General features: G+C 49.1%; 3 protein-coding genes across 9 annotated transcripts; all 3 read right to left on the bottom strand.

Moving 5' to 3' along the window:
- Positions 1-4,584: 4,584 nt before the first annotated feature.
- On the bottom strand, positions 4,585-12,048 carry ZNF853 (zinc finger protein 853). Of its 2 annotated transcripts, none has more exons than XM_060032462.1 (3): positions 11,385-12,048; positions 10,476-10,598; positions 4,585-7,929 (listed from the first exon to the last, which is right to left on the bottom strand). In XM_060032462.1, the coding sequence occupies exons 2-3, from the start codon at positions 10,558-10,560 to the stop codon at positions 5,921-5,923; spliced, it is 2,094 nt and encodes a 697-aa protein (XP_059888445.1). In that variant the 5' UTR covers positions 10,561-10,598; positions 11,385-12,048; the 3' UTR covers positions 4,585-5,920. The 2 variants fall into 2 exon arrangements, with proteins under 2 accessions (XP_059888445.1, XP_059888443.1); XM_060032460.1 differs by having other exon boundaries at positions 10,476-10,593.
- Positions 12,049-26,589: 14,541 nt separating this feature from the next.
- On the bottom strand, positions 26,590-39,883 carry INTS15 (integrator complex subunit 15). Of its 4 annotated transcripts, none has more exons than XM_060032456.1 (6): positions 39,401-39,883; positions 38,740-38,961; positions 36,550-36,715; positions 31,876-32,400; positions 31,041-31,080; positions 26,590-27,405 (listed from the first exon to the last, which is right to left on the bottom strand). In XM_060032456.1, exons 1-6 carry the CDS (start codon positions 39,590-39,592, stop codon positions 27,204-27,206), a joined length of 1,347 nt encoding a protein of 448 aa, XP_059888439.1. In that variant the 5' UTR covers positions 39,593-39,883; the 3' UTR covers positions 26,590-27,203. The 4 variants fall into 4 exon arrangements, with proteins under 4 accessions (XP_059888439.1, XP_059888442.1, XP_059888441.1 ...); XM_060032459.1 differs by having other exon boundaries at positions 26,590-27,216; XM_060032458.1 differs by lacking the exon at positions 39,401-39,883 and adding an exon at positions 39,162-39,346.
- Positions 39,884-41,320: 1,437 nt separating this feature from the next.
- Positions 41,321-55,108, bottom strand: ZDHHC4 (zinc finger DHHC-type palmitoyltransferase 4). 3 transcript variants are annotated; one of them, XM_060032454.1, is made up of 8 exons: positions 55,034-55,108; positions 54,404-54,571; positions 53,618-53,741; positions 52,365-52,438; positions 51,687-51,865; positions 49,315-49,440; positions 47,347-47,591; positions 41,321-41,661 (listed from the first exon to the last, which is right to left on the bottom strand). In XM_060032454.1, the coding sequence occupies exons 2-8, from the start codon at positions 54,460-54,462 to the stop codon at positions 41,371-41,373; spliced, it is 1,098 nt and encodes a 365-aa protein (XP_059888437.1). In that variant the 5' UTR covers positions 54,463-54,571; positions 55,034-55,108; the 3' UTR covers positions 41,321-41,370. The 3 variants fall into 3 exon arrangements, with proteins under 3 accessions (XP_059888437.1, XP_059888436.1, XP_059888438.1); XM_060032453.1 differs by lacking the exon at positions 55,034-55,108 and adding an exon at positions 54,768-54,989; XM_060032455.2 differs by lacking the exon at positions 55,034-55,108 and having other exon boundaries at positions 54,378-54,565.
- Positions 55,109-60,948: the final 5,840 nt, after the last annotated feature.

Below are 60,948 nucleotides of genomic sequence, written 5' to 3'. Positions count from 1 at the left end.
GGGAGAGATGCTGAGAAGTTCTGGGGAGAAGTCAGAGCCTTATTGGGAGTCTAGGGCAAAGGGATGGTAATTAAGGCAGGGGGCTAGGCGAGGCCACCTGGTGTAAGGCTGTGGACAGGGAAGGAGCAGACTCCGACAGACCCTGGAACCTGCCCACATTTAGCCGTGGAGCGTGGAACCCAGCATGGGGGTCGGAAGGAGAGTGTCCCCCGAGATCGTTCATGGCTGGGCTTCCTGGTGGAGTTTTGTCCATACAAGTAAGGAGGCCTTCAATCTCAACCCCGCAGTCACCTTCAAGGATGCTGCTGGAAACCCATGGGTTCTGGGAGAGAAGATGGGGGGAGGACACCTGTGCAAACTCCCAGGACTAGAGGAAGAGGCTCTGCCAGTGGAGACTCAGGGGCCTCTGCAGGTGGCCTTCCAAGGGAGCCGGGATGCACTGCAGAACTTTTGTGAATTTCCCATCTCAGCATCACACATCTCCTCCCAGTGATAAATGGAAATGCCACGTCCTGAAGATGATTGCTTACATGTGAGATATAGATATATACATATATACATACATATATATATATATATATGTATTTTACTGTTGGGAATTATATTGTTATATTGTTGGGAATTAATATCAGATTGTGCTCTCTATGTTTAAGTGTGACTGGTTGTTTTTTTCCTGTGAAGCCCATCAGAGATCCATGGTTCAACAGGGAATTCTTACAGCGTAAGGGAGAGGATGTGATGAAAATGGATCACAGCGCAATCACTAACACGGCCTCCGATGTGTGTGAAACCAAAACCACAAACCATACTTAACCAGCAAACACACCAGTCCACCTACAGTGGTGCAACTACTCCCGTGCAACCAAAGCACACCAACTCTTTCCCCCAGAGGACACAAAGTCCCGTTATCCATCTTTGGGTGCCGTCATTTCCCTTCGACCTTTAATTCTCTGTAACTTAAATACTGAGCTATAAAATTAACTACTATGACTGTGTTTTATATGAGACGGTAGAGAAATGGGAGAAGGAAAGGGAGACAATGGTTAATATGTAAATGAACAGATTCACATCAAAATAAGGGCAGAACGCTGAGAACTATTACAGCCCTGGTTTCTGCAGAGGGTCACGTGGTTGTAACTGTATTTAGAACTGCTTTCTTGCACACCCAGTGTGTGTTCTCTTTGCCCCCAGCAGGCCCCCGAGTGTGGCCTCCTTAACCAGAGACAGAAAAGGGGATTCTGGGAAACGTGGTTGGCTCAGCCCAGCTGACACACAGAGCTGCCCCACTGGCCTTCCATCTGTACTGGTGAAACCCAGTTCCCGTTTTACATACGTCTGTTTAAGAACAAAATCAGCCATTTAAGACAAATATTAAGACAACGGTAGTAAAGGTGAACATAATAGATACAATATGCCAGTGTCCAAGGTATGGGAAACACTGATCCGTACGATTAAATATAAGCTTCTCGGCTTGAAAATCATGTGATTCCACAAACTGTAGCCCCTGCCCAGCCCACCCCTCAGCCCAACACCTGTCTCCCATAGCACCTCTGTCTGGCCCTCGGGAAACCCTTGGAGTTGCTAACTCCTAACCACATCCAGAGCTTCTCCGGCTCTGATCCTCCACACACAGCATGACTTCCGCCTGGATGCTTCCCACCCCACAGCCAGCCCCGCAGTCCCTCCAGTCCGCACCTTGCAAACACCTCCTGGGACTTCCCTGGCGGCAGCAGTTAAGACTCCAAGCTTCCACTGCAGGGGGCGTGGAATTGGTTGGGGAACTAAGATCCCACATGCTGCACGGCCAAAAAACAACAACAACAACAAAAAACCAAAAAGACACCTTCTGACCCAGGAAGACTTCTCCCGTGAGGCCACTTGGGTCCCCGTGGCAGAGCTCGTGGCTCTGTCCCCACGGCCCATCCCATTGTGTCTCCCTCTCCCCCTGGGTTCTGAGCTCTTCAGCGATGCCTGTCAACCCCTGCCGCCAGAACAACCTTCGCCCGCCCACAAGCTTCGCCTCCCCTCCTCTCCTGGCCCCTGTCTGAGGTTTCCCAGGACCAGACCATGGAAGACCATTTGCGCACCAGTAACCACTCAAGGAAATGCAGCCAGGGGAAGCTGGTGAGAGAGGGGGACGCAGCATAGGAAAGGGGACTGAGGGGGAGGGAGGGCTCAGGCACAGCCACACAGAGGGAAGGAAGCTTCCATGGCATCCCAGGGCTCCTAAGGAGGAGAAGTGGTGCCGGAGCCTTGTCCTCGCCTGAGGAGGGAGCTGGGCTTTCACACTCCCACACCCCTCAGGGTTAGGAGCCCCGTCCCCTTCCCCTGCGGGTGCTGCTGTGGGAAGCTAGGCGGGGCGGGGTGGGGGGACCGTACGTCTGTAAGGACTCGTCCAAGGAGAGGTGGGCAGAGAATGAACATCTGTCCCGAGCCCTCCTTAACCCACACAGATCCACTCGCGTCCCATATGAATTCCACTCTGGGTGGAGAACGCAGACTGGAGAAGGGCTGGTGGGGTCACGTACAGCCCCTGAGGCCCCGGCTGACGCTTCTCATCTTCCCCATCCTTGGCTTTAGCACCTCTGCTGGTCTAGGTGGCTTGTCTGATGGGGTTACTCAGACCTTTACTCCCAAGGAGCCAGAGCCCCTGCTTGAAAGATCTGGATACCCTTGTCCCCTCAGTGAATGGTTGCTCAGGGAAACGGACCCAGGTCTATTTGGGGGAAGGACCAAGGAAACACTACTCTATACGAACACTGGGAACTGTCGCATCGTAAAGTCCTTGCCCAGGGGACCGGCTTCTCCTGTGATCAGCGGGCTCTGGCTCAGAACTGGCTCAGATCTAGGAACTGGGAAAGAGACTGTGACTTTCCACTGGGGAAGATGACATTGGTCTTCAAGGTCACCACTTTTTTTTTTTTTTTTTAATATAAGTCAAGCAATAGCCTAGTTGGCTGTTCACCCATCTTGTCCCTGGGAACACCATTGTCTGCTACCCATCACCATGGATCCCTTCAGGCCTGGACGCCACCCCCAGCTTACTGCCCATTTCAGTAACTATGTCTGTCTCGTCCTGGGAGTTCAGCATTGCATCTGGCCGCTGCTACTCCAAGGATGCTGCCGCCCTGTTGACACGAGAGTCCAGTTCCGTGAAGGCACTTCTAATGTCAGCCCAGGTCTACAGACAGCAGCTCCTGCTTAGCTCCTGAATGAAGCCAGTGCCTTCTCACCTGCACACTGCTTATCTCCTCGGGGAGGGAAGGTCCTCTGGGCTCTCCCACAGCATAGCCAACAATGGGTTCTCTGGAATAAAACATCTATTTTCTCCAGACTTCTGATACTGTGACTCAACACTCTGCCCAGGCAGTCCTGGCAACCCCAGCTCACTTGATGTGGACCATCGTCACGCCCAAGCTTCCAGCAGTCGTCTCAGCAGAGCAGTAGGACCAGCTCCAGGTGCCCTTGCCAGGCCGCTACCCAGGGGGACACAGAGGTGTGTCTCAACCTCCAGGCTAATATGCCACCCACTCCCAGCCCCTCAACCCCCAGATCCACTCCTAGGTGTGCTTCCCTTGTTCCCGCTGGTAGGTATTAGCCAGGACTTGCAGGTCCTTTGGTGAATAATCCCTTCCCTCCCTTGGCGGAGCCAGCGCTGCCCCAGCCAGGCCGTGCCGGGCCTAGAACCTCATCATAGGAGGGCAAGTATTGTCTTGAAAGACATCTGCCTCAACCAGACCTCTGCATGGTCTCTGGACAAGGTAAGACGCACAGCTGGTGTTTCTGGCAAGGGAAATCGGGTCACACCTGCTGCCCAGAGTTGAGGGGAATGTGGGGGCTTGGTGTTCTCAAGGACGTTGCCCAGATACCCCGGTCCAAGCCATAAGTTTCGCTACTCTTGCATTACACCTTGTGCCTAGTCCTTGGTAGTCAATGCTTGGCAGAAAGAACCGAGTCCCTTTAAATACTGCATGGAGGCCTCTGACGGTCTCTCTGTGCCCTCTTTTACCCTCATCGTGGCTTTAATGGTGCTCAGCAAAACCAACCCATTCCACAGTACCTATAATAACCGTTTCTCACATCTCTGAAGTGCTCAAGATACCGCATGAGCTGGGGCATCCCCTCTCACCTGGTATCCTGTCCTGTACATCAGAATAGTGGCCAGGGGTCACCACCCACAAGGGGGCCCCTGTTGCTACAATGGGCGAGTGGTCCAAGCCCAGGGTCCCCACTTTAGACTCCACTTGCTAAGACCGCTGTCAACACCGTCAGTCTTAAGGTGGGCTCCCCAGGAGCAGACCTTGAAACAAGGGTCTACGTGTGCGTGATTTATTAAGGCCATGGAGACGCCAAAACTGGCTTCCTCCAGCGTCCACTCTCTGGTCCTCATCCCTCCCAGGAGGGTTTTACTGAATGAGCCCATCCCCCACCAAGGGTCTCAGGCTACAAGGATGGCTCTAGGGTGAGGGGCACTGGGCACGGGCCTGAATACTAAGTCCCTTGTTTCTAGAGCGACCAGGAAAATGTGCCGGAGAAATGAAGCCCCATGAAACCCAGAGGTGAAAACACAGGCAGGACAATGTATTTCCTCATTTTAATTTATTTTTCGTTGTTTGTTTCTCACTTACCAACACATCTGTAAAACGTAGCAGGCTCTGTTAGTAAAGGAGAAGCAGGGAGGACAGCAGGGCAGAATCTAAGTAGCCAGATGGGGGAGTCGAGAGCAGGAAGGGCTTGGGGGCCTGAGGTGGCGGGTGCCCCCCCGCCCCGGCATCATCCTGCCTTCCCACAAGGCATCACGTTGCTGCTGCTTTGACTGAGCCCCAGATGCTTACAAAACTGTCATAAAGAGCATTTGTGTTGCCTCCAATCCCTGTCCCTGACATTCTCCCTCTGACTCCCGGCGATGAGGCAGGGTCTACTCGGGCCAGCCCTCTGCACAGCCCGGCCCGGGAGAACCTGCCGCTGCGTCTCAAGGCCCCGACCCCACAGCCTCAGTCCCTGGACGGGCATCTGAGAAGGGAGGCTAGGGTGGGGCTACCCGGAGCTCTTTGGGAAGGATGGAGGGACCACCCCTTAGGACCTTGGACAGCACTCCCAGAATGCCCTCTGCTTCAGCCCCAGGCTTTTCTACTCAAGAGGCATTAGGGAGCGGCTGTGGGCATGGGAACACGGAAGCAAAGAGGCCTAGAGCCGGCCTGAGGCTTGCCTGGGTGGCCCTGGAGGGAAGGTTTCACCTTCACCCAGAGTGGACTTCCTGGCGTTTGCACATTGACCCAGCGGACACTCGGACCCTGTGTTTATGAACACAAACATTTTAATCAGGATTTTATCCACCCTGATGAATTTTCATTCTAGGAAGTATTTTCAAGGCAAATGCCATTGAGGACAACTTAATGCCTTGATCAGTTTTCTACGTAGTGCAGATACATTTCCTTTTTTTCCCATGAAATAATTTTCACCAGGACCAAGTCCTTTTCACGTGCGTTGTACCACGTATATCGGACTCCCTGGTTAGTGTTCGAGCTCTGTCGAATGTCACCCACTGTCTCGTCTTGTCATTGGAATTTCTCCCCTGCGGCTCTCACCTCCAGTAAGTCCAATTTTCCCAGGGAGGCTTCCCTGACCGACTTCTCACCCATCGGTACCCGATGCCGAATCTGAACCGTGTGCTGTTTGTACTGATGTGCCACATCCGTGCTGTTTTAGCCTCGTCGACTTCCTCCTGTGGAGTGTTTCTGAGGGTGAACCCGTCCGACCACTCGGTTGACGCGGTAGAAGGATGGTAGCCTTTTCCCGGCGATATTCCAGGACGTCCCGAGACCCCGGAACTGGGTCAAGACGTCCTAGCGGGCGCTGAGCTTCCTGGGTGGGGGACAGGGAGAGCGGCGCCCTCCCCGACCTCGGCCCCCGCCCGGGGTCACGGCGCCTTGTCCGCAGCCTGCTCGGCGCGCGGGGCCCCGCCGGCGGCCGCGCGCGCGCCGCGGAGCAGACCCAGGCCCCGGGAGCGGCCGGCGCCGTGCAGCTGGCGCTCGTGGCGGCGGATCTGCACCTTGTGGCGGAAGCGCTCGCCGCAGTCCTCGCACACGTAAGGCCGCTCGCCCGAGTGCGTGCGGCGGTGGCGCAGCAGGTTGGACGAGACGCTGAAGCGCTTGCCGCAGTCGCCGCAGGCGTAGGGCCGCTCGCCCGTGTGCGTGCGCTGGTGCTGCACGAGCGCCGAGCTCTCGCTGAAGCGCTTGGCGCAGTACGGGCACGCGTAGGGCTTCTCGCCCGTGTGGATGCGCTGGTGCGTCACCAAATTCGAGTGCTGCGAGAAGCTCTTGCCGCACTCGCCGCAGCGGTGGGGCCGCTCGCCCGTGTGCGTGGCCTGGTGCCGCACGAGGTCCGTGCTGCGGCTGAAGCCCTTGCCGCACTCCCCGCAGATGGTCGGCCGGTCCCGGGCGCGCCGCCGCCGCCGCTGCCGGGCCGGCGTCAGGGCCGCGCTGCCCGCCGGGCCCGGGATGGCCACCACCGAGGGCGCCGACACGGCCGGCAACACCATGAGCTCCTGCAGCACCACGTAGCCCGGGGGCGCCACCACGACCGCGGCGGGCGTCCCCGGGACGGCGGCACCGCCGCCCCCCGCGGCGGGCACCAGCTCCAGCTGCAGCTCCGACGGCACTGGGGTCAGCTCCAGCTGCAGCTCCGGCGGCTGGGCCCCCAGCTCCACCGGGGTCAGCTCCAGCTGCACCTCCTGCTGCTCCTCCAGCTGCTGCTGCTGCTCCAGCTGCTTCTCCAGCTGCTGCAGTTGCTCCTGCAGTTTGAGCTGCAGCTGCCGCTGCTCCTGCTGCCGCTCCAGCTCCTGCCGCTGCCGCTCCAGCTCCTGCTCCGACCCCAAGTCCACCGGCATGAGCTCCAGCTCCACCTCTTCCTCCTCCTCCTCTGGCTCCAGCGGCCGGGGCTGCAGCTGCTGCTGTTGCAACTGTTCTTGCTGCTGCTGCAGCAGCTGCTGCTGCTGTAACTGTTGCTGCTGCAGCAGCTGCTGCTGTAACTGTTCTTGCTGCTGCTGCAATAGCTGCAACTGCTCTTGCTGCTGCTGCAACAGCTGCTGCTGTAACTGTTCTTGCTGCTGCTGCAACAGCCGCTGCTGCTGTAACTGTTGCTGCTGCAGCTGCTGCAACTGTTCCTGCTGCTGCAGCTGTAACTGCTGCTGCTGAAGCTGCTGCTGCTGCTGTAACTGTTGCTGCTGCAGCTGTAACTGTTGCTGCTGCTGCAGCTGTGACTGTTCCTGCTGTAACTGCTGCTGCGGTGGCAGCTGCTGTGATTGTAACTGTTCCCGCTGTTGCTGTGACAGCTGCTGTTCCTGCACTTGCCGCTCCTGTGGTTGTTCCTGCTGTTGCAGCCGCTGCGGCTGTGGTTTCCGCTGCTCATAGTGCACAGATTGGGGATTTTCCTGTAGTTCCTGCTGCTGCCGAGGCAGCTGCTGCTGCCGAGGCAGCTGCTGCTGCCCATCTTGCTGCTGCTGGAGCTGTTCCTGCTGTTGCTGTGACAGCTGGTGCTCTTGCATGTGCTGCTCCTGTGGCTGCTTCTGCTGTTGCATCAGCTGCGGCTGTGGTTTCAGGGGCTCCTGTCGCACAGGTTGGGGGTTTTCCGGCTGTGGTCGAGGCAGCCGCTCTTGCCCGCCCTGCTGCTGCTGTTGCTGCTGCGAGCTTGGCTGAGGTCCTGACCCTTCGTCTCGTGGCTGCAGCTGTTGCCGCTGCTCCTGCTGTGGCTGCTGCTGCAGCTCTGGCTGCTGTTCTAACTGTCGGGGTTGCAACTCCTGCTGTTCTGGCGGGGCTCCCTCAGCGGTTGCACCGGCCCCCCTCGGGGCTGAGACTGCTGGCTGCGGTGGGCTACTGCTCCTCTCCTGAGCCTCTTCCTCCTCCTGACTCTCACTCCCACCGCTGCCACCTGTAGCGGAAATGGCAGGAAGCCAGGAGAGAAAGATCTACAGGCAGCTCTCCGATCCAGACTCCCAGGATCTCCCCCCTTATTCTGCCCCATGTACAGTCACTGTACCATACACTCCTGAGCCCTCAGAAGGGACCCCAAAACACTGGACCAAGTGACAGTGGCGGTATGGTAGAAACGGAAATGCCCAGAGGTGTGGAGTTGGCTTGGAGAGGTGCCCCAGGGACAGCTGGTCTCGTCACTCCGGACCCCAGCCCCTGACCTCTCCTCTGGGCCTTCTGCCACACAGGCTCCGTGCCTCAGACCTTGGCAGTGACACCGTGGGGGCCTGTGGCTCCCCAGCACCTCTCCCTGAGAAGTCCTTTGGGCTTAACTGCCATCCAGTAGGAAACAGTGAACCAGCCATTCCCACGGCTAAGCCACAGGCCCATGCTGAACTCAGACCTCAGTTAAGGTCACACCGTAAATTAAAGGAACTCACCTCCTCTGTACATAATAACGAATTTCTGTAAGGCTGCCTGGAAGTGTTTCTGCGGCAGTTTCTAAAAGTCACCAAAGTGTCAGAGAGAACATGAGGTTTCCAGGTCGGAAGTCCTCAGTTCAGAAAAACTCTACCAGTGAGCAGCTGTCTAACCTCCTGCAGGTTCAGGGCCCTCCTTGTAACATAGCTTAGTGACACCCACACCAACAGCTTAATGAGTGAAGCAGGAAGACCCCTGACATTACCCCTAGCAGGTGCTTGAAAAATCCCTCTCCCTGTGGGTTTGGAATGGGTTTGAAAACTAACAAACAGTTCGGAAATACTGAGGATATAACTAGCTCCAACTGAAACAGTCCTTAAGCTGGAAGTGTTTTAGATTGTTATTCTGGGATGGAAAGGACCAACTCACGGCCCCAAGTCAACATGGCAACTGGCCAATTATTTAACCTCTGGAAACCTAAATTTCCCCATCTGCTAAAGAAGACAAATCCCTTTCAGGGAAATCGTGAGAATTAGAGGGGATAAATGAGCAGCCCCAGCACGGTACAGGACGCAGTGTAAGCTCAGCTAAACAGGACTCATTCCGTTGCTGTTTCACAAAACCCACACGCAGTCTCTCACTTTGAGCATTCCTGCTGTGTTATCAGAAAATCTGAAGAGGCTTTCTCCATTCCCAAGTCTGATTTCAACATCTGTTCTTCATACAATATCATCTTTTCAATTTTGTAATGGAAAGTAGAGATTTGATTTTGTAAATTTTGCTTTCTGGCTACTTTTCCAGGAATATATTGAATAATAAATAATATTGAATTAATAAAGCCAAGGGATATCTACATGTAAATAATTCCCTTTTAGGAAACTATTCCCAATAACCTTTGCTTAGACCAACGGATCAGTGAACGCATTTTTCCTATACACTCACATCAGGTGGGAGTATGCGGGAAAGGAGGGAAGACAGCCATGAAAACCTGTTTTCTCGGCAAATCGACACTCACATGGACACTCCCTTCTCCCACCACCTCTGGGTGCAGCAGGGACACAGCACGCCTCTGTGTGGGTCCTCTCATTTCTAGGACAGTGCTTGGCCATATGGCCACTCCGGACTTCTTCTGGCATTTTAAACATTGTTAACAACAATGCTGTAGTAAATGTATACTTAAGTGTCACCTGATGTGTCTGCTCTCGTGAGATTTTTGTCAGTTAAATATTTAAGCCAAAAGAGTCCTGGGAATTCCCTGGCGGTCCAGAGGTTAGGACTCGGAGCTTTCACTGCTGAGGGTGCGGGTTCAATCCCTGGCCAGGGAACTAAGATCTTGCAAGTTGCGCGGCACGGGCAAAAAAAAAAAAAAAAAAAGCCAAGAGTCCTAGTTAAGTCCACACATCCCCATCCAACCCCTCCAGTTCCCTTGGTCCTTTTCATGCTCTGTTCAACCCTGCCCCAGCCCCTCACTCAGCACCCTCGAAGCCCAGAGTGGGGAGTTGAGTCCCACGAGTGTGGCCACCATGGAAAGATTCGCCCAGAGCAGGTCCCAGAGAGAGACGGGGTCTTGGAAGGTTCTGCAGGGCCACAGTTGCTTCTGGGCAAGAGGGGAGAGAAAGCTGGATGGAAGCAGAGGCCAAAGAAAAGCCACGCGGCCAATGACAAGAGGGCGCCTCTGCCGCTGAATTCAATCTGGGACCTTGAGTCTGGAGCCAGGGACAAGTGGGAGGAAAATGGAGGCTGTGTGAGCCCTGGGGAAACAGCAGAGGGTCCCAGCCAGCACTTATACAGGTCCGGGGCAGGGGCTGAGAACGTCTGCACTGCCAGGCAGCCCTCACCAGCAAGACTGCAGCCCGAGCCACCTGCTCTCTCGATGTGAACCTGCCGACGTGAGTGGGTGCAGTCTGCCCTCCACACCCCGGAACTGCCAGGTGGGTGCCCCTCCAGACAGCAGGCCGCCCGCCAGCACTCAGGGCTCCCTCCCAGCTGTGGCAGGCCTGCGTTCTGTCAAAGGATCCTCGCTGGGGACCTGAGGACCATCTCCTGGTTTAGGACGTCAGAGGCCCCCCGCCCCCAGCCCCTCACCTGAGAGGGTGTCAGGCCTTGAGCCCCCATCTTCAAGACACCGCAGCTCGAGCACGAAGGTCTTGGTTGCCGGCCCTACCTCCATCCTGGCAGTCAGACGGAGATCCCAGGGAGCCCGCTGTGCTGAGGAAGGAAGGAAGCTGTTCAGATGCGTAGGAGCGCTGTGAGCCCCGGGCCCAGGGGCACCAACTCCCTTGACGACCCCCAGAGCTGGCAGCTCACCCCTGCTAGAAAGAAGGACCGTGTGGTCCACAACCAGGAAAGGGATGAGCAGGGGTGGCCTAGAGGCTTGGATCCCCAGCCCGTTCGCCTGCACAAGGAGTCCTGCCTCTCCAGACTTTGTGCAGGGCCCGCATTCAGCCCCACAGCCGGGGCAGCCCATGCAGCTGTGCGTCACTGAGGGACGATACTAAGGTGGCTAGCTGCACTCCCAGAAGGGACATTTGGGGAAGTCTGCAGAAAAAAAGAGAGACTTGTCCATCTCACACTCCCCTAGCCCCCTTCCAAGCAGTGACAAGTCTGTTCAATTCCCTGGCCTCCTGCCTCCCAGGCTGCTGGGGGGGTTCACCCCACCTTCCCAGGCCGCCAGCAGACCAGCGGTTCCAGGCCATGTGGGTCGGTCCAGGTGCCACCTCAGCTCCCAGGAAGGCAGGTTTCCAGGGTACCACGACCCACGGAACTGGCGGGCTGCCTGTCTGGCCCTGTGCCCAGGCAGTCCTGAGGTCTGGAGGGCTCCCCGCCTCTCTCCCGCGTCCACCTTGGCCCCTGCAGAGGTGTGCCCATGTCCAGTCCTCCCTCCCCTCCTAACAGGGTGACTCCAGGTCTCCCTAGCCCTGCAGAATCCAGTCCAAAGCCTCTTCAGAGAAGCGTCCCTAGGTTCACCCTGCTGTCCTACCCACTGGGCCTCACCTGGTACAGCATTTCCTGCTCCTCACGCAGCCTCTGCACTAGGGGAGGTGTGGTCAGCAGGGGCTGGAAGGTGAAGGCCCAAGCGTTCAGCCAGCACCTTCCTGAGAAGCCTCCATCCAGAAGGAGCCGGGGAGGCGCCAGGCCGCCCGGGGGCCTTTCTGGGCACTCAGGAGGGTCGGCCGCGGTCTGGGTTGCCGAGGTCGCGCTGGGCCAAAAGAAGCGGGCAGAGCGGAGTTCAAGAGCAGAAGTTGGTGTCGTCTCCCTGGGGTGGGGGCTGGAGGAGGCCGAGCCCCCAACCAGCGCGGGGCTCAGGGCCGGCCGTGCGGGACCATCGCGGGCGCCGAGGGCTACGGGGCGGCCCCGAGGGCGGCCCCGGTGGACGACCCAGCCCGAGGTCGGCGGGGCCGGGTGCCACCGGTGTCTTTTCAGCCCGGGGCAGCGCGGGCCCGGCCGGGGTCCGCCTGCCGCCACAGGTGCCGGGAGCCCGCGGGCGGGCAGCCTGGGCCGGGCCCCGCGGGCGGCGGGCGCCACGGCCGGGCCGGGGTCCCCGTTCGCTCGCCCGCCCGCCCGAGCGTGCGACCCGCCGGCCGTGCGTCCGTGCGGGCAGCGGCCGGGCCGGGGGCGGGGGCGGCGGGGGCCGGCACAGGAAGTCCCCCCGGCATCCGCATCCTGTCCCCCGCCCGCCGCCCGCGCGGCCCCGCGCCCCGGCCCCCGCTGCCGCCGCCGCCACCGCCGCCGCCGCCGCCGCTCTAGGCAGCCGCGAGCTCGGTGGGCTTAACCCTTCCCCGCCCGGCCACTCGCCCGGCCGCATCCCTGGGTGCGCGCGTCCGCGCCGGGGTTGGCGACTGTCGCCGCAGGAGTGTAGCGGGAGGCTCCCAGCTGGGGCCCTGCCGCCCCGTGAACGACAGGGACGGCCTCAGGGCGCCCCTGGCCAGGGTACAAATTGGGCTTAATTAGCACTCAATTAGATGACACTCAGTTAGTGAAGCCCCACCCCGGGCCACCTGAAGAGGCCTCCCCCTCCTCCCCTTGGACCTCCGGTCCTGGACCCTGGAGTGGCGAGGACAGGCCTGAGGGGGCGGGGAGTGTTGCAGCCAGGACGGTGGGCGTGGGTCCCAAAGGACCAGATGGCGTCGTAGGGGCCACCCTGGTCAGCTCGTCCCTCTCTGCGCCCCCTGCTCGCTTCCTCTGTGCACAAGGCCCCCTGCCCCACCCCCGCCCTCTGCCTTCCCCAGTCCCCACCCCAGCAGCACCTGGCAGCGGCCTCCCTGGACGTGCCTAGCCACTTCCCGGCTGGTCAGGGGTCCCTCCATCTCAATATCCCTTCCCTTTACTGCACTGTCTCTCTGATCTGGAGATGAGTTCACCCTGAAATCGGGATACTCCAGTTCTCTGAAAACCCAAAGAGCTGGCCATAGGGAGCTGCTCCTGGGTGGATTATGGGAATGCCCCGCTGGAGGGGGACACGAGCCCTCATGTGGTCACAGCCCCCTCCCCTCCTTACTGTCTCCATGCTCACATAGCTGCCACACGTGTGGCCCCCTTGTTCCATTTCTGGATTCTTCCTGGCCCTTCAGGCAATGGCGTTTGGGGCTTCCCCTCTGGCCCTTGTCTGAACTGCCTGTACTCTGTCTGGCAGCTTCACCTCAGACTAGGAGCTCCAGTGGGCAGGGCCACATCTTCCTCCTCCGCAGAACAAGCGCAGTAAGAGCCTAGCTTTGGAGACAGAAAAATCCGGGTTCCCAGGGACTTCTTCCAGCCATAGAATGAGGCCAATCATTGCCTTCCATCTGTGGGGTGGGGACTGCACCCCACTAGCCGGGTGTCTGAGGATAAGTGAGCATCCCCCTCCTGCACAGGGCAGGTGTGCACCTTCCGCTCCCCTGGGAGGGGCTGAGGGCACAGCTGTCTCTGCCTTCTCCTGCCTCTTGGGAGACCTCACACCCAGAGGCTCCACTCACCCCTTGAATCTTTAACCTCCCCCGCGGCTGGCTGCTTTCCAACAGCATTTACTCACTCTCGTGGCTCTCTCATCTTAAAAACATACAATCACCTCTCTCCTGCCCTGGGTGCCCAAACTTCCCGGAAAGATGACCCATAATAGTTCCATCCACATCCCCATTAGCCTGTCCCTCCTTCCCTCTCTGCAGCCTTGCCTCTGCCCCATCACTCCACCCAGATAGCTCCCTCCTGTCACCAGGGACCTCCATGTCACTGGATCTCTCATCTCATTCCACCTCTAGGCAGCTGTGGACATCTCTCTGGTGGCTGCTGGGAGAACACCCTTGGTTCCCCCTTCCTCCTGATCTGCTGCCTTTTCAGGCTCTGCTTCCTACCACAGGCTCCTTGCTCACCTTTACATCCTGCAAACCTGCAGTAAGGTGTCTTCCCAGGTCAGCAGTTCTCTCCCTAAGAGCATCATTTCTCTGGTCCATACCTGAGCACTGGCTCAACCACAGCCACCCTTTCCCTTTCTTCCTCATTTTCCCTTTAATTTTTTTTTTTTTTTGGCCGCGCCTTAGGGCATGCAGGATCCCCAATCAGGGATCGAACCTGTGCCCCCTGCAGTGGAAGCATGGAGTCCTAATGGACTGCCAGGGAATTCCCTCCCTTTGATTTTTTTTTTTTTTATCAAGGTAACACACGTACCGAGCTGTGTAAGTCAAATAGTTCTACAAAATCTGTAGCAACAAGGAAAGTATCTCCTCACTTCTGAGTCCACTCTCATTGCTTCTAATATCTCTTGCCATATTTCTAAATAACATGCTTCTAATGCTATTACTTGATTTTTCCAGTTTAGATGGTATCTATTGACATCCCACTTTGGAAGGTGCAGATTTAACTCTTTAAACCACACAGACACATGCATACTTTCCCTCTCATCCTCCTGTTGTCCAATCATTTGTCTGGTGTTTATCCCGTTTTCCGGAAAACAGCTTCAAACCCTAGGCATTTCCTCCGGTGATAGGAATGCCTTTGTTATTCCTGCTGGACCCCCGGAGAGCTTCAGGGTGGGTGCTAGTCATACCCTGAAGACCAACTATGTGATTCTGTAATTGGGGCTTTGAGCCAGTGATATCAACCCAACCTCTGGGGAGAAGGTGGGGAGCTGGAGATTGAAGTCAGTCTCGTGGCCAATGATTCAGTCAATCATGCCTAAGTAATGAAACCCCAATAAAATCTCTGGACACCAAGCTCAGCTGAGCTTCCTGGTTGGTGATAATCAGAGGAGTGGGATGCATTCTGATTCCACAGAGAGAGGATACAGAGCGCTCCATATTCAAGACTCTCCCAGACCTTGGGTCCCTTCATGGCCCATGTCTGGTCCTGATTTGTATCCTTTATAATAAAACTGTAATCATAAGTATAGTGCTTTCCTGAATTCTGTGAGTTGACCTAGTGCATTATTGAACCCGAGTGGGTCATAGGAACCCCTGAATTTGCAGCCAGTTGGTCAGAAGTGTAGGTGGCCTGGGAAACTGCAAACTTGCAGTGGATATCTGAGGTCAGGGCAGTCTTGTTAGGGATCATGTCCTTAACTTGTGGAGTCTGTGCCAACTCTGGTGGTCAGTATCAGAATTGCAGTGCAGTACCACACCTCTCAACACAATTTTATCAGTTTTGGTAAATCCATGTTTACTGTTTCCATAATTATATCTATGCAAATGTTGTTCACTGCTCAGCCTAGTGAATTATTTTTCTTAGTTTCCTTCTTATACAACTCTTGGTTCTTCCTGGAATTAATCACTCCTTCTCTCTTTCTCTCTTAAATTTCTTTGATTCATTCTTAGAATCAACAGTTAGGTCTCCTCACATCTTCCTTCAGCTCTATACATGCCTCTCAACCCAACTTTCCACCTGGTGAAACTGGTCAGAAAATCTATTTGTTTCATTTTGTTTCCAGAGACATCCCTTCTGGAGCCTCCTTCCTTGGGATCCAAATTGGGCAGGTTGCCCTCAGGGCTGCTGCCATCAGCCTGGGACTCTCCACTGCCATCAATCTGGGACTTTCCTTTGCCTCTCTCTCTCTCTCTCTCTCTCTCTCTCTCTCTCTTGCATCATTCTGTTTCCTCATACCACGTCTTTCTCTTTCTCATTGTAGTAGAGACATTTTGTGCTCGACAAATATTCCAAGAGCTCCCCTATATTTCCAAGCATTCCATGCAGTTAAATTGGGGTTAAATGAATAACTTGGCCAAGGGACTATGAAAGGAAGTGACATATGCTACTTCTAAGACAAAGCTCTTATGAGCTGGTGTGCTTCCTCCATCTCACTCCTCTGCTGCCGTGTGGCCTTGGTGGAGATGTGTTCCAGATGGTACAACTACAAGAGTGGAATCTCAGTCAGCCCAAGGCCTGGAAAATCCATTCAGGAAAACAGCAGAATTCTCAAGTAATTAAACATAACATTTAATACAGGAAAATGGTACAAACATGTTAAAAGGGCTTCAGTATTACAAAGAGGGAAGATGAGACCACCCAGAAATTAGTGCCCTCGGGGCTGGAGGAGCAAAGGGGAAAAACAATATTTCAGGGAGCAGTGTCATCAAGCCTGTTGTACCCACTGTTGGAACTGTGAGTCCAAAGCAATTTCATGAGCCCAGACCCACCAGCCACTGGTGAAGGCACCACCAGAAACAGGAAATGTCTTCTCTTCCATCTCTCATTAGTGCATCTCACTAGTATAATAGAATCTAGCCTGAGGTCAAGACAAGGGAGTCTGGGAAATGTAGTTTGAAGTCTTGCAGCAGAAAAAGTATATGGCAAGTAAATTTTGGGGAACCCTCATGTGCAAAAACCTTCATTCTCATGTGACTGAGTATGGATTACAGATTGGCAATTGTTTCTCAAAATTTGAAAGACACTGCTTCATTGCCTTTTGGCTTCCAGTATTGCTACTGGGGATGTCCAGGGCCATTTTGATACCTGATCCTTTGCATGTGACTGGTATTTTCTCTTTGGAACCTTGTAAATCTTTTTTTTTTTTATAACCTGTATCCTGAAATTCCATAATGGACACTCAAGCAGCTATTTCAATCTGGAAACTCATGTTTTTCTGTTCTGAGAAATGAATTTGAGTTATTTATTTGATAATGTCCCCCTTCTGCTTTCTTTTCTCCTTTTCCAGAATTTTGATTATTCAAATATTGGACCTTCTGGACTTCCCTGGTGGCGCAGTGGTTAAGAATCCGCCTACCAATGCAGGGGACATAGGTTCAAGCCCTGGTTGGGGAAGATCCCACATGCCGCGGAGCAACTAAGCCTGTGTGCCACAGCTACTGAGCCTGCGCTTTAGAGCCCATGAGCCACAACTACTGAGCCCATGTGCCACAACTACTGAAGCCCACGCGCCTAGAGCCCGTGCTCCACAACCAGAGAAGCCACCGCAATGAGAAGCCCATGCACCGTAATGAAGAGTAGTCCCCGCTGGCCGCAACTAGAGAAAGCCTGTATGCAGCAACAAAGACCCAACACAGCCAAATAAATAAATAAAATAAATAAATTTATATATTAAAAAAGATATTGGACCTTCTGTTCTAATCCTCTCAAGTCATTTTAACTCCTCTTCCATTTTTCATCACTTAAACTCAGTGCACTTTCTAGAGCCCAGATCTAGAGGATGTTCTCTTCATTTTCTTCTAAGCTTTTTGTTGAATGTTTTTATTTCTGCTATCCTGTCTTCAATTTCCCAGCACTTTCTTATTCTCAAGCTGTTGCTTTTCTCATACTTGCTGTTCTTGTTTCATGATTACAATACTTGCTCTCATCTCTCTGAACAGTTAACTTTGTTCCTGCTCCCTCTGTCATCTTTGTTTGCTGCAGTTCCTTTTGTTGTTTGTTTTTTAATGTGTTTGTTTTGTCTCTCCTGTTGGAGGGTTTCCTAGCATGCCAGGTGACCCTGGGTTGTTCAGTCATATGCGTGGAGTGAGTCACTCTGCATACAAGAGAGGGAATTGAACAACTGGAGAACTTCACCGGGGGAGGGGTGTCCTCAAACACCTGTTAGTACTTTCTCTTAGGCCACTCAGTTTTTCTAGAAAGGACTCATTTAAGCTCTAGCCTGGAGAAGTAACTCGATCATGAGCATTCTACGAGCCTAACAGGGAAAAGAGGATTCTCATATTACGCAAAGCAGATTTCATCAAATCCCCCTGCTTTCAAGATGAACTCTCCCTGCCTTGGCTCTGCCCGGTGTTCCCCAAATCAGAGCCTATTTGGTCTCAGGCTTCTGCCAGGGTGGAGGAGGAGGGGTCTCTTAGCTGGATACAAAGTGGGAGGTGAGGTCTGGGGGCCCACTGGCTCCTTTTAGTACTTTGTACCCATCTTCCTGTTTTTAGGAAGCCTTGGATTCTGCAGGCTTTCTGGGGGTCTGCGGAGCTCAGGTGGCTGCTTCTCGGCTTCTGCCTCTGACAGCTTAGCTTTCAGCTTTCTCCACTCTGCTAAGTCACGTCCACTAGGTCATCTGTGTTCCAGTTTCTAAAATCTGGTGGATGGGTGCTTTTGGTTTTCTCTTTCCTGAGAGAGGCAGAGACTGTGTGCAAAAGAATCAGAGAGAAGGAAAGACAGAAAGGAAATTACACAGGCCTGGAGGGGGAGTGGAATGTGACAGACTTGCACCCAGATGGCAACTCTGGGGCTGCAGGAAGTTGCATCTCCAGCTGGGGACGATGGAGAAGGTCCAGAATATGCTCTGGGGAAGAGTGACCGATGAGGGGGCAGCACCGACTGCCCAGGGCGTGTGTAAAGCGTGCATGGTGGTGACCAGTGGGCAAATGTCAGGCATCGCTTCCCCAGGTCCAACCCCCCACCCTCCCATCCCCCGATGTTCACTCTCAGAGAACTGGAACTGAGGTGCTTGCCTGGTTCTGAGTTTAAAATCGGATTGGGGCTGTAAGTCAGCTCTGCTCCCAGAGCAGGAGACCTGGGAGGCATATGTTCTTGGCCGCCACATCTAAACTCCTAGGAAAGACTCTGAATGGCTCAGCTCAGTTTGGCTATCCAATCTACATTGCCCGAGGCACAGGGATCACGTGCCAGGGAGGCAGGGGGGAAAAGGGATCTAGTGGTGTGTTCAGCTACCACCTAATTTCGGTGGAAGGAGAAAATGGATTTGGCGGACAGCCAGCAATCTCAGCTCCACAAAGTTAGGAGGGAAACTGCACCTTAGGGCTTGGTGGTGGTAGCTCAAGCCCAGGGAACAAAGGGGCAGAAGTTCTCCTTTCAAACGCCTTAGTCAAGCTACACCTATGGAGGAAAGCGTGTTTCGCCCCATTTGGTGGCTGAAAACACCAGGGCTCAGAGGATTAAATGAACTCCTCCAAGGCCACAAAGGGCGAGCTGGGGTCAGATCCTGGTCTGTGGAATTCTAAAGCCCACGCTCTTGATCATTCCACCAACTTAATTCCTAGTCCAGCAGGTGACGTAAAATCCCAGGGGCTGAGGTGCAACTGGGGTCACCACGCAAATACTAGCAACTGCGTTAAACATTTCTCAACTTTATTTTCTTGATCTGATCGCAAAGTTAATACTGCATGTTGCAAACACTTTAAACGTGATATCCATTCAGCAAAGATTTACAGGTTGGCTTTCATGTGCTCTCTCTACCAGCCCTAATAGAAGTGTGATGCCAAATGCAAGCCATAAAAGTCATTGGAAAAAAATTTGTAGCCACGTTGAGAGGGGTAAAAAGAAACAGGTGAAATTAATTTTAGTAATATTTAACCCAATCTATCCAAAATAGTATCATTTCAACGTGTAATTGATTTTTTAAATTATGAATGAGAACTTTTACGTTCTTTTTATATATGTCTTCTGCACGCACAGCGCATCTCCATTTGGGCACATTTCAAGGGCTCCTCAGCTGCCACATTGGCTACAGGTTTCCATGTGGGACAGCAAAGCCATAATGTAGAAAGTTTAGGGAATTCCCTGGCAGTCCAGTGGTTAGGACTCGGTGCTCTCACTATCAGGGCCTGGGTTGGATACCTGGTCCGGGAACTAGGATCCCACATGCCGCGTGGCGTGGCCAAAAAAAAAGTTTAACTCTCCTAAAATCCCAACCTCCAGAGACAACCCCTCTTAACAGCTAGGAACACAGTTTTCCAGATGTTTCTTATAAAAATCCACAGGTATATGTATTTGTGAATTCATCAGGAATCTCTCGGCTGCTGGTAAAAGAAAATCACCCCGAACTGGTTTGAGGAAAAAAGTTGGGAAGCATCTATTGACTCATAATTTAGAAGCCCAGGGTATAGATACCATGTTTAGGCATGTCAAGATCCAGGGCACAAGTGTCATCATAAGGACTTCGGGTCTCTTCATTTCTCAGCTCTGTGTTCCTCTGTGTGGTCACCCTCCATCCACGTGATTGCCCCCCCGCCTCTCCCACCCCAGCTGTGGACTTACACCCTCCTAGCTTCAAGTGAAAAGACAGATTCTCTTTCCAGTAGTTCTGGCTCAAGTCTTTTTTTAAAAAAATATATTTATTTATTTATTTTTGGCTGTGTTGGGTCTTCGTTGCTGCGTGTGGACTTTCTCTAATTGCGGTGAGTGGGGGCTACTCTTCGTTGCGGTGCGCGGGCTTCTCATTGTGGTGGCTTCTCTGGTTGCGGAACACGGGATCTAGGCCCACGGGCTTCAGTAGTTGTGACACGTGGGCTCAGTAGTTGTGGCTCACAGGCTTAGTTGCTCTGTGGCATGTGGGATCTTCCCAAACCAGGGCTCGAACCTGCGTCCCCTGCATTGGCAGGCGATTCTTAACCACTGCGCCACCAGGGAAATCCCTGGCTCAAGTCTTAGAATTGGGTTTCATTAGGGTTCATTGGGTTCATGCGTTCATTTTCAGGCAATCACCACGGGGGCTGCAGAGCTCAGCTAGGCCAGGCCTGGGCCAGGGATGGAGCCAGGGACTCAGGGGTGAAGTGAGGATGCTATCAGTAGCAGGAAAAAAGGGGCAGAGTTTTGAATGGGCAGAAACAACAGAGATACATCATAACTAGAATATATTGTTATTTATTTATAGTGTGTTTACACAGCGGGGATCATAATATACATATTGACTTGCAACAACTTCTTTATTTTTGTGGCTTGCAGGATGTTAGTTCCCCGACCAGGTATTGAACCCCGGGCCACGACAGTGAAAGCGCCAAGTCCTAACCACTGGACCACCAGGGAACTCCCAACTTGCTCTTCAAACTAAATATATTTTGGACATCTTTCCATGTAGAACAAATACCTACCGAATTAGAAAAAATCCCTCTTAGAATCCAATTGCAAGGATATACCTTAATTTACTTAACCAGGCCCATACGGATGACTATCTAAGCTGTTTCTCATCTTTTGATACTGCAAACATGCTTGTACATGGAACTTAATTTAACTGTGAGAGTTCTTCTGTGAGATACAGCCCTACTTGTGGAATTGCTGGCCAAAGATATTTTATTTACTTTATTTTTTTCGGTCACACTGCACAGCACGAGGGATCTTAGTTCCCCGACCAGGGATCGAACCTGCACCTCCTGCAGTTGGAAGGATGGAGTCTTAACCACCGGACGGCCAGGGAATTCCCGGAAACAGATATTTTAAATTTTGATCGATATTGCCCTGACAAAGTTGTACCAATTTAAACCATTACCAGCCAAGAATAAAAGTGCCTGTTTCCCAACCACTCTGCCACATCAAGGATACTTTCAGTTCCAAATTTCAGAAACAGTTAAAACTGGCTTAGAGAGGAAGACGCTATTATCTCATGTAACAAGAAGTGCAGTGGCGGGGGTTCTAGGGTTGGTCAATTTAGTGGCCCAAGGACACCTCAATGACCAAGAGGAGTCCCAAGAGGACTGCAAGATGCCTATGTCCTAAGAATAGAGGTGCCATATCCTCGACGACAGTGTCCAACCAACACCAAAACGGCTGTGTCCCCATTTCTGGTCCCTTTGGGCTAGAGAACTTTCCAGAAAGCCATTCTCTCAGACCTGCCCCCACCCCGGCCAGAAACACATCCCCTGCCCATGACAAAACCAAATTCCGAGCAGAGGTGTGGAAGGACATGCCGGTTTAGACCAACCACAATTCATTCCAAGGAGGGGCCCAGCTTCCACGGAGCAGGTGCCTGTCAAGTATTTGCCCCAACTGAGGTCCTTTAGGAGACAGATGGCTGGTAGATGGCTAATAATTCTGCCACATACACTTGCTAACCACACATTTTTTTTTAACAGCTGGCAATGTGATGGGTAAAAATGACCTCGCTTTAATTTGCATTTTAAAAAATTCTCAGTGATGTTGAACAGGATTTCGTAAGTTGAAGAAGGCATAGGTATCATTAAAATACTGTATTTTAAAGAAACTGGAAATTTTCTTTTCTGTGTGGTTATGCTACCGATTCGGATACCAAGTTAATTTCACCTGCTTCAGTTTGCTTTGTGTTTCTGTCTGATTTAATGAAGTTAAACATTTACATGGTCCCAAAGTCAAAACTACAAAACAAGGTACATTCAGCAGCCTCGTTTCCATTCCTATCACTTCACTCTGCTGCTCCCCCTTCCCCTAAGCTACTATTTTATTAGTTTTTCCTTTATCCTTCCTTCATTTCAATTTATATTTCCCCACCTCCTTCCTTTTGCAAAAGGTAGCACACTATACACACTTTTCTGGGCCTTGCTTTTTTCTTTTAACTTAATAAATCCTAGCAGTCACTCCCTGGCAGAATATCTTAAAAACAAAATCCAAAAAACAGTAGCATAATACTCTTCCATGTGGATAAAAAAACATGTTGATAGACTCACAGGAAGTTTTTGATCTTTTGCTATTACACGTAATGCTGCAATGAAACGACCTGTGTGTGTATTATTGCCTATTTTTGCCATTGGAACTAAAAGGAGGTTCCTGGGTCAAAGGGCAAACACATATATAATTCTGCTAAATATTGCCAGGTTTCTTTCCAAAGGGGTTACACCATTTTGCAGCCCCACCAGCTCCACTGAATTCAGTAGGTGATCCTACTTTTCATTTCTTGAAGTTCTAGCCAGCTTTTTTTTTTTAATCTGCTAGGTAATTCACAATTTCTTTTTCCCTGGAGATAGTGTCACATTCATCTTTTATTCCTTTAAACATGACTGTTTTAGTCCGACTCTGACAACTGTGACACTGGAAGACTTTCTGCTGCTTCCCACTCTTGGCACCGGGTTCACTTCTCATTGTTTATCAGCCGTTCTCCTTGGACAGTCATTTGTGGGCTGAGCCTAGGATGAATGACTTTCCTCCAGAGGATGTGTGTTTGCTCCTGCCAGGTACCCGGGAGGACTACAAGTCTAGGACCCCCACGGACTGAGGTCACAGTGGGATGTGCCCTGGGGTAACCAGTGCTGTCAACCAGGGTGAGGACCCACCCCTGTCCCTCACTTCTCAGGAACCAGACTTTCCTTTGGTTTTTCTCAGGCTCTGCTCAGCACCAGGGAAACCTTCCATGCTGTCTTCTGTTCTTACTGAAGGTACAGCCCTGGGGGTTCCAGCAAAAGGGAGAGAGGGTCTCCTAGTAGACTGCCACTTTGAGCCCTTAACCCTTGAGGCCCTCAGGGCAAAAGTGTCTTAGCGCACCTTACCTGCTTTCCCTTGGCACCTGACCTGCACGTTCTTTGCAACCTGTGGGCTCATCAATAGACTTCTGTATTTTATCCAGCATTTTAATTTAAAGTAAAAGGGTTGGTCTGAAAAATCTAGCCCATCACTACCAGAAATCGAAGTCCTAAAATTCCTTTAAAAATTATCTTTTAATTAGACAAGTAACATGTGAATACATCATCCTTATAAAAATATTAAACATGTGCAGTACTGGCTAGGACATATACCAGACGCTGGCTTCTCTTACTTATAGTAGTCAGGGGCTGATTCAAGTCTTGTCTTTCATTATGACTCAGAATATTTTGTTTGTTTGTTTATGGCTACGTTGGGTCTCCGTTGCTGCACGCGGGCTTTCTCTAGTTGCGGTGAGCGGGGGCTACTCTTCCTTGTGGTGCGCAGGCTTCTCATTGCGGTGACTTCTCTTGTTGTGGAGCATAGGCTGTAGGCGTGTGAGCTTCAGTAGTTTTGGCACGTGGCCTCAGTAGTTGTGGCTCGTGGGCTCTAGAGCGCAGGCTCAGTAGTTGTGGCGCACGGGCTTAGTTGCTCCGCGGCATGTGGGATCTTCCCAGACCAGGGCTGGAACCCGTGTCCCCTGCACTGGCAGGCAGATTCTTAACTACTGCGCCACCATGGAAGTCCCCAGACTATTTTTTTTAATTAAGAATTAAAAAATAAAATGAAACTTTAAAACTGTACAGAGAAGGAAAGGTCTCCTTTGGCCGTCACCCCATTTCTAGTACCCCCCCCAGAGGTTTCCGCTGTTGGTGTATACCATTTTTAAACACATGCACGTACACATCCACGTATACCTGTGGGAAAGCTGCAGTATCACCTTGTCTTTTTATTTGTCACATACATGGCTGTAGGCGTTACACTCTTCATAATGCTATCCAAGCTTTCACTTGGCAAATATTTCTCGAGGAACTTTCCGTATCAGGAGCCCAAGGGGCAGAAACAGGAAACCTCTGGGTCCAATCTGGCTTAAGACTTTGTCATGGTCAGCCCACATGGTATTTGGGGTTTTGGGGGGAGGCACTTGTTATCAAAGGATAACGACATATGGAGAAGTGCACAAACCTGTGGAACCAGCCTCTACTAGTCACGACCCAGCCTCCCCCACCATCTTGACTTCTAACAGCAGAGACTGGTTTCCAAATGTGGTTTTTAAATTAAGAAAACGCAACATGAAAAGTCGTATTTCCATCTTCCGTGAAAACTCAGAAGTCCTGGCAACATTCCCTTGGCCCAAGCGACCAGGTCTGGCAACGACCAGCTCTAGGTGTTCTCTAGTTTAGCGCGGAACCCGGTCCCCGCTGGGGTCTAATTCTGGAAGCTTCATCCCTTGACATCACCTGCCTGGTCCCTAGAGACGCCCAAGTTTACAGCACCTAGTCGGACAGTCCTCTATTGATGCCTATTTGAGGTGTGTCTGGATCTTCCTTACTAAAGAAATACTGCACCCAGCATTCCCATATACATGGGTATGTGTATATATACGTATACCTTTCTCTCCAAAGGAATCAAAAACATGTTCACAGGAAACCTTGTACACAATGTTCATAGCAGCAATATTCATAAGAGCCAAAGGGTTCAAATGTCCATCAACTAATAAATGGATAAACAAAATGTGGTCCATCCATACAATGGAATATTATTTGGCCACAGAAAGTAATCAAGAACTGACACTTTACAGTACGGATGAACTTTGAACACATTATGTTAACTGAAATATGCCAGTCACAAAAGAACGTATACCGTAGGATTCCATTTATATGAAACGTCCAGAAAAGGCAAATCTATGAAGACAGAAAGTAGGCTAGTTGTTGCCAAGTGCTGGGACGAGGGGGTCAGTGACTGGTAATCGTTGCAGGGCTTCTTTTTCGGATGGTGAAATGTCCTAAGACAGATAGTGGTGACGGTTGCACAGCTCTGTAAATAAACTGAAAACCACTGAATTGTGCCCTTTAAATTAGTGAACTGGGTATTATCTACCCATAAAACCGTTACTTAGAAAACAGACAATACAGCCCTGAACACCCTTGTACATCTCTTTCTAGTATTGCTGGACCACAGAATCATCTTATCTTCTAATTTCTCCAGAGCAGCTCAACTGATTCACTCTACCACAAACCGCAATCCTTCTCTCCCCACATCTTTAGCGACACTGTCTATGGCATTTCACTTTAATTTATATTTCCCTGGTTACCACTTTTAGAATCCTTTCTTATTTATTGGCCATTTGTATTTTCTCTTCTATGAATTTTCTGTTTATGTCCTTCACTCAGTTTTAAAATTGGAATGTCCTTGGATTAATGTGTAGTTTCTTTATACACTCTGGGTAGATACACTTTATTTCATATGTTGCCTAGTATTTTCTCACATGTCAGTTTTTAATGGATGTAAAACACTTAGCAAGCGCCCGCACATAACAGCCTAACAGGAGGGCCATCGTTTTTAATATGCTGACTTAACTGACCACATTCTGCTAAAAATACCACAAAGGAAGTCTGTGGCTCTAGTGGCTTTATTTCCTACATTTTACCCTTCTTTTTATTTTTATTTTGGCAAAAACCACCTCGGGTCTGAGAGGAGCTAAGACTATCTAGCCCTGGACACGGATGGTGACAACCACCTTCCGAGACAGAGCCAGGTTTAGAGACCCTCTCCAGCCAGGAAGCAGTGTGAGAGCTCCTTTTCCACCCTTTGCAGAAACACTTGGTACCAGAGTTGAACATGAAGAACCAGCAAGTGCTACTCTCCTTAGTTCCGTGGATGAGTCCCACCAAGAGAGATGGAAGCAGAGACTTGACTTTGGCTCCTGCCCTGACATCAGCAGATTTATACAGGCAACAGGAAACACAGGGACAATGAAATCAAACTCAAAGAAAAGGTAATTTCCTCTCTAGTTCACGGCTCTCAAAAGCAACCTAAAAGCAGGGTCCTGATAGGCGTCACTTGCAGGCTGGTTCCTACACACCGGCTGGGGCAGCGGTGAGCACTCCCGGGGCCCACGGAAGACCACGAGCTCGTGTCCCTGAGAAAGCACCCTGGTCACGGACCCTGGAGGCCAAGTATGGCGCGCTCTCTCTCTCTCTCTCTCTCTCTCTCTCTCTCTCTCTCTCTCGTCTGGTCTTCCAGGGCACGGACTTCAGCAGCAGCAGGGTAAACAACGGCAAGGTTACATTTTACCCCGAGTTAATCTTGGTCCTCCACGCTCACTGTTTGCTGTAGCCGCCTCTCGTTCCTCACGCTCAGCCTAGGGGAGCCCAGCCATGGGGTTACTGGTTATCTTTCCTTCCTCCCCAAACCAATAAGTGAGAACTCCGAGCAGATACCTTCCAACCGCATGCTGGAGAAAACTCCTGAGGCCTGAGTTTTGTTCCTGAAGGAAGAAAGGAACCGTAACTGAAGCAGACAGACCCTGGGTGCCCTGCACAGGGTGCGGGGAGCGCCTGCAGCGTTTCTGCCAAAAGGAGCGCCTACAATTGTATCCAATCTTCTCACCAGGATCACGGCGGACTGGGGAGGACATCTCCGAGGCTCACAGCTACTAAGTTTTTAAAATACAGGCCATAAAGTCTATAAAACTGTTTAGAAAAAATTTATTTGAACATATGGAAGGAAAACTTAGAGACCCCAATAAAACAAGAGACGTTCCTTTCCCTACTGATGGGGGCCACGCTCACAGTTTCCCCCGACCCGTGGGGACCAAGTGCTGGGTGAGAGCTTGCCATGCCGGCGGTTCAGCCTTGCGCTCCCGGAGCCATGGGACTGCCTTGTGCTCCTGGCGGGACACAGCCCGTCCACAAGGAGGGAGGCCAGACACGTGGACTCGCACACGCTGCTCCTCCACCAGTGCTCCGACGGCACAGGCTCAGGGCGTGTGTCCGCAGTGACACCCCAGACCACAGGTTCACAGCCCTGGCAGCTTTTAAAGATGCCCGCATCGCTCCGCAGAGGGCTGGACGTTTCCTTACATCGATCCCATCTGGACTTTTACGAATGAGACGGGTAGGAGGTGCCTGGACGGCGACGTCGCAGAACTTCCGCACCGACCCGGTTCTGTGGTTCTGCAGCGAGGAGGGGCCGCCCTGCTGCCCCCCGAGCCCTCTCCTATGGATCGGTCGTCCTTTCCTGGGAAGGCTTCCTCCAACCAGGCATGGAAGGCACGGTGCCACTCAGCGGTTCGCGGGGGCCAGCCTAGCGGATGGGCCTGAACGGGAAGGTCATGCCTGAGATGAAGGTGTGCCCGGGGTGCGTGGGCAGGGCAGGGTGGGCGGCAGGGTGGGCCGGCACAGCCCCGTAGCCCAGCGGGGGTGTGTGGATGTGAGGGTAGAACCCGGGAGGGAGCGCCGCGTGCGGCGACTGCGGCACGGGGCCCGAGATCACCAGCTGGAGAAGGCTGCAAACACAAGGAGAAGGGTTAGGATGCCAACGGTGCCAATGGTGGCATCCGCCCAACCCGTGGCGCTATGGGTGGGGGGCAGGCTAGGCTGCCGTGGTGGTCCTTGCTCCTGTGCCGGAACAGACACCAAGTTTCCAGGGAGGCTGGAGGGTGGCTCATGGCTGGGTAGCAGGATGGGGGTGACCTGGAGGCAGCGGGATGTATTGACAGACTGGGGCCTGGAGAGACGAGGGGCCGTGGTGGGCAAAGCCGGGATCCTGCCGGCAGCGATGGGGAGGGAGGGAGGGGGCCTGTAGTCCACAGAAGCTCCGACACAGCCTTGGCATCTGTGGCTTGGGGACCATGCAGGTGTGCACTGGTGTCAGCCTCACCTGTCCACACCTTCGGGGGCTGTGACTGAGGAGCCACAGCAAACAGGACAGAGGGCCACGCTTCTGCAAGTCACTCCTAGTGACCGAGTCCTAACTGAACTCCAAGCAAAGCCACACAGAAGGTGGCTTTTCACATGACCCTGACGTCCGGAGTCCTCAGGAATGGCCCCGGCCTGGACCAGCCCTCACCCACTCAGGGCCCCCTCCTGCCCCACTCCCCTCCCCAAGCCCCTCCCACCCTGGCCTGCGCTCCACTCTCTGTGGTTCAGCACTTCAACAGCCTCTGCCTCCAGGAAGTCCTCCCTGCTCCTGAATTCAATGTCGCCTCCTATGCTGGTCCCTTCTGAGACCCCCTGAAGAGCTTCCTCTCATTAGTCTCATCCTATCTAATGCCACCCTCCCCTCTCAGCACGATCAGCAGAGCGTCCTAACTTTCTCTCCACCTCCAGCTTGTCCGGACTCAGCCTGAAATAACCAACTCCCCCGATTACACCCCTTCAGGACAGAGGGCCCCTCCCCAGCCCTGCCCTCCCCCGGGATCCCCTGGCCTCTGTGCTTTGCTCTCCCAGCCTCACCCAGGGCCGTGGCTCCGGCTGGGTCCTGTCTCTCGAGTGTGTACACTGTCCCTCCACATCACCAAACCCCGCCTGCCAGGTCCCGTTCTTGCCCACCACTTGCCCCTCAGCTTCCCGGTCCCACGAGGCCACACCTTCCCTGCATGCTGTCCTGCTTGGCCCAGCGAAAGCCCACCCCGACGGGCCACTTCACCCTTGGGTGACTGACTACGGTTGGCTGCTTCCTGGAGCTCTGAGATGAAGCGGGGGGCGGGCCTAGGTCTTTGGCAGAGTGACCCTCACTCTCTCCCACCCACCAAGTACAAAGTCTGGTACCCTGGGCCCCCAGGAGGGGCTCAGGCAGTAAACCCAGGTGTGAAGAAATCTGGTGCCTTTTAGTGGCTTGAAGCTCTTCTGACTCTCTTCGCTACGTTTTAATAACTACTACGGTTTAATAACTCTGGGTAAGAAATTCAAGGAAACTAAGCAAACAAATCAGTAAGTCTAAGGAGGGAATACACTGCGGAGGCAAAAGGTAGGTCACATGCTCGTTTGAACCTGCACACCCTGCCACAGAGAGAAGGGGTTTCAGGAAGTTTCTGGTCTAGTCCAGAAGACAATTAACACAAAAGGAACAATCAGAAATCAAAGAGGTAGTCCAAGCGACTGTGGGCCACTCTTTCCCCATGTCAGTGTCAGGCTGCCCCCGGGGGACTGGGGCCCAGGGCTGTACGTCGGAGCAGCAGCTACAGGCCCCTGGGGGGGGGGGGTCCCTCGGGGCTGTTAGAAGTTCCAGAGGATTCCCACGGGGACCCCTAGTTGTAACACTGAGATGATAAACGATTCATACCCTATCACATTTTAATGCCCTGAAAACATTAAACATTACATAAAAGCTGTGCACAAAGAAGGAAAAGGTTGCAAAGGGATTAGTGCGAGGAGGTGAAGAGGTGCCGCGTGCACTGGCGATGTCCTCAGACGCAGGAGACTTTCTTGGAGGGAAGAAAGGAAAAGAAGAAAGGGACGGAGGGAGGGAGACAAAGGAACAGTGTGGGCTCCCGAGGGCGAGGTGGCCTCTGGACAAGCTGTCCACCCTGCCGATGTCACTTCTCAAGGTGGACCGTTTTGTTGCTCCAGAAACCCCCGTTTAACCACCCAGATGCCTGCCTGGAGCTACCTGCCCCTTAGGGCCCGACGCCAAGCTCCCAGCCCTCTGGCCGCAGCTCCTCTCCTGTCAGCCCAGGAAGTAGCATCTGGCCCATCTTCTGGCCTCAAATTAAGCCTTTGCTCAGCCTGCCACACCTGCCCCACTCCCGGGCCCCGGCAGGGCTGGTGGGTCAGGCCCTGGGCGGCTGGGAGCACACACGGTGCCGAGGGGCCCAGTGGGCTTGCTCACCCTCTGTCCGCACTGCCTGCCAACGTCAGCCCTGGAGCCCCACTATCCACCTTAAAAACCAGTGCGACCCTCTGAAGAAAGAACTTGGCTGTTTTCATTCCTGTAAACCGTGCCCAGGTGCACACAGCAGGCAGCAGGGCAGTTCTGCCTTCAAGGATAAACATCTCCTCACACGGTGGCCACAATTACTGTTTTTAGTGGACACATAATGTTCCATCCTTCTGATGTATCACTACCAACTTACTAAGTATCCCCAAGCTATGGGATGGTTAGCTTGTTTCTGACTTTTTGCTACTAGGACTGCCTTTGCATGAAACATTTTTGTGCACATAGCTTTTTGCTTCTTAGCTTCAGTGAAATTAATTCGATTAAGAGAAACTCCTGTTACACAAATAACAGTAAAAGTTACAGTAGCTAACACTTCTTAGGTTATTTACATGTCAAGTACCATTCTAAGTGCTTTCTATGTTTTTACTCAATTAATCCTCACAAAACTCCTATGAGGGGAGCAGGGCGGGGGAGGCAGGGGGACCTGAGGCAGGTACTATTGTTTTCTTGATTTTATAGAGAAAACAGGGGTAGTGGGAACTTGCCCAAGGTCTTACAGATAGGAAGTAGTAGGGGTGGAATTCTCACCAGAAACTGTTAGGACCACACAGTTCCTGCTTTTCACCACTATTACCACTGCTTCCCCCCACATTAGGACAATAACGACCACTTACGGAGAGACTCCCGTGTGCTGTGGACAAACAACTTTGCAAACACCACCTCATTTACACCTCACTACAACCCTGGGAGGCAGGTGAATTACGGTCCCCATTTTACAAGGGGGGAAACCAAGGCAAAAGAGTCAGCCCCGGCGTCACAGCAAACCACAGACAGAACCACGCTCAGAACCCGGTCTGTGCCACCCGAGACCAAGGCGCTGGCCTAACCGACACAGTACTTCCGTGAGGGCTGTGCGATCAATGTCGCCACAGCACATGCCATCACCACGACCCACACGTGTGCTGGCTTAGTGAGCAGTAAAGGCCCCCGAGTTCGCTCCGGCTTCTCCCTTGACGCCCAGAACGACGGCCACTTTTCTTACCTCGTTGATGGACTCCCTGCTTGGGCCTCCTCTCCTGTGTTATGCTATCACATCCATTCCCCCACTTACTGTCAGGTTCTGGGGGGCCCCTTATTCTAGACGCTCTAGACCCTGCAAACCAGCTCTCCCCAAGAAGCCAGGACAAGGGGTCCGCCCTGCCTTGCACCCCACCACTCCCTCACCCACCCCCGCCCAGCTAGAAGTCTTGGGAGGATACTTACTTATTATGGGGCAGCCGGGAGCACAAGGTTCTCAGGTCATCTGAAATGAAGGAGACACAGAATTAAGGAACGGCCTGGAGATGACGAGGTGAGAGGTTTGCTGATGTTCAAGGATGCGAGCGAGACAGTAACAGTGCCTCATGCTCACCTTCCTAGCACCATTTAGAAGCGGGGCTCTCTTTTTCTTCCATTTTTGCTTTAACACACGCCCTCAACAGAAGACATCACTTAGGAAAGGGGGCAGCTCTACTGGTAATTTGTCAGATGGCTGGGAAAAGGCCCAGAGACAACAGATCAGACGCCCAAGGCTAACAGCGAGATAAGAGGGAAACCCATCTCCAGGGACGACTGCATGGGCCTCAGGCAACGTCTGTGAGCCAGCAGTCAAAGAGCAAACAGAAGTGTGTCATTAGCATCAGATCATTCTTCTGGGCGAGTTCAAGCACTGAAATGCAGAATTAAGGAGCCCTCTGAACAGGTGATGGGAATGGTTCCTGCACTTAAACAGGTGCATTTCATTGTACGTAAATTATGCTGCAATGCAAAAGAACTGCAGAAAAAGAAAAGATTCCCTAAGAGGAAGGAGATTAAGCCATTATTATCTGTGCTCTGGAGGCATCCCCAGGCCTGGGCAAAACAGCCAGGAGACACCCAGATGCCAGGGCCACAGGATTCTACCTGGGCACATCCTGCAACTTCCGCCCACCCACCCTGCGTTCACTGAGAGGAAAGAAGTCCTAAAAGCGGAAAACAGCCCTTGTCCAGGAGCCCCGATTTTCCTTCCGGCGGGTGGTGGTGACCCACCCCCGGGAGGCCTGGGCAGGCAGTCACCCACCTCTCGTGCACAGCAGGGCTCCAGAGGCCATGGCCACCTGCAGAGCCTGTGCCAGCCGGTCCAGGGAGAGCTCGATCTCCTGGGAGGCGTTGAGGGGGTTCAGTTCATCCGCCAATCTGTTGATCTCCTCCACCAGCGGGACCATGTGGTCAAACAGGATGAGCCCCAGGCGGCCGTACAGGTTCTTCTCAGTCAAGTGCACCTGGAGCATCATGAGGACCTGCAGGACGCTGAGGTGGAGCTTTGAGTACAAGAGGTGGGAATCTCTGTCCGTCCCCCCCGAGTCCTTGGTGACTTTGGCAGTGACGGGGCCATTGGCTAAGGGGGGCTTCTTCTTCCTTTTATAAGCCAGAGGGGCCTTCACACACCAGCGGATCAATCCAGTGAGCGGGGTGAGCTCTAAAAATCCTATTGGGAGATTGGCTGCGATTGGAGTATTTAAAAAAGTGATGAGAATCAACCTCGGGTCCTCAAAAATCCAGTTGACAATCATCTCAAGCAAGTCCAACGGTGGGATGAGATCGTCTGCAAAACAAAGTCAGAAGGGTCTTCAGCCCCACGGACAGGAGACAGGGACAGACAGACCTTCAAGCTCACAGTACTCATCACCCGACATCCGGACGACGTACCTCTGTCCTCACCTACCCTCTGTCTCCTTTCCTGGAACGTCCCCTCCGAGAGGGCTGGGCTCTCATCCGACTTAGGAAGGCCTGGCCATGGTTGGGCTCAACACATTAAACCAACAATTCCCTAGAACTCCATGATGCCTTGTGATCCTGTGATCAATTTAAATAGAAGTCCACTATCTATGTCCAGAACTACCGCCACCACACTTCATCCCTTCCCTTGTGAGTAGGTTTCATCCCTGTGTTTGGTGTCCCCTCAGTGGTACGATGACAGCTACGGGGGCCGTCAGGGAGCAGCTCAAAGTCCAGACAACGATCTGTCCGCTGCCAGGAGCCATCCCAGCCCCAAACCTGGAACCTCTAAGCAAGGCCTGGCCTCCTGTGAGTCCTGAGATCTAGTGCATTCTATGGCAAGACAGAGAACAGTAACTTTAAAGACAAAAGTTGATATTTATTCTGAGTTTATGACGTGCCAGGCACCGGGCTAAGTCCTACCACAGATGAACTCACTTAATCCTCAAACAAACCATCTATTATATAGAGGATGAGGAAACTGAGGCACAGAGATGTTAAATCATTTTCTCCAGACTCATTAAAACTACATGGTGGGCCCAGACCCGACCCCAGGTGGCCCAGCTCTTACCACTAGGCTACACCGCCCATCCTGGGGTCAGCGGACACTGCCGTTAGGCTGTGTGTGCGTGGGAGCGGGTCCCCAGCCTCCTGCCTCTGGGGCTGTGCACACCTCAGCTCATGAAGCTGGGGATGACGGAGCCCCTTCCGGGCTGCTGAGGTCCAGAGCCAAGCATGAGAAGAGAGACTGAGGGGCAGAGCGAGCCCCGTGTTGGTGTGAAGTCTCCAACTGCTCTTCCTCAGGAGACACCGGCCTTTCCCCTGGGACTATCTGCTGCTTGGGGGCTGACCCACGCCCTTCCCTTCTGCTACAAAATGACGGTGACAAGAGGGAGTTGTCGTCTATGACCTTTACTTGGCAAAATAAACAGTGGTGACCCTGTGTCCGGCCCCTTGACTCCCCGAAACGTTTCTGTCTGGGACACGCCAGTCTCAGGCCCGCTCCTCCAGCAACCCAGCCCCTCCCCCATCCCACACACGTCTAGCTGGGGCATCTCCGGAGCCTGAAGGTGGCATATGCACACATGCTGTGTACACGTGTGCTCGGTGAGTACACGTGAGCGTGTGTACTTGCGTGAATAATCTCCACAACCTTCGTATGCAGAGACCCAGGTTCCCTGTGACAATGGGGCAAGAGGGTGTTCTGTTCGGTTAGGTAAGCCCCTTCCGTTTCACAGCTTCGGAGGCACAGACGCCCGTCAGCCACAGTACCAAGAGCAGCGGCAAGCACCTGCTGCCAGCGGACTCAGGCCCACCCTCTGGGCCACCACCATGGAGCCAGGGATGTCCGTATCTCCAACCTCATCCAATTGTACATATAAATACATGGTTTTCTCTATGTCAATCCTACCTCGACAGAGTGGTTTAAAAAAAAGACTTGACATGTCAGACTGGCAAACTGGCTTAAGAGAAAAATACCACGTCTCATGTCCATCCGAGAACGTTAGTGGTATTTTCTGAACATTATTTCCTTCTCCATATGTTAATGAATCCATTCCCAATGTTAAGGCCAATTTCTGTCCTTGTCGCCCTGGAATAACCGATGACTTGAAAGAGCAACTACGATGCTGCAAATCCTTCCTATGGGAACACAAAAGGCCTAAACACCGTGCCTAGCTATCAAGAGCTCTTGAGAAGCCTCTTGGGAGAGCGCCAGGGAAGACTCCACCCCAGCAGCGGGGCGCCCACAAGCCCTGCCACCCATCCCAGCGAGCGGCACGCAGCGACGAAAGCCAAGTATGCAATTACACGCGGGTGTGATACGCACTTAAACGTTCACGGTAGGTCCGTGCGAACTTTCTCAAGAGAACTCAAAAGTCTAACGGCAAGGAAGAGAGTTACAAATAAAAGGAGAATCAAATACAATCAGGGTGCTGGCAGGAGACCAATGCTGGACTGAACAAAAGTGGAGAATGCTGCTAAGGCTTTCCAGCAGCTGGGTTAGCTATTAGACCAGGAGAAGAAAGAGGCTACCTGCCAGCCCTCTGAGCGGCCAGAGCTGAGGGCAGAGGAGGAACCTGAACTAGAACAGCGGGCTTCGGGTCTGCCTCTGCAGAGAAAGCTGTTCACGAGGGCGAGGCCTGTACCTTCCCCAGATGCAAAGCGAGGGCAGCAGCCCTAGCCAGGGGCCGCGAGGGCTGTGGGGGTCATTCAAGGACACAGATGTAGAAGGACTCAGTGTTTGTCAATCCATGTTCCTTGGAACCCACTCCTGGGGGAGGAAAGTGGGCAGCAGGGCCCAGTGGGTGGGGTCTGAGACCCCTGCCACAATTCAACCAGAGCTGGTCAACTTCTCTTGGTTTTCTTTATGGGGGCGTCCAGAGGGCTCTGCTGCTGGACAGGGACAACGGCCGTGGGCTTCTCCCAGCTGAAGTCAAATGCCATCTAATGGCCTCCCTGAGGCCCTCTCCTGGTACCTTGCTAAGGAAGTCTCAGAACATCACCCACAGGCCAACAGACACGCTTGCCTCCCGGCGCAAGAAGGACACATCACGGCCTGGGTAATATTGTTGCCACAAATGTTTAACTTGAACCTTTCATAAGGAAACAGACAAAACTAAATTGAGGGACATTTTGCAAAACAACAGGCCTGAGCTCTCAAAAAATGTCAATATCATAGAGATTTTTTTAAAGGCTGGGAACTGTTTTATTTTTGTTTTTAACATCTTTATTGGAGTATAATTGCTTTACAATGGTGTGTTAGTTGCTGCTGTATAACAAAGTGAATCAGCTATATGTATACATATATCCACATATCCCCTCCATCTTGAGTCTCCCTCCCACCCTCCCTAGCCCACCCCTCTAGGTGGACACAAAGCACTGAGCTGATCTCCCTGTGCTATGCGGCTGCTTCCCACTAGCTATCTGTTTTACATTTGGTAGTGCATATACGTCCATGCCACTCTCTCACTTCGTCCCAGCTTCCCCTTCCCCCTCCCCATGTCCTCAATTCCATTCTCTATGTCTGTGTGGGAACTATTTTAAAAGGACCAAAGTGACGTAACAACCATGTATGAGCCTTGACTGGATCCCGAATTCTCCTGGTCCCTCAAAAGGGGGGAAAAAGGCTATAAAAGACATTATTGAGACGATCAAGGAAATCTGAACAACGGCTAAATATATGCGATAAAAGTATTCTGTCAGTATTTAATTTCTTACATGTGATAATGGTATCATGTTTGTGTAAGGGAATGTTCTTGTTCTTAGATACACATTTAAGTACTTGGTACCTGACACTGGCAACAAGCTCAAGGGTTCAGGAAAAAAATACTTGTGAGTGTGTATGTGGAGAGAAGGGGAAAGAAAGAGAGAGCAAAAGGAAAAGAGAAAAAAAAGAATATATGGCAAATGTTAATAACTGGTGAACCTCGGTAAGAGATACACAAACCTTTGTTGTAACATTCTTGCAGCTTTCCTGAAGTTTTGCAATTTTTCAAAATAAAAAGTCGGGAATAAAAAAGCAAGGCATGGGGACTTGCCCGGTGGCCCACTGGTTAGGATGCTGTGCTTCCAATGCAGGGACCACAGGTTCAGTCCCTGCTTGGGGAACTAAGACCACACATGCTGAGTGGTGTGTTCGACAAAAAAAAAACAAAAACAAAAAAACAAAAAAAAACCAGGTCATGTCTGGGGAGAAGGCCACATCTGTCCCAGACACCAGACCCTTCCTTATTAGCTGTCTGCCACCCGGACCATTCTGAGTCAGGCAAATGGGACTCACTAAGGAAAGTTCCCTGTTAGCAAATTCCAGAGGTGCAGGTGGCCCATCCCTTTAGCTTTCAGCCTGAAATAAAATACACATTTCAGAGAGAGAGGAAAAAAAAAAAAAGGCCATCCGCTGGCTGGGTGTTCAGTGCAAATACAACTAGCAATCGGCCGAAGCCTCCTTAAGGGTAACAATCTGCTTAAAGTTTACCTGACGACAGGTCATACAGCGCAGTGACTGAGGTTATGAACTGGCAGCAGAAGCGAGGGCTGGCACTGAATATCTGCTTCAGCGTCTGAACGGATCCCGGCACCAGACAGCAGTAGTCATCCACGAGGGCCCTGGCTAACCGCACACAGTAGACCACAGGCGTCCGCTGGAAAGAAGCCACAGTCCACGTAACTACAGGTGTCGTGAGCCAGGAGACTAGCAACTATGTACACGTGGTGAAGATCAGAACTGGCAGAACCCCTTCCAAGAGGGGAAGAAGACGTTAACAGCTTACTTTGAAGCAGAGATTGGCAAATGAAAGCCCACAGACCAAATCCACCCTGCCACCTCTTTCTGTAAATAGTTTTATTTAAACACAGCCCTGCTCATGTGTTTGCTATTGTCTCAGGCTGCTCCTGCACTACAAGGGCACAGCTGAGTAGGGGTGACAGAGGTCATATGACCCGAGGGACTTCCCTGGTGGTCCAGTGGCTAAGACTCCACGCTCCCAATACAGGGGGCCCGGGTTCGATCCCTGGTCAGGGAACCAGATCCTGCATGCCGCAACTAAAGATCCCGCACGTGGCAACAAAGATCCCGCATGCAGCAACTAAGACCCGGAGCAGCCAAATATTTTTTTTAAAAAAGAGAGAGATTATATGACCCGAAAAGCCTAAAATGTTTACTATCTTGCCCTTTACATGAAAGGCCTGCCGACCTTTGAAGTTTACTTCAGAAAACATCATTCCTGACTTCAAGTGAGGAAACGACAAGTTTTGTAACCCTACAGGTGAGACTCCAAAGGTAAAAATTACCAGTTGGTACCACTTTGATGTGACTTAGGAGAGTCTGTGAACTATCACATGATTTAGAGCAGTACTTTCTCAAATTTTCCTACAGTCCTTTCCTATTACGGATTCCGTTAATATGTTTGAACCCTACATCACCACCCTCCCGTCTTTTTCCTTCCCACTCAGATGCCCATCTGTAGCCACATTTAACCATTGTTCAAGATGCTACAGTTTCAGGGCTACAACACAGCCTGCAGGGCAAACTGCAAGGAGGCATCAGGCCAGATTGTTCATTCACGCACCAAACCAGCCATCTCCACCCTTTTCTCTGGAGGAAGCTGCAGCCCTACACCCCAGTGTGGCAAACCCTGACCCAAGCCACAAGACCCTTTCCTGTTGTTAACATCTGCTTTCACTTTGCCAAAATGCCAGCGCAACAGCACCATGAGAGATAAATGGAAAATTATATGATGAATTTCAAGATGCTAAACTTGACTTCATCAGGTTGTCAAGGGATAGAGGTAATCTTGACATTAAATACAACACACAAGGTTTATTCAGGTGTCCCAGAAATCAGAATGGTGGCCATTAAGGTACAGATTCCCTTGAGATTTACCTGTGTATTACAAAGAACACAATATATTTTTACTAGCCAAATTTTAAAGATAAATAAGATCACAGGAAAAACTTTTAAATAAATTGAAAAAAACCCAAATGATGTCAAGTCCTTGGGAATGAAGCAGGTTTGAAAAACTGAATGTAGTAAATTTTGCTAGCTTAGCTGAGGATGTTAATCAAAAATTTGAGTTAATAATTACTCTAAGTGGATTATGAATTTTTCAACAACTCTGAGTAACGAAAAAGCAAAACAGAATAGATCTTCCAAAAAACTATCTAACACGAAGTCTACTATGAAAACACTTTTTTTTTTTTTTAGATATTTAAAAACACTATAGAAGGCTCCTATGTCCATATCCATTAGAAGAGCCATCAGCTTTGAAATGGCACCCCGGAACAACTCCCATGTTTACTGATCTAACTGTATAAAAAACAAGCAAACATTGCCACAGTTTGACACAGTGACCTTAAAAAAAAAAAGAATCCAATCTTTGAGACTGCATGCATAGCTGTTTTCAAAATCCTACCTTATTGTTTTCAACTAAGAAAAATTAATTTTCACTTATTCTGAAGATGGAGCCTTCATTTACCGTTACAAACTACTGTTTTCTCAAGAATGGTGATCACCTGTATATACAGGTGTGGGGTATCAGCATACAGGGCAGGAACATCAAGGAGATAACATATGGAAAAGACCTCTCTAGAAATCCAATTAAATTAAACTTCCTGACACGAAACACCTCTTCAGAGACTCTCAGAGATGCTATCTCTAGAGACGTACCTGGAGCCAGGAGGCTGCACACTCCAACACTGGGATTCGACACACAGCCACTGCCATGGAGACCAGCTTTCCCAACAAGCTCATTCGGCTGTCATCGGCTTTGTTCCCTTGGGGGCTGAAAAGGGATGAGAAAATAATCTGCCGGACAGAGTCCTTGGTTTGCTCCTGGAAATAACTGCACATGATTTCAAGAAGTTGGAGCTCCTGAAGTGAATTCAATCTCTGTAAAACAAATCCAGGAGAAGCGATGAGAAATTCGGCCTATTAATTTCATACAGTGAGAAAACAGAAAACACTGGTTTCACCAGGGAACTTTTCACCTCCCTAAAGCCCGGGTTCCACGGAGAACTCTCTACTGTTAATCTCGAGAAATACCATTCTACGTCATTATGCATCACCCTAGGGGGCTCAGGATGACCTACAGCGGTTTGAGATTCTCGGTAACAGGGCTTTAAAGTCTCTTCCTTTAACACCATTGAGACATGGTTGTCACAAGCCCCGCAAAACGGGCATTTTGGCTGCTGCTGAAGGAGCAAGGCCAAGGGTGAGGACGGAGCCCCCGATCCGAAGAGCGTTTGTGGTCTGGCCGACGCTTGTCACCGAGAAGGAAAAAGGAGCCGGAGTTTACTTATCGGGGACGCGGCAGCCGGACCCGGCGCACCTTGGGCTGCGCGCCGCGCTCCTTGGGCACCTGGAACACGAACTCCTCGAGCAGCTCCACAGGGCCCTTGTCCACGATGGGCAGCGGCGCGCTCTGCAGCTGGCTGCTGAAGTATATGTCCAGGTGGTACAGCACCTCCTTGGCGGCGCTGAGCGCGTCGCGGCGCAGGAGCGAGTGGCGGATGTCGCTCATGGTGCCACCTCTGCGGCCGGGGCGCCGGGAGCGCGGCGGGACTTCCGCCCCGGGCCCCGCGGACGCGCCCGCCGCTGCCGAGACAAAGAGGCCGCGAGTCGGCCTCCGCCCGCCGACCCTGGGCCTGGGCCGTGGCGCCCGCCCGCTCCCCGCTCCCCGTTCGGGCCCGCTCAGGGGGCCACCGCCGCCGCCGGCGGCCAGCGGGCGCCCCGGGTGTGCGACTCCGGCGCCACCAAGAGCCCTGGGAACCCGATGCCGCGGAGTCGAAAGGCGGCAGATGCCGACCGCGGCAACGGCGGCCCGCAAGGGCCAAGCGCAGGCGGTGGCGAGGGCCCGCCCCCTGAGGGCGCCCCCTGGCGGCTCGGCCCGCGGGCGCGGAAGGGCCCCGCCCCTGAACCCCGCCCCTGGGCCCCGCGACCGCCGAGCGGGTCCCGAGCTGCCGAGCTGGGGGCCACATCCACCAGAGAACGCAATCTAGGTCTTGTGCGCGCCCCCCAGCCCCGCAAGGCCCCGCCCGGAGCTCCCCTTGCTTTCTCTGCGCGGCGTTCAAAGCCTACACATGTGATTTCATGGAGCTTTTCCAAGGATGGGGTGGTGGTGCAGGGCCGTGGCTCAGGCCCCAGCCGTTCATCTTTAACGCTATATCTAGTCTGAACTCGGGGCTGCGACGACAAATGATGCCTGCCTGCCTGCGAGTCCCTATTCCCCAGCCCCCTCCAGATGGGCCCCGCCTAGCCTGGGAGGGCCATAGGAATGTCTCCTGCGCCTGACCACTACGACCTCAAAACCCTCAGCACTTTCTGTGAATCTCTTTTCCTGCATTCATCTCTCTGCAATGAATGAACAGCGGGGCTAGCCTGGGATTTTAAAAACAGCAGAAATGACTTGAATGTGGCCACAAGAGGCCAGTGGAGGGCAGGCCAGAGGCCACAGGAATGAGCCTTCTGTAAAAGGTCCATTCTGGCCTGAGGGTGGGCCTAGGAGAGGATGCTGGGTGTGGTCAAGGAGATGAAAAAAGCCAAGGCCTTTCCCAGGGAAAGATGGAAAGGACATTAAAGAGGGTGCAGCTGAGACAACTTCAAGTCACAGAGACCCTCCTGCATATCAGGGGTCACAGCCATAAGGCCCCTCCTGTCCAGGAGCCCAGTGGGAGACCAAGGTCAACTGGAACCTCTGGGAATTCACCTTTGAGCCCCTTGGCACCAGGACTTTAGAGATGCTCCACTCCCGCCGTCTGAATGAACAGAGGATGAGCAAGGGGTATTTCTGCCCCAGGGTTTATTAGCATGGCACCTGGCAAAGCTTAGGCACTCAGTAAACACTAGTTTTCCCTTCCCTTCCTTAGCTACTGAGAGCCAATTCATAAACACAGTGGAAACCGGGAAAAAAGAAATAAACCAATGCTTAGAAAGTAAGTATCCAGGACTTTCCTGGTGGTGCAGTGGTTAAGAATCCGCCTGCCAGTGCAGGGGACACGGGTTCGAGCCCTGGTCTGGGAAGATCCCACATGCCGCGGAGCAACTAAGCCCGTGTGCCACAAGTACTGAGCCTGCGCTCTAGAGCCCATGAGCTACAACTACTGAAGCCCGCGCGCCTAGAGCCCGTGCTCCGCAATAAGAGAAGCCACCGCTCGACACAACTAGAGAAAGCCCACGTGCAGTAACGAAGACCCAACGCAACCAAATAAATAAATAAAAATTTTTTAAAAAAGAAGAAAGTATCCATATGTATAAATAAACATATACTATATTTAAAAGGCAGTAACACTCTTCCCATTCTTATTTCTTCTTTCTCTCATAATGTGCAACAGCAGGTAGAAAGATCTCGCGAAGGTTGCTCCAAAGCCCACGGGAGTGAATGTTCCGGTAAACCTGGGGCTCTGCTGACGGGGGCCAGGCCACGTGGGGGCAATGCTGGCACCAGGCTCGGGCACCTCTGTACCACTCGTTAGTGGTCTGGTTGGTAGCGGCCAGGTACAGACAGAAGCACAGGTAGCTCCCCAGGAGGAAGCTCAGCACCACAACAAAGCCCAACAGGAAGACAATCCTCGGGAAGGTCAGGAACAGGTACTGGGGGCAAAGAAGAAGCAGCACGTTAGGCAGCTAGGCTGTGACACGAGTCGGGGTCAGGAACCACCGGCCATGGTCACGTCCATATACACTTCAGAACTGCCTTCCCAGCTCCCCCACCTCCATACACATCTGACCCACTGAACACAAAATCAGAACCAAAAACAGCACTGACAAACCTCCCAGGAAGAATTTCATATGGGATAAATTAAGTGTGTGCATTGAAGGAAAAGGGGAAGGACACTCAGGAGATGATGCCAGTTAGCTATTCAGAAAATAAACAGAGAAATGAATGTAGATCTTAGTTCATGCATCAACATAAAGTCCAGACGGACAGAAGAGATCAATCTCTCTCTGAAAACAATACGACCACAGAAATACACGTACAAGGGTATTCACTGTAGCACTGATTTTAATAGCCCCTCTTCCCAAAAGAAACAAGTTAAATGTCCATCCAGGAGGAAGAGTAAAACTCTGGGATAGTCATACTATGGAACAACAAGGAGCCTTTAAATTAGGTCAGTGTCTATGTACTAATATGGAAAAGATGTTGGTAATATATTGCCCAACAAGAAAGACAAAATGCAAAAATCACAATGGAATCCTATTTGTGTAAAAACAAAACTAACTCCATGAAAGTGTATGGCCATATAAATAAACAGAGAGAAAAAGCCTGAAATGTACACCAAACTATAAAAGTGGTTGTCTCTGGAGAATGAAACTGTTGGGAGGGGAGGGGAATAATTCCCAGTTTATATTTTATTTTTGTCCAAGATGTTTTAAATTTTCTTCTCCCCCCCCCCGGCTTTGTAGAGATATAATTGGCATGTAACATTATGAAAGTTTAAGGTGCATATAATATACAACATAATGATTATATATATTATATAATGAAATGATTACAATAACGTTAGTTAACACATCTGTCACCTCACAGTTACAATTTGTGTGTGTGTGTTGAGAACCTTTATGAGCTCCTCTCCTGGCAACTTTCAAATGTACAATACAGTATTGTTAATTACAGTCACCATGCTGTACGTTACATTCCCAGGACTTATTCATCTTTCAACTGGAATAACTACCTTCACTTATTTCTCCCACCTCCCCCGACCCCTAAAAGTTCTGGTCTACTTGAATTTGTATAAGTTCGTTTTTATGATAGACAAATAATTCTGAAAGAGTTCAATATTTTTGAAAGTTAGCAGAAAAGAAGTAGATACTTATCAAAACTCCATCAAAACTCCCGATGGGCGAGACTTGCTAACTGAAGTTACAAAGAAAAGAGACAGATTCGATGAGGAAGAATGTCTAAAGCTTTTTAAACAACAAAAAATGAGACACACAAACAGAAAACAAATATAACAAGAATGAACTACCATTATTATCCAAAGACCTCAAACCAAAAGTTATTCTAATATCAAATAGGTAAACAATTAAAGGGCAGAATTCACAAAAAAAGATATACCAATGACTGACAGACAAGGAAAGTAATCAAAAGTAATGAAAGAAATGTAATTTGTAAAAAAGGGTAAACCATATTCTGTCAAACTAGAAGCACTTCCCATCCCAGGCATCATCAATGCCTGCTCTTATGCAGTGAAAGGAACACTTACACACTGCTCTAACCACAGGTTTTAAAAAGCAATTTGACAACATATATAAATATCGGAAGACTTATAAATGTTGTCAGTCTTTGACCCAGTATTTATGTTGTTGGAAATCTATCCTAAAGAAAGTCCTAAATACAAAAACAAAACCATATACACAAGATTACCCATTGCAAAGGGGAAAATGCACTTCACGAGTGGAGGGAACTGGTGGTCACCTCCGTAAACCAATGAATCAAGCTGGGCTTCACTGCTCCTATGTCACCTGATGGGATGCACTATGAAATACACATCCCTACCTAGGAAGCATTTTTGCCAAAAACATTTAACTTGAATCTAATCAAGGCTCTAGAACTAACTTCCAGTTTACACTAATATAAAGAAAGAGAAAAATTAGATGACAATTAGGAAAAGAAAAATCTAGAACATGGGACATTTTAAAAGATAACTAGACTACTAAACGTCAATTTAATGAAAAAAAAGCAGGGGCATTATTTTAGAATAAAAGGACGTAATATTCAAATGTAATGCTTAACTATAAAATGGAATCTGGTTCAAGGAGGTAGAAGAGCTATAAAAGACATATTTGAAACAATGGGGAAATCTGAATATGGACTAGAGAGTATATAGATTTATTATTACTTTTCTTACATGGGATAATAGAATTGTAGATACGTATGAGAATGTTGACATTCTGAAAAAATGCATGCTCAGGTATTTAGGGGTGAAGCAACTTCATCTCCAACTTATTTCTAATAATACGGAGAAATATATACACACGTATAGAAAGAAAACAGATTAAAATGTTAACAATTTTAAAATCTAGGTGGAAGGTATATGGGTAGTCACTCTGTTATTCTTTTAACTTTTCAGTATGATTACAAATTTACATAATTGGGAAAAAACTTGAGAATAAAAACTACTCGAGGTTAAAACAACAAGGAGGTATCATGACATACCTATGAGAACAGCTGAAGTGAAAATCAGTGATAATGATAAACCTGGCAAAGATGCAGAGAAACCACTTACTCCCCCATCCCTGGGGAGGAGAATGTAGAAAGGTACAAGCACTCTGCAAAACAGTGTGGTTCTCCTTTCCAAAACTTAAAATGGACTTACCATACAACCCAACAATCACACTGAAGACTTCTTTTCACACAGCAGCTTCTAAACCAATGTTCATAGCAGCCTCGTTAGTGATAGCCAAACACTGGAAATCACCCAAATGTCATTCAAAGGCTAACTCATTAAACAAACTGCGATCCATTCTCACCACGGAAAACTATACGGCAGTAAGAAGGAATGAACTACTGATACATGCAACCACTAGGATGAATCTCAAGGAAACTGTGCTGAGTGAAAAAAACCAATCACAAAATGCTACTGTAGGATTCCATGTATGTAACAATAAATAACATAATAACAAAGACAGAAAACAGATGAATGGTGGCCAGGCATTAGGGAGGTAGGGAGGAGGATGTGGGTATCAGGGATAACACAGGGAGTCTGTGGTGATAGACAGAAGAGCACCTTAGTTGTGGTGGCAATTACGCAAAGCTACACATGTGACAAACTGCACAGAGCTACACACACAACACAAACGAACACATATATAACTGACACTGTGGACTGTGCCAATGTCAATTTCTTGCTTTTGTGCTGTGGTTGCACAGGGATTCTGGCATGGGGAGAGGAGCTTAGGGGTGCACAGGATTCCTGTAACCTCCTGTAAATCTATCATTATTTTAAAATAAGAGTTAAGGGCTTCCCTGGTGGCGCAGTGGTTGAGAGTCCGCCTGCCGATGCAGGGGACACGGGTTCGTGCTCCGGTCCGGGAAGATCCCACATGCCGCGGAGCGGCCGGGCCCGTGAACCATGGCCGCTGAGCCTGCACGTCCGGAGCCTGTGCTCCGCAACGGGAGAGACCACAACAGTGAGAGGCCCGCGTACCGCAAAAAAAAAAAAAAAAAAAAAAAAAATAAGAGTTAAAAAGAAAGATGCAGGCTTTAGGACTATGTGTGTATTTTATCATATTAAGACAATATCCTTCAATTCCTATTTTCTAAGTGCTTTTATTATAATGGGTATTGAATTTTTTGACAGGCTTTTCAGCATCTAGAGAAATAATATCATTGTTCCTAATACTTAATAATGCTGTATAAGATACTAATCAATTTCCCAATATTGAACCAACCTTGCATTCATTTAATACGTCCCACTTGCTCATTTTATTTTCTTTGAAACAAAAGGAAAAAAACACTCAAGGAGAATTAGGCAGTTACCTAAAAAAAGACTGCTCGTAAGCCATTTCCCATAAATGAAATAGAAATCTTTTAGCAATCAAATGAGTTTTTAAAGAATGGCTTTGACTTTCACATTATGGTAAATTAATGGCAAAGAATAGTCTTTTCAATAAATGATGCTGGGGGACTACCCTGGTGGCACAGTGGTTAAGAGTCTGCCTGCCAACGCAGGGGACACGGGTTCGAGCCCTGGTCTGGGAAGATCCCACATGCCATGGAGCAACTAAGCTCGTGCACCTAGAGCCCATGCTCTGCAACGAGAAGCCAGCGCAATGAGAAGCCTGTGCACCACAACAAAGAGTAGCCCTCACTTGCTGCAAATAGAGAAAGCCCATGTGCAGCAACGAAGGCCCAACGCAGCCAAAAATATAAATAAATAAATAAATGATGCTGGAACAACTGGATATCCACAAACTAAAGAATAAAGTTGGGGCTTCCCTGGTGGCGCAGTGGTTGAGAGTCCACCTGCTGATGCAGGGGACACGGGTTCGTGTCCCGCTCCGGGAGGATCCCAGATGCCGTGGAGCGGCTGGGCCCGTGAGCCATGGCCGCTCAGCCTGCGTGTCCGGAGCCTGTGCTCCGCAACGGGAGAGGCCACAACAGTGAGAGGCCCGCGTACCGCAAAAAAAATAATAATAATAATTAACTCAAAATGATTAAAGACCTAAATGTAAGAGCTAAAATTATAAAATACTTTAAAGAATATTTAAGTGTAAATCTTCATGATCTTGGATTAAGCAATGATTTCTTAGCTATGACACTACAGCAAAAGCAACAAAAGAAAAAATAAATTGAACATCAAAATTTAAAACTTCTAAAAAAAAAAAATTTAAAACTTCTGTGCTTCAAAGAAAACTATCAAAAAAGTGAAAAGACAACCAACAGAATGGGAGAAAATATTTGCACATCCTGTATCTGATAAGAGTCAAGTGTCCAGAATACAAAAAAGAACTCTTGCAACACAAGAATAAAAGACAACCCAAATAAAAATGAGCTGCTTCTCCCTTAAACTTTCTTCTCCAAAGAAGATATACTAATGGCCAATAAGCACATGAAAAGATGCTCAATATCATTAGTCATTAGGGTAAATGCAAATCAAACCACAGTAAGGTATCACTTCATACCCACTATATGGCTATAATAAAAAAAAAGATAATAACAAGTATTGTTAAGAATGTGGAGAAATTGGAACCTTCATAGATTGCTGGTGGGAATGTAAATGATGCAAATGTTTTGGAAATCAGTGTGGTGGTTCCTCAAATGATTACAACAGAATGTTATTTAGCCATAAAAAGGAATGAAGCACTGATTCATGCTACAAAATGAATGAGCTTTGAACATATTATGCTAAGTGAAAGAAACCAGCTCAAAAGGCTACATATTGTATGATTCCATTTATGTGAAATGACCAGAAAGGGCAAACCCATAAAGACAGAAAGTAAACTGGTGGCTGCCTGGGTCTGGGGAAAAAGGGAATGGGGAGTCACTGCTAATAGATAAGAGTTTCTTTTGCAGATGATGAGATGTTCTGAAATTAGATTGTGGTGATGGTTATGTGGTTCTGTGAATATACTAAAACCACTGAACTGTACACTTTAAAAGGGTGAATTTTATGGTGTGTGAATTATATATTGATTTTTTAAAATTATATATCAATTCTTTAAAAAAGGAATGCCTTCACGTTTTGACTTAGAAAACAAATGCCCTTTTTCCAATTTTTAAACCTTAAGTCAGAAACATACAGCCCACAACATAATTACCTGAATATTAATTACCTGAACAACAAAGACAGTGTCAACCACCTGCAAGTGTCCAAAGTCATTGATGTAAGTCTCCAGGTACAAGTCCGACACCATCACCAGCTGGACTAGAAACACAGTGCTCACCACAGCCATGGTGGCAGCCGAGGCCGTCAATGTCAAGAGGTAGAAGAGGAAGTACCTGATGTTCCAGGCCCCGATGCAGTTGTTCACCCACACACAGTGATGGTCAAAGCGGTGCACACACCGGTTGCACACACCTGCACAGAAATGGGGGGGCCACAACCCTGCGTTGATCCTTGATAATGACACTGTGCACTCCTACCGAGAGTTTCACACACTGACACTAGCAGGATGAGCTGGCAGTGTCAATGGCAGCTGCTGTCACCAAGCTTTCAGAACCGAAGGGGACAATACAGTAGCCAATACAGTAGCCACATGTGAGTAATGAGCACTTGAAATGTGGCCACAAGAGAAACTTGAAAGAATACTTTGTTGATATTGATAAATTCGCAGTTGTTTTTCAATTATGCATTGCTCCTTTGAGATCAATGTGAATAATGCTGAACTTATTAACTTGGTCAGACATAATTTTAGTGAACTTATAGTGATAATTAGTGAACTTATTAACTTGGACAGACATAATTTTAAAACTGATGCTTTTGCTTTAAAGTCAAATCAATTCTTCTGATAAAGACGAACCATTATGTCAATATAGATATGGATATTAAACAAAAAATGCTGGTTTATTTATTTATTTATTTTGGCTGCGTTGGGTCTTCGTTGCTGTGCACGGGCTTTCTCTAGCAGCGGTGAGTGGGGGCTACTCTTCGTTGCGGTGCGCGGGCTTCTCATTGCTATGGCTTCTCTTGTTGCAGAGCATGGGCTCTAGGTGTGTGGGCTTCAGTAGTTGTGGCACACGGGCTTAGCTGCTCTGCGGTGTGTGGGATTTTTCTGGACCAGGGCTCAAACCCGTATCCCCTGCATTGGCAGGCGGATTCTTAACCACTGTGCCACCAGGGAAGTCCCAAGAAAAATGATGTTTTGGTACTGATTCAGTCATTGAAAAACTTTTAAGAATGTCTAGAATAGCTTCAGTATGTGAATCAGCTCTTTCAACTGTAAGTTTTATGAAATCTAAATACAGATCAAGAATTTCCAATAAAAATTTAGTGTCAGGCTTCCCTGGTGGCGCAGTGGTTGAGAATCCACCTGCTGAGGCAGGGGACACGGGTTCGTGCCCCGGTCCGGGAAGATCCCACATGCCGTGGAGCAGCTGGGCCCATGAGCCATGGCTGCTGAGTCTGCACGTCTGGAGCCTGTGCTCCGCAGCGGGAAAGACCACAACAGTGAGAGGCTCGCGTACCACAAAAAAAAAAAAAAAAAAATTTAGTGTCTATTGAGATGTACTGTAAATGTAAAAAACACGGAATTGCAAGGAATTAGTATGAAAACACAATATAAAAAAATCCACGAATGATATTTTCATACTGATTACATGTTAAAATGGTACTTTAGATATCTTAAGTGACATATAATTAAAATAAATTTTTCCCATTTATTTTTACTTTTGCAACATGGCTACTAGAAAATTTTAAATCACATCGGTGGCTCACATTATATTTTTGTTGGACAGCACTAACCTAGAATCTTGGCCACTGCCCAGAAGAGTAGCTCGGCCAGGACTGAAGTCTGCAAACACAACATCCTACAGAAACATCTCTTGAGCAGTAAGCACTGCCATGTGGCAAAGGAAGGGCTGTTTTGCCCAGAGCTGAAGGTTACCCACTACAGGAGAACACAAGACCTCACCTCTAGGCATCTCAAAGAAACCACTATCTAACTATCCCCTACCAACAGAGGCCGCCTCATGTCTGGAGGTCAAATGGCCTTGCTTCTAGATTTATGTAACATTCCCTTACAAATGAAGCCCACTTGTCTGCTGTGCGAGGGCAGAGCTGGAGGGGCCAGAACCAGACTTACTGCAGTGCTTGGATCGCGCTGGTTTCCTTAAATCACAAGTAGAACACCTCACGTTCTTTGGGAACATCCCTTCATCAAATTCATAAACTTGAAGAAAGAGTAATTCATTTGCTTTTGTTATGGTACCTGAAAAAGGAAGGACAAGTGTCAGTTTCGAGCAATACAGTGGACCAGATGTTCACACAATCTGTCCTGGCAAAGCACAACTAAAACTGCTGTATTTAATATTCCAAATAATTTATTTTTTAAATTAACAGCTTTGAGATATAGTTCATAAACCCAATTCACCCATTTAAAGTGTACCATCCAATGTTGTTTTTTTAAAATTAATTAACTTATTTATTATTTATTTTTGGCTGCATTGGGTCTTCATTGCTGCGCACGGGCTTTCTCCAGTTGTCGTGAGCAGGGGCTACTCTTTGTTGAGGTGCACGGGCTTCTCATTGTGGTGGCTTCTCTTGTAGCAGAGCACGGGCTCTAGGTACGTGGGCTTCAGTAATTGTGGCGCACGGGCTCAGTAGTTGTGGCACACGGGCTCAGTAGTTGCGGCATGCGGGCTCAGTAGTTGTGGCGCGCAGGCTCAGTAGTTGTGGGGCGTGGGCTCAGTAGTTGTGGCAGGTGGGCTCAGTAGATGTGGCGCTGAGGCTCAATAGTTGTGGCGCACGGGCTCAGTAGTTGTGGCACACGGGCTCAGTAGTTGCAGCCTGCGGGCTCAGTAGTTGTGGCACAGGGCTCAGTAGTTGTGGCATGCGGGCTCAGATGTGGCGCAGAGGCTCAGCAGTTGTGGCATGCAGGCTCAGGAGTTATGGCGCACAGGCTTAGCTTCTCTGCGGCATGTGGGGTCTTCCCAGACCACGGCTCAAACCCGTGTCCCCTGCATTGGCAGGCGGGTTCTTAACCACTGCGCCCACAGGGAAGCCCCCATTCAGTGGTTTTTATAGTCACAGAGTTGTACGACCACCACTACAATCAACTTTAGAACATTTTCATCACCCCAAAAAGAAATCCTTTCAGCAGTCATTCTCCATTTCTCTAATCCCACAACCCATGGCAACCACTAATCTACTTTCTGTCTCTATGGATTTGCCTTTTTTGGATACTTCATATAAATGGAATCATACAATATGTGGTCTTTTGTATCTGGCTTCTTTCATTGAGCATAACGCTTCCAAGATTCACCCATGTTATAGGATGTATAAGTACTTCATTCCTCCTTATGGTTGAATAACATTCCATCCAACAGGTATATCGCATTTTATTTATCTGTTCATTAATTAATGGACATTTGGTCCTTCAAGGATAGAAAAGATTAAAATAAGGGAATGGGGACTTCCCTGGTGGTGCGGTGGTTAAGAATCCACCTGCCAACGCAGGAGACACAGGTTCGAGCCCTGGTGGGGGAAGGTCCCACATGCTGCGGAGTAACTAAGCCCGTGCACCACAACTACTGAGCCTGCACAGCTAGAGCCTGTGCTCTGCAACAAGAGAAGCCACCACAATGAGAAGCCCGTGCACCACAGCGAAGAGTAGGCCCTGCTCACTGTAACTAGAGAAAGCCCGCACACAGCAATGAAGACCCAACGCAGCCAAAAATTTAAAATAAATAAATAAATAAATTTAATTTATTAAAATAAGTGGATGGGAAAAAAAAATACCTAGCAAGTATATATCTAAAAACAGTGTAATAATAAATATGAGTATCAGACAAAGGAGACTTGAGAGCAAAGAGTATTACTAGTAACAAAGAGGCTCACTGTATTTTGAAAAAAGATTCAAGAGATGATACTAATTCTAAACTTGAATACATCTGAGTATATATAACTATTATACACACACACACACATACACACACATATAATAGCTTCAAAATATGTGAAGGAAAAAATCTGTCAAATCTACCAACAGAATGAGACCACATACCTCTCTCAGTAATCAAACAAAAATATTAGTATGAATATAAAAATCTGAACATAATTAACATCTTGATCTAATGGACTTATATCATTGCCTGTGCCCAAGGACTAGAAAATATAATACTCTTTTCAAGAACACATGGATCACTTACAGAAACTGACCACATGCCTGGGCATAATGCAAATATCAGTAACAACTTTAAAAGAAACAGTTTCATATAGACGGCAAGCTCTGTATATAACACAGTTAAGTGATAATGTTTAAATAGTTCTAAATAATCTGTGGGACAAAGAAGAAAAAAATAAAGCTAGAAAACATTCAGAACTGAAAGATCATGCAAACCCTACATACCAAATTTTTTGCAAAGCCCTTGGAGGGATCACTACTTGTTTGTAGCACTGCCAGCGAGACAGACAGTTGATCTGTCACCATTTTCTATACTAAGAGCCTCAACTTACCAGGGTTTGTTTCACAACTTAGGGCAAAAAAAAACAGGTTTACAATCAGCAGCAGATAAGGCAGAAAAAGGTAATTCAAGGAGAACTCCAGCTCTTGACAGAGGCCAAATATTTCCCAGGTGTATTCAGTATAAACCATTCCTTGCAAGATGAGATGCAGGATAACAAAGGTGTGGTTTCTGAAAGGACACAGGTACAAGACTTGTTCACAGGGGCTTCTCTGTGAAAAAATCACACCACACTACAGGAGGTGAACCAACGGACAACCACTTCCTTTGGGTTTGAGACAACAGTAAGAATTACATTAGAAATCATGTGAAACATTTCACCTAGTGCCTACCACATAGTAAGTACTCAATAAATGTTATCTATTATCATCATCATCTTTTTGGGAACTGAGGTCTCAGTATCAGTATATATTTCTTTTTACAGAAACGCACGTCAATACTTTCCCATTCTTTAAGTATCGATACTTAAAATTTGATATGTCAAAACCCCAGAGATAAAAGGCAGATTATCTGTCAGTAGAGGTTCTGAACCCAGGACTCTTGATCCCTGCAGCATCCCTCCCTGTATCACGCTGGAAACAAACAAGGAACCTCCTAGAGCTAGAGGACAGCAACAGTTAATAATCGAAACAGAAAAGAAGATAATACTTAAACTCTGAAATATAAATACCGTGTATGGAAGAGGTAATGAAGCAATCTTAGCATGGCTCTCCGAAGGCATTCTGGAATTATATACGAAATTATCTGAAACAAAAGAAAAGAGAAAGGTTCAGTTTCATTTCTCTTTCTCCCCACACCTAAACAAATTAGATGCTTCCCTTTCAGCCAGCAATATTGGTGATATTAAGGCATGTTTCTGCATGTGAGCAGAGAAGAGATTTAAGTGAGAATAAAGAGGAGGGCTTCCCTCAGCTGGCCTTCCTATGATGTCAACTCCTCCATTTCCATCCTGACCCCAAACAAGGCACTAAGTTGGGGTCTTCAGGCAAAGAGAGGTGAGCAGAGGGGCTGGATCAGGTAATGCTGATGTGATCTGTTAATGTAGCCTTTCCCTGCCTTGGGTTCAATCCTAGGTTCCAGAGTCGACCTCCAGATCACGGAGCATTAGCCCAGGTCCCCCCACCAGGCCAACCCCTTCCCAAGGCTGCTCACCCCAATTTTGCTCACTTTGATCCCTGGAGGAGTGTGGGCGGCCCGATGTTCAGCTTTCTACTCACACTACCCCCAGTTTCACCCATCAGGCCCCTCCAGGCAGACACTGCTCACATCCATGCCCAACTACAGGCATCAACTCTAGAGAAAAACAGCCAACCTTAAGAATGCTATCTTCTCTTAAAGCATCATCAAAAGATTACTTTTGGGACTTCCCTCGTGGTCCAGTGGTAAAGAATCCACCTTCCAATGCAGGGGATGCGGGTTCATTACCTGATCTGGGAACTAACATTCCACATGCCCACGTGCCACAACTACTGAGCACACGAGCCTCAACGAGAGAGCCTGCGTGCTGCAAACTACAGAGCCCACATACTCTGGAGCTCACGTGCCACGACTAGAGAGAGAAAACCCGCGCACCACAACTAGAGAGAAGTCTGAGCGCCGCAACTAGAGAGAGAAACCCAAGCACCGGAACGAAGAGATCCCGCATACCTCAACAAAGATCCTGTGTGCTGCAACTAAGACCCGACACAGCCCAAAAAAAGGGAAAATAAATAAATTAAATAAATTTTTTAAAAAAAGATTACTTTCAACAGTAACAAAAACAGAAAGAGAGAGACTTTCGAATATACTGCAAGTGCCATAAATGAAAGGACAAGTGAACGAACGAATAAAAAATGACATCTCTTTTTTGTTCTGACAGAAAACTGGTGAGCCTTTTAGACTGGTGGTATCCAAAATCCCGTGGTCTCCAACCATCACTGTTACCTGTGCTCCTCTTCTGACCAGGCCTTTAAAGCAATGGGTTTTCGAGCAGATGCAGATCGTAACAACACCAATCAGCATAAAAGCCAAGTAGAACAAGAAGAGAACCAGAAAGTCCATCCTGGGGCTACAAAGGAACAGAAGGAGTGTGACTATTACTGAGGGATATAGTCCAACACATATTCTCAGACATCAATTCCCTAAGTGACTCCAATTCCCTAAGTGACTCCAAGCAGGATTCTTCATCCTTCAAGCACAAATTGTCTCTCAGTGGGGCTTCCCACCTGGTCACCCTTCAAAAGTTTCCTAATCAAACCACTGTGGTCTGCCTTGTGGCATCTCCTGCCTGCAAATCCCAAAATAAGTGGGGAAGAATATGCAAAATGCATCCCCCTTCCCTCCCACAACGATAAATCAGTCTTTTACTCCCCTGAATATAAATATTCACAATGACACTGATATGAAGGTAACCAAAAGAATCTGCTGACATTGCTCTTGGAACAAGCATCCACCAGAGGCAGTCAGGGGGCCCCAGCCAGGATCAGGCATGCTGTCCTATGAAGATCCCTCCAGGACAGTGACCACAACAATCAGGGATCACCCAGGGGGACCAGAGTCAACACACAGGCCTGTAGTAAGAAACTGGAAATGGTTACTATTGGCCTTGGCAGATATGGTTCTGGGCAGAACTTCCAATTAAGATAACCAAACTAGAAAGTCCTCACGAGATAAGACAGAGGAAACAAAGAGCAGCAATTCTCACGAAGTGATTCAGGGTCCCCAGCCTACATATTTCTTTTGTTTGGATAGTTTTCAGCCGGCAGCTCTGGCATTCCTCCTCCGAACATTCACGGAGAATCCAAAAGGCATCTCCTCTTGTTCAGCGGCGTGCGCCCGGCACAACAGGTGGCACCCAAAGCTGCAGGAGACATGGCTCCTCTAGGAAGCTGGATCTGGCTGCGGAGACATCAATTCAACCCTCACATAATATGACAGGCTAGGAGTCAGGGGCGGAATACATTGTGTAAAAGAATTTGGAAGTCAAGGGATGTTGAGACCCCGCAGGATGTACGGGGCTGTAAGATTTCTAGACAAAAAGCTCATTGGGAAGAAATAACCCGGGAGCCTTGGATCTCGGTGTTTATCCCTATACCTGAGGAGTCCACGCTGGGGACCCAACAGAAAAGCATTCCCGATGCTACTCTCCTTCCGAAGATCCCAGCGGGTGGGCCTGGCCGGCGCTTTCCCCGGGAGCCGAAACCGGGGTTGGGGGGATGGGAGGTGCAGAAGATCTGTGCGCCGGGAGGGGTGGAGGTGGGGCTGCAGCTCCATACACAAAGGGGAAGGGCGAGTCAAACAGGGAGACGAAGGGCCCTGTGCCAGCCCGGGTATCTAACAGCCCAGTGGAGGCGGACTTACCGCCGAGACCAGTCTAACGCCAGCCGCATCTGGTCCGCGCCTCTAGAGCGCGTCCCCAGACTTCCGGTGGATCCGTGACGTCATCACGCGACGCCATCGGCCAGGCCGACTTCCGGCGGAGGTGCGTGTGGACAGACGGTGGGGCGGGGCTGCGGCTCGTGTTCTGCACCCTCGGAGTAGTCTTTCGCTTCCCGCCTTGACTCCTCCAGAATGTGGTCAAGTCTGACGGCTGGGAGGTCCAACTTTATAGAGCCTTTGCCAGAAATCTTACAAAGAGACTGTCCCAGGCCTGGTGCGGGCGAGGACGCCGCTGTTTTGAAGCGGACCGAGCCGCCCACCGGCCTGGGTAGAGCCCAGTCATGGCTCGGCTCCCAGCCGAGCAGGGACCCCGGGCGGCCCAGGGCAGGCACACCTAGGGGCTCACACCGTGTGTCTTAGTGGTGGACAGAGTTAGCTTTGCTTTCTGCCAATCACACCGTTGGGACCTGTCTGAACCGTCCCAGTGTCTTTGCTCCTGCTGTCTCAGAACACCTCTGAACATCCTGCCCCTGGGAGCATGACGATTGATTTGACTCCAAACCTAGAGGATAAGAAGGAAGGCTGTTTAATGATAGTTGAACCTGGAGTGAGAAAAGCTGCTTCCAAACATAGCATTGACAAGTCCCCTGTGGGGTGTCCCTTTTACCCTGAACGCCTCTGAATCAGCTGAGACCAGTCTATTCTCGATGCCTCTGAAAACTTGTCTGTAACTGAGCCAGGCCTATCCTTCTTTTGAGGGGAAATGTCTGTGATCTCCAAACGCTGGCATTAAAGCGCTTCTCTTCTGCGGTCTTTGCTACCTACCCAGCTTACAGCTTCTTAATTTTTTTTTTTTCCTTCTTAAAAAACTTACCAAGCTGGGCACTTTCTGATACATTGTGTGAAAGGCCTTCACGAACTTGTGGACACAGAGTTGAAAAACAAAACCCCAAAATCAGAAAATGTGATACCACCAGGGAGGACTGTGGTTATGGATGGAGCCTCATCACGTATGCAGAGTGGCTGGACTTCATCAGTATCTCCAGCTGACTCCTCACCCTGCTGGTTAATTCTGAGCCGGTGGTTAAGTATTTTAATTAGCTTTCCTCACTCATAAATGCCGAATTTTAGTTTTAACCCCATTCATTTTTTTCTCTGGATGGTTTCATTTGAGCCTAACTTTGATCTTCGTTTGATTACCTGTGGTATTTTGCGCTGGACTGCTTTTCTTTCGTTTCTTAAAATTTATGCAAGTGATACAATGTTGTGTTCTCCTTGTAAAAGAGTCAAACTATACAAAACAAAACCAGAGACCTCCCTTGACCATCACCCCTCCCAAATCACAGTCCCTCGGCAGGATTAATCACTTATTTAGTGTGTATCTTCCACAACTCTTTTATACATTTATACATATGTACTTATTAAACAAATATGTATTGAGTACACAGTATATGCCAGGCACTATTTTAGTCACTAGGAACATAGCAATAAAACAGAAAAATCCCTGAACTTCATAGTTTACATTCTAGATTGTACGTACACATTTATAATTTTTTGTTTACCGAAATAGCATTATCTTATACATAATGGCTCTACATCTTGCTTTCTTTTTACTTCCCCCAAAATATGTCTTGGTGATCCTTCCACACCAATACGTGTATATTTGCCATATCGTATTTACCTCATTATGTGCAATTCATTGTTTAGCTGAGCCATAGCTCATCTGCCAGGGTCCCAAACTCTAGTGCCTACAGGGGATATGCAGGTAACAAATCAGTAAAGTGACAAAGTGGAGCAGGTGTGTTTTGTTCTAAGCAGAAGTAGCTATTTATTTACACAGACCAAAGGATTGTTAACTTGAATTCCAGTGTTTTAAGAGTATTTGAAAACCTGGCTTTTTATGACGTAAATCAAATTTTTTAATGTTGGCAACTAATTCAAGATTTTAAAACACTATTCAGGCTAAGCACAACATACCTTCAGGACAAATCTAGCCTAAGGGCCACCAGTTTGCGACCTTTAATATAATGGTCCTATTACTAAACATTTAGGTTAATTTCACATTTTGCTATTACAAACTGTGCTGAAGTGAAAATACCTTCATGAACTTCATTACACACAAGTAGGTGTATTTCTCTAGGACAGCTACAGGAAGTAGAATTTCTGGGCCACAGAATAAATAGGCATTTTTAATTTTAATAAATACTAAATTGCTGTTGCACTACAAATGTCTGAGAGAGCCTGTTTCTCCAAACCCTTGCCAACATTTGATAGATCGGCTTCTGCTTTTTTTTTTTTTTTTTTTTGACCCTGCCATGAGACTTGTGGGATCTTAGTTCCCTGACCAGGGATTGAACCCCAGGCCACAGCACTCTGGACCGCCAGGGAATTCCCAGATCAGCTCCTTTAATATGTATATTCTGATGGGTTAAATGGCATTTTATTTATTTATTTGCTCACCACACACTTAGGTAGCACCTACTGGGTACCAGGTACCATTCTGTTAAAAATTTTAAAATATTTATCATTTAATCTTTATACTAACTCTATGAGATAAGTACTATTATTAATATAATACCACTTTTATAGATGAGGAAATGGAGGCATAGAAAAGTTAAATAATTTTCCTTCAGGCCGTAGAGTTAAAAAGTATTAGAGCCATGATTCAAACTCAGGCCGTTGGGCTAAAGAATCAGTGTGCTTAATTGCTGTGCTGGGCTGTCTTCACTACAGCTGGCTGGTTTCTAGTGATGTTGAACATCTTGTGTGTTTATTGGCCGATTGTCTATCCTCTATTGTGAACTGCTTACAATTATCCTTTGCCACTTTTATTTGTTTACCATTTTCTTGTTGCATTGTGGTAATTATTTACATATTTTATGTATTTGTTAGGGAACAGGCTAAGGTGCTTCTCTTAGTTCAGGCTCCCTAAGAGCAAACCCCAAGACAAGGATTTGGTATAAGTAGTTTGTTTGGGGAGAGGTTCCCAAGAAACATGGTGAGGGATTGGGGGAGAGAAAGGAGAGGAAAGCCGGGAAAGCAGATGTTGATGAGTAGAGGGGGGCATGTGGGGCTCAGTCCCACTGGGGATCATCTGAGAGGCTCCACAGAACATGCCTCAGGAGTGTCCCATGGAGGAGCAGCACTCCTGGGACAGTAACTCCCGAGTCCTTCGGGCCTGCCCACACATAGGCCAGCCCAGCCCCACGTACAGAGGACACCTCAGGCAGACACTCAGGAAGCCATCCATCTCCACGGAGGGCTGTGGGGATACAGGCAGGGCACCTACAGTGTCTGCTCTGCTGTTATAACAGAGAGACCCCAAAACACAATGGTTTTATTAGGAAAGAAGTTTATTTCTTTCGCATGCGATAGTCCAGAGGTAGGTGGACAGTCCAGGCGTGGTAGGCAGTTCCGCTCCAGGAGATCCATGCGATCACACAAAGACCCAGATCCTTCCTATCTTGTTGCTCCACCGCTTGGTAAAAATTTCCAAACCTTCTCTGATTACATCACCCCTCAGGGACTTAGAATTTTTTTCACAGAGCACCTCAGCCAAAAGAAATATCTAATAATCCCGTCTATTAAATAATTATCTCTGAACAACTTCATAAGTATTTGCGTCCAAACAACTTAGTGCCCCTTGCACACTGCACAGTTTCTCAAACTTTAAAAACAGGTTGAAAACCGCCATTCTCATTCCTGCTCCACATTCCAGCAGCACTTGCTTTCTAAATCCATCTTCACAAAGATGAGACGTCAGGAATTTCTCCATCTAACGGCTGAAAATGTGAACTAACTCAAGCTAGCATTTCATGTACAACACAGATGTTACTTTGTTTTCTCAAATTTTTAAGATATCCCATAGCATCCCCATGAGTTTCTGCGGCACGCCGCCGCCCCCGCCCCCCCCCCCCCCCGCCCCCAGCACTTTGGGCACAGTATGGAGCCACAGCACTAGGGTGTTGCCCTTATGCCAAGGTCACTACCTTCCGGCCCCTGAGTAGGAGAAAGAAGGAAATGAAAGGCTGTTCACTTTCAAGAATGGAACTTTCCAGTTGCACTTAGCCTTTCCTGCTCAGATCCAATTGGCCAGAACTTAGTCACATGGCCATACCTGGCTGCAAGGGGAGCTGGGAAATGTAGTCTCTGGCTGTACTGCTGTGTGTCTAGCTAACACTTGGAAGGTTGTACTGCTGTGTGTCTAGCTAACACTTGGAAGGTTGTTACTTCTAAAAGGAAGAAATAGAGAGAAATTATTCTCTATCTTATTCTGGATATTAATCCTTTGTCTATGATATCAATTCCAAATATTTTCTCCTACAGATCACATCTGTTAACTTTGTTTATGGTGTCTTTGTCATACAGAGATTTTAAATTCTGAAGTACTCACATTTATCAGCCTTTTGTTTTGTGACTTTTGGGTTTTGTTTTGTTTTATTTTGTTTTGTTTTGGCCGCGCCCTGCAGTGGAAGCGTGGAGTCTTAACCACTGGGCCGCCAGGGAAGTACCAAGGGGCTTTTGTTTTTGTATCGTATTCAGCAAGGTATTCTTTATTTCTTTTTTCACTTTTAGGTGTACAGCAAAGCGATTCAGTTATACGTATACATGCATCTATTCTTTTTCAAATTCTTTTCCCATTTAGGTTGTTACATAATATTGAGCAGAGTTCCCTGTGCTATACAGTAGGTCCCTGTTGGTTATCCATTTTAAATATAGTGTGTACATGTCAATCCCAAACTCCCAAAGCGAGGTATTCTCCAATATTACATATACCAAAAATAAAAAGCACACACACTCATACACACAAATATATTCTGCAGTGTTTTCTTCTAGTTGATTTAAACCTTTATCTCGAATTCATCTGGAGTTTCTTCCCCTGATGGCTGAGATCATTTCAGAAGGGAAAGGAAACATTTAAAGTGGTAGCCAAGGCATTATGTATCTATATATCTTTCTCCATGTACAATGGAGTTACCTTCCAATAAACCCATTGTAAGTTGAAAATTGTTAAGTTGAAAATGCATTTAGTACACCTAACGTACCAAACATCATAGCTTAGACTATCCTACCTTAAACGTGCTCAGAACACTTAACATTAACCTACAGTTGAGCAAAATCATCTAACACAAAGGCTATTTTATAATAGTATTGAATATCTCATGTAGTTCATTTAATACTGTAGTGAAAGTGAAAAACAGAATGGTTGTGTGGGCACAATATGGTTGTAAGCATATCTGTTGTTTACCCTCATGACTGTGTGACTGACTGGGAGCTGCAGCACACTGCCACTGTCCAGCATCACAAGAGAGTGTTGTACCACATATCGCTAGCCCAGGAAAAGATCAAAATTCGAAGTCTGATCTCTCTTGCACCATCATAAGTCGAACCCTTTTAAGTCAGGACTGTATTAAGTTCTCAACTGCCTTACAACTCACCTTCCTGCTTTTCATGGCAATCTTCTGCACACGTTCCACATGGAACAGTGAACACTGGTGTTTCCTACCCAACACACCTCCATGCGTGTTCTTTGGGTATGACTGAACTACCCCCACCTCTAGGAGTGGGTCTTAATTGGTCTCAGCCAATCAGGATAATCCTATCCTCCTTATCACAGTAGTTTTTCAAAACAAAAGCCAATGTCTGGAATGCATGACCAGCCTCTGGGATGCAAGTGAACCAATTAGAATGAAGCTAGGATTCCTTTCCAATGGTGTCTCCTCTCCCTTAGATTGACTAAAGATATTAAGGAGGAAGCCTGTAGCTTCACTTCCCTTAACTTGTAACTATGAGGAAAGACAGCCTGAGGATAAAGCCTACATACTGGAGAGGGCAGACCCAAGAGAGGCGCAGAGGAATGAAGTCAGAGCCCTGATCAAACTGTGCCTGAAGCCCAC

This window comes from Delphinus delphis, chromosome 15 (assembly GCF_949987515.2).
Source record: "Delphinus delphis chromosome 15, mDelDel1.2, whole genome shotgun sequence".
NCBI classification, from domain to species: domain Eukaryota; kingdom Metazoa; phylum Chordata; class Mammalia; order Artiodactyla; family Delphinidae; genus Delphinus; species Delphinus delphis.
Note: the sequence above shows the minus strand (reverse complement) of the source record. Positions and strands in the feature narration are given on the sequence as shown.

Excerpts from the sequence above, each read along its gene's own strand:
- ZNF853 (XM_060032460.1), bottom strand. Across the intron at positions 7,930-10,475 it reads AAGGCCTGACACCCTCTCAG|GTGGCAGCGGTGGGAGTGAG; the intron begins GTGAGGGGCTGG and ends TTTCCGCTACAG.
- INTS15 (XM_060032456.1), bottom strand. The coding sequence starts at position 39,592 with ATGAGCGACATCCGCCACTCGCTCCTGCGCCGCGACGCGCTCAGCGCC. Across the intron at positions 38,962-39,400 it reads AGCGCGGCGCGCAGCCCAAG|AGATTGAATTCACTTCAGGA; the intron begins GTGCGCCGGGTC and ends TTTGTTTTACAG. Across the intron at positions 36,716-38,739 it reads GTGCAGCCTCCTGGCTCCAG|CGGACGCCTGTGGTCTACTG; the intron begins GTACGTCTCTAG and ends GCTTCTTTCCAG.
- ZDHHC4 (XM_060032454.1), bottom strand. The coding sequence starts at position 54,462 with ATGTTCGGAGGAGGAATGCCAGAGCTGCCGGCTGAAAACTATCCAAAC. Across the intron at positions 49,441-51,686 it reads AAGTTGTGAAACAAACCCTG|GTACCATAACAAAAGCAAAT; the intron begins GTAAGTTGAGGC and ends TTCCTTTTTCAG. Across the intron at positions 41,662-47,346 it reads ACACTGTCTTTGTTGTTCAG|TACCTGTTCCTGACCTTCCC; the intron begins GTAATTAATATT and ends CTTTGCCCCCAG.